Source organism: Brachionichthys hirsutus, unplaced genomic scaffold, assembly GCF_040956055.1.
Source record: "Brachionichthys hirsutus isolate HB-005 unplaced genomic scaffold, CSIRO-AGI_Bhir_v1 contig_947, whole genome shotgun sequence".
Lineage (NCBI taxonomy): Eukaryota > Metazoa > Chordata > Actinopteri > Lophiiformes > Brachionichthyidae > Brachionichthys > Brachionichthys hirsutus.
In genome coordinates, this window is record NW_027180496.1 from 20,840 (window position 1) to 92,928 (window position 72,089).

Sequence of the window (72,089 nt, forward strand, 5' to 3'; positions counted from 1 at the left end):
ATCGCTTAGGAATCTGGTGCCACAGCATCCGTCAGCTACGAGGCATCCGAGGTAAGGAGAGAGGGACGGACCAACGCATGGATGGATGGCAGGCTTCCTCTCTCCCATGTGGATTGTCCGCCGGGTCTTCCTCGGAAGCCAGAACGGAACAGTTGTGTTGTCATATTTAGCATTTTCTGTGCATGAACTGTTTGATCTGTTAGCGTCCCTGCATCTTTGAGTGTGTGTTTCTGTGGGTTGTAGTTATGTGTGTGAGGGGGGGGGGGGGGTATTTCTGTGGTATTCTGTGCTGGTATTCCCCAAACAGAAGCTGTAATTATTATCCAGCACTGAGTAAAACCTATTCTGGCTGTACTCTCCTTCGCTCTATGAGGAGTAGGGAGGGAAAGCCTTTAGGAGTGGGATGTTTGTCAACTCAGGATTCGTAGAGTGAATGTTGACAAGAAGTCGGGCTTCCTGCGCCACATGTAGGACATATGTGTGGTGGTATAGCGTTGGGTCTCAGCTTGTCGTGATTGTGGCAGTGCAAAATGGCCACACAGCACACGTGAAATCCAGGAAAGACAAGTGAGGGATGTGAGGCTTTGCTCAGATCGGCTGCAGGTCGGAGACTATTCCCATCTCTCCTCCTCACTGGAAAACGTTCTGCAGCACAAGTGTTGAACATTTAGATAATGGCAGAGTTATCTACCTGCATGTGGCACACAGAAAGAGAAGAGTTGGTATTTTAATGCTGCAACGCTGCTTCATTTTCTCTGCTGCTGCTGCTGCTGCTGCACAGATAATAATACGTGTAATAAACCCTGCAAGGGAGCAATAGCTGTAACATCCAGCATGATCCAGACCACTGTGCCCAATTAGCCGGTGTGTGTGTGTGTGTGTGTGTGTGTGTGCACACTCGCATGCACAGGCGTGTGCCCTGTATGTCCTCAGGCAGGTTGGTGGACTGCAGATGCAGGGGAGAGGACATATGGCTGCCTGGGTCTCGACCCTTTAACTGGAGTCCTCGGAGCAGCAGGAGATTCAAATGTCCTGCTCTGTATGATTCCTGTGTCTGAGAAAGAGAGAGCGAGAGAGAGAGAGGATGCTAATACAACATTCCCTCTGGAGCTCCTCTCATCTTCTCCATTTTGATTTCCGTTCCCTCATGTTTTTATTCTGATTGTCTTCATGTGTGTGTCTGTATCTGTGTCCTCTTTGTGGCTCTGGTTCTTCCCTTCTTGTTTTCTCAGCTGTGTGTCTGTACGCCATCGCTGTCTGTGTGGACAGGCTGTTTAGGCTGCCTGTGATTGATAGATGGATTATCAGATTAGGTCCTTTTTCTCCTTGCCTGACCAATCAGATCAATAATAGCCGCACTGTCTCCTTTTTCCATGCAGACAATAAGATACACACGCGGTCACAGCATTTCTTAATTGCAAATTGGCTATATATTTTCAATAATAGTCACCGGCCCTGACTTTGCTTAGATAATAATAATAATAATAATAATGCATTGGTTTTGTATAGCACTTTTCTGGACACTCATTACATTGTGCATTCTTCATTCACTCTATACTTGGTGGTATGTAACAATAGCAATAAAAATACAAATAAATTACTCAATTCATGCAAAATAGCAACAAATTAAAAAGACATATAATATGTACAACGTAGGTGGACAAAACAAAGGGGGGGAGCAAAGTAAGGGAGGGGGGATTGATCTGTCGTGATGACTATCTCCATTTCTGGCCTCCTGAAAATCAGTATCAGTCTGTGTTTTATTTTGAAACTTTTTGCATGTGCCTTGTTTCCTGTCTCTGTTTTCCTTCCTTCCTGTTTAGCCCAGGCGAATCTCTGGTTCAGCGTTAATCGTGCTCAGTCTTGCTGTTCTAGTACGTTTGATGCTAAATGATTATCCAGTTAATTATGTGTAACACGTATCTGATCCCTGCCTTAAATCCTCTCTGTCCAGTTTCCCAGTCCTCTATAGCAGCGGTCCCCAACCTTTTTCCAGGTTTAATGCCGGGCAATTTTTTAGCTGACCGGGCCATCTGTCCATCATGTTCACATTTTTTTGTTTCATAAATTCCACATTCTTGTCTTTTAATCCAGGGTTCTTGGTCTCTTACGTGCCGAAGCCGTTTTGAACCCTTCATTGCCTCGTTAACGAAGCTAATCAGCTGGAGATAAAACCATGTTTTAAGTCTGACTCCTGGTTTGTCTGTTAAAATAAGTTTTGTTTTCATGGAGGTCGTCGGCTCCTCTTCTTCCTCCTCAGTTGGACTTTTCCCTTTAGCAAAGAAGCGCTACAAAATACGTTTTTAAAAAAAAAAACATTTTCGCTAGTTTACGGCTGTTTTTTAGTAACGTATCACGTGACCAAGAAAATTCACGGACCATTACCGGGCCGTAGACCGGTGGTTGGGGACCCGTGCTCTATAGAGATCACTGGACAGATTTTGTCGTGCTTATTAAGCAGCAAACTTGTGACTTTGATCAACACTCAGAGAAGCCGTCTGCGAAAAATTTGCTTGGACCAAATGTGAGTGGGACGGCTCATAGGTCTCCAGAGACGACAAAGAGTGACGAGCTTTGTAAGCGAGTTTCCTCCCACTGAGGGAGTGAAGCGCACATTAACACCTACCATTCTCCTCGTGGAAAGGGAACAGGAATGATTCTCTCTCTCTCTCTCTGTTTCTCTTTATCTTCGTGTTGTTTCTCACTACCTGGGCCTTCTGGTCCAGGCAACCCGCTCGTCTCGGTTGGTGCATGGCGGCGCTGTTCTGTGGGCTACAGAGAGCTTGGCTTCATGCCTTATTCATCTCCCAAGCCTGTTTCCCTCTAGTCGAGGGAGTTAGGTGTAAGAAACCTCTCGAACACATAACCCACCATCCGGCAGCCAAATGGAGGTCAACTGACAACTCTGAAATACATTTTTTATATTTTCCTCTTTCCTCCCATCCTCTTTGTGTATTGTGGGTATGCGTAAAGCCTGTCCAACCTGTCCAACCACAGCCCCTGTTAAACCTCTGAAGAAGGAGTTTGTGTTTGCAGCTCATTGATGTATAAAAAAAACTGAGCGCTCCTATTTTCACTTCCCATCAGGGATCAGACTGAACCCACTGAAAGCCCCTGCCCTTCTTATTTCCTCTGAGGCATAATATTCTCTAGAATTGTCATGTCTGCTGAGATATTGGACGATGATATTGATCATTTTTACAGCTTTTCTGTTCATTGAAACTACAACTGATTAGCCGAACTTGGCGATGCCGAGAAACTCATGGGGACAGCTAGGAAAAGAAATTACAAATGTCACAGTGCAGTTTTTTAAAGCCTGAATGCAACTCTACAGTCCTTTAGTAAAAACACATGAGTATATATATATAAATATACACTACCGTTCAAATATTTGATGTGCTTTCTAAGTTTATCTTGGCATAACATTGTGTTTGAGGTGAAGGAGGGTGGGAAAGGGCCCCTCCCCCTTCCTAAAGGCAAAAGTCATAATTACAATATATGTGCAGCTTTCATCATTAAACGAGTACAAGGACCGCCTATATTTGTATATCGCTGCTCAATCATTCTTTTTTCATTATTTATTTGATAGCAACTCACCTGTAAATAAAGAGTTAGATTAGATACATAATTGATTTAAAACCACACCGTGAACAGTTTGGAAGCATCAAAATCCAAGATGAGAGACTTTTATTTCTGAAAGGGGAGGGGGTGGTTTAGAATATGGATGCTCTTCAAATAATCTTTTAGCAATTGGAAGTGTGTGTTCTGTCTTGGCTCTGGGGAGGGACATCAATTATAAAAATGGCTATATTTTATCTTCAATGAACACCATGTACTGCTGTACGGTGATTGGACTGTCAGCTTCAGGTCACAATTATAGACTGAGTTCATCTCACCGATGAACACAGTAGCTGTGATGCTAAAGCTACACGCTCGTCCTGCAGGTCCTGCAGACGACCGCTGCCCAATCCTCCCACAGCACGGAATATTATTATTAGAGCAAGGAACATGGGCAGCTGCTCATATTGACATGCTGTAGCATTATTTTTACAGTTAGCTGAGTTTTCTTCCTTTCATCACTGAGACTGCTTCCACATGAAGACTGCAAAGGCAGATCGACGCAGCACTGGAATATGTTCATGTCTGGACGTTAAAATGAAATGAGTCCTGGCTGTAGATGTGGGTTCACGGAAACATCAGGGCATCAGCGCACTATGTATCACTGACTGAGATTTATCAGTTTGTTGTTGGGTTTATTGTGTGATGATGTGATTTGTAAGGAAGATTTACAACATTAACATATATTGTGATCGTTATTTAGAGAGGGAGGATCACAATAAAGAAATAATAATAATGACATCACTCCACATCCACCCCCCTCCTTAATGACTCCAACAATAAGCTGTAACATATACAAAGCCAACAGCAGCCAAGTATTAAATATTCATGGTACATTTGTTTCGTCGACAGATCCGAAAACAGGGAAAGCCCCATGCCGAATCCATCAAAGCTTATTTGTCTTGATTGGATTCCAGTGCTTTGTGCTCTCGCCCTGACCTCGGCTGGACTAACACGATTAACTGTCTTCCATCAGGACACGGACAAAGAGCCGGACCGTGGCCGTTCACAGAGGCACGGAAATGGCAGTGGAGGAGAGGTCAGGTGTAAAGAGCAGCCGCTCCATCGTCCCCTGCTTCCTCTTTGTGGAGGTAAGCTGCACGAGTACAGAACAGACCAATTTTTCAAATATAAAAATAGAAATAAAACATCATCATACGTTTTGTGTGGCGCATTTTGAGTGGCGAGTCTACGGACGTTTCTGGATCTGGTTTTATATCGTCTTGCTCATATCTCTGTTACTATACATTGTTTCTGGGCTCTGAATTATCTTTGGGATTTCCTGCCCTGTTAGGGAGAAGACACATTTGTACGTATGAGCCCCCCATCCCTGTTTGCTCAAATCTCAACACTCTAAACATCAGTGGTAAATATTTCATGCCGAATAGTAGCAGTAATTGGAGTAGACAATGTCACTCATCGCGGCCTGTTCTTTTGGGGCTTTCTATCGTTGTTTGAGTGTTATCTGCATTATTCATCGAGGCGGTTGTGATGTCGCGGGTCACGAGTGTGTTTTCAGCAGCAGCTGTACCGCAGGCTTTGGGGCTGTAGGTCATTTTCTGTGGCAGACAAATACTGCTTGAGGAAACAGACAAATTAACGACAGAATTGTTCTTAATTTGATAAGAGCAAATGGAAGGATGGCTGAGAGAGCAATGGAAGTCCCTGGACCTTGACCAAATTGTAACTGAAGTGGAGAAATGCATGAACTGGTGAGGTAATCAGACAGTGTACCATTGAATTAGACAATTCAAGCAGTCCAGAAGCTCAGTGAACATCAGGCTTCTCCTTTTGGAGAGGCTCACTAGCATTCATCCTGCAAAGATTAGAATCTGTCCAACAAGCATGAATAAAAAAATGAACCTGACTTATGGCATCAGAAAAGCTTCAGGATTGAAGTAATGTCCCTATCGCCAGCATTAGTAGTTATGGTTTTACATATAACCTCTTTTGTCAGTGGCTTGCTCAGCAGCCTCTATGTTGAAAATCACTGGATGCAATGCAAATACATTACATTTTTGTCTGCTCCTGCTCCCTCTGTCTCTCTCTTTGTTTTGACTGTCCTCCCACCTGTCCTTATATCTGTCTCTCCCACTCTATCTGTCTCTCTCTTACTCAACCCAAAGGGTCAAGACCAGGGGTGGGCAAACTTTTGAACCCGCGGGCCACAAAAGTTCCATCTGTTCCTGACCAGGCCAGGAACAGATGGATGGGGTATTTGTGTAAACTAAAAATGACATGTAAAAGACATGACGTGAAAGGATTTGGCCTTTTAAAGGGAGCAAAGCATGAATATGCAAAAGGCTCATTGTACAAATTACAGGGAAAAGCTCAAATGGACATTAAACTGCTGCAGTGTCAACAGCTGGCATTTATATATCGACGTATATACCTGTAAATCTTTTTTTTTCTGGAGGGTAAAAATATTAAAAGGTTTGTTTTGCAGTATAATTGACCATACACAAAGAACATCTTGTGTTTTATTATACTACATTTACGTAGCGCCTGCCAGAGAGACTCCTGCTGATGTAAGTTGGAATCAGACCAATCATTCACAGCATGAACCGGGTTCAGAGTCGATCTCATTGCTGATGCTGTTGCTAAGCAGACCGCAACATCCCAGAGCATCTGTGCGGCTATCTCATTTGGAAACAGATATGAAGAGGTTCCCCATTATTAGACGGTCACAACCTCTCTTTCACACAGTGAAATGCTTGCGGTGCATCTTTCCCCAGCCTTCATGTTCATTGAAGTATAGTAGATGCAAAAAGATTAGAACGTCCGGTTTTATGTATTAAGTTTAGAGAACTATAGCGTTCAGGTTTTATATCTTGAAGCACTGACGAGTTACTTCTTCTCAAACTGCCGTGGTGAAATTGGTGAGGTGAAAATATAACCTTTTCTCAGTATTTTTGCGTCATTTTCGTTCTTCTGAATATTCTGAACAGCTCCAGCTGCAGCCAGATAAATGAGCTCGGCTGTTTTCTGTACTTTGTCAGGTCTAGTGAGATGTCAACACTATCCACTGTTTCACATCCAGCCATCCATCCACACAGAGATACACTGGATGGATTCCCTTTATGCAAAAAAGAAAGCCAGGAACAAGCAGCCGCCCCAACCCCGATGGAGATGCATCTCACATCTGATTCGCAGCCTTCCTCCACCTTCTTGAAGGTGTTTAAGAGGTTCTTGGCTTGAGCCACTGACACTCCCTGCTGCCTTAAATCAAATTACCAGTATCGATTGTGAGGGATTTAATTGTGAGCGCTGTCAACGCCGCAGAACGAAGGATCCAGGTTTACTCCGGAGGGGCTCTGTGTAATCTCTGTTAGAGGAGGTTATGCAGTCATTGCCATGGTTACGAGTGTTTCATGTTTATAGGCTGTCTTATGTTGTCCCTGTCCATGCTGGGACAGATGATGCTGTCATTCATGCATGTTGCGGCTTCCTGCCCTGGTTTAGCCGCTGAGGGGTGCGTTGGGTCCTGCGTAGTTGTCCGACGCGCTCAAATGTTTGTACAAAAAGACGCGGAATCCAGGATGCGTTCTCAGGTGGATTTATTGCGGCCCAAGTGCGGCGGTACCGGCGATAGACAAAGTCCAAAAAGTATATTGCCTGGATGAATGATGGATGGATGAAAATAAACCATCAAATAAAGCCAAAGTGTACAAATGCGTGTAAAGCGGTCAACAAAAATTACGGCCTCCCAACTGCCTCTCCCCTAGCCTCCGTGTTCCAGGTGTGTGCGCGCCTTTAAAGCCTCACACACGCCCATGCGCACACACCCACAGGCACACCCACCGGCACACCCACCCCCAGGCTATACCCACACTCACCACACGGGCCAGCAGACACACATGCATTCAGTGTCCACCATATCTGTCTTCTACACACCAGCCCCTAATTATTAAGTGAAACAATAATTACACAATCATGAATAAAAGAAGACATAACAGAAAGCACCAGTAATGCATGTAGCACAAGATCTAAAGTCCATGAGGTGCAAAGTCCATGAAGTACAACGTGGAAATCTTCCTTCTGGTCAATATTTAAAACTATTCACAAACGGTCATCTCCATAGCTCGTCTGAATTCGTGATGGAAACTCCGTTTACTGTCACTGCCTCAAAATCCATGGCCTGCCCACTGTGTCCTATCAGTGGCCCATTCACTGTCCAGCCCAGTACAGTCCTAATGGCATAAGGTCCATCATTCATGCTGTGGATCACCTCCAGTGGCTCCACAGCTTTGGGAACATTAGTCCCTATGAGCAGGTCAATCCCTGCATCAATCTGCGGTAAGGCAAGGTGCTGTAGGTGCGGCCACATTCTCAGGTCCTTCTCTGTTGGTATGTTGTTCTTGTATACTGGCATTGACTCCTGTGTGTAAGCTCTCGGCAAATCAATAAACTTCTCTTCATCCAGTGCAGCTATTTCCAATTCGGGCACAACATAACTGGTCACCACCTTTTCCTGGCCCATAGTTCTCAGGAGCATGCTGCTCTTTCTTCCAGTGAGATGGAGTCTGTGCATTAGATCCTCTGTGCAGAACGACGCTGTGCTGCCTTGGTCCAGGAAAGCATACGTGTTGATGGTTTCACTGCCCTGTTTTGCTCTAACCTGGACCGGCACTATAGGAAGTTTGCAGTTCTGCTCTCCAGCCCCTGTAAGACCACTTGAGACCAAGGTGTTATCCATGGAGAGTGTGATGTTCCTTCCAGTCTGCTCAGGATTACTCACATTGTCCCTGTGCAGGACAGTTGGATGCTTCAGGCCACATTTCAAACAGGTGATCCTCTTGCGGCATTCTTTGCTGATGTGCCCTTTATGCAGACAGCCAAAACAAAACCCACTCTCCTTCAAGAAGCCTATCTTCTCTCTGTGAGCCATCCTCTCCAACTGCACACACTCCGTCAGTGAGTGTCCTCCTTTACAACAGGGGCATATGTTCCTCCTTGGTGGGTGAGTATCCTTGCTCGTATATCCAGACTGATATTTCCTCTCCACAGGGTCTACAGTGGTGGAAAAGCTTGTTTTGATTCCAGAGTGGAGCAGAGCTTCAGGTTTGCTTGCACTTTTATTCCTGGTAGGTTCATCCTGTATGTTGCCAAACACAGGGTCAGTGAGAATCTTCACCTGCCTTTCAACAAAGGCTGTGATGTCGATAAACCTTGCTCTTCGGTTAGATTTCTCCTGTAGATCGCAGGCGTGGCTTCGCCATTGGTCTCTTATCTTGTATGGTAACGTTCTTATAATGTTCTGCATATTAGATGGGGTGTCCAGGTCATATAGGTACTGCACATTCTCCATAGCATTGCAGCAGCTGCGGAGGAAGAGACTGTATTCCTGCAGGGCCATGGCATCTTCTGGTTTGATGTGTGGCCACGACAAGGCTTGCTCCATATAGGCTGACGCCACCTTCTGCTCGTTCCCATACCGTTCCTTTAATAAAGCTTTTGCTCTGAAATATCCACTTTCTGCATCAATATATTGGAAACTTCTCACAAGTTCCTTTGCGTGTCCCTTTGTGTATTGCTCAAGGAAACACAAGCGATCGTAGTTGTTAGTTGTATTGTTTTCTACTCCCATTTCGAATGCTCGGGTGAAGGTGTGAAACTTCAGAGGGTCACCATCGAACACTGGGATTTCTCTTTTTGGGAGAGCAGACATGCACTGCTGTTGTATGAGAAGTGATGTGATTTCATTTTGCTTTCTCATTATTCCAAATACACCATCAGTGTTTGGTGTTCCAGTGTTTGCACAAAACGTATGGCTGTACCGCATATCTTCAGAGATTTGAACGGTTCTAGGTTCTGCTGGTGGAAGTACGTTCTCATATGCGGGTTCCTTTGGTTTAACAGAGAGAGACGGAATGAATTCTGTGGCCTTTACATCAAGAGATTGTGACTTTTGTGGCTGTTGTAAACCTGGTTTTCCCAGGTAGGAGTTCATCCCGTCAGAATGTCTTGACGTACTACGTGCAATGCTGCTCTGGCTCTTTATCACCTTCAGTGCTGCTATCTTTTCAGCAATTTCACTGTCTATTTGAAACCGTTCTCTTCTTTTGCGTAACCGCTCCTCTTCATCTTCAATTGCATGTCTTTCTTTAAGGAACTGTTGTCTGGCTTCTAAAGCTGCCAGCTCAGCTTCAGCTTTCCAACATGCAGAAGAGCGTGAGGTCGTGGAGGAGTAACAGGACCGAGACCTTTTACTCCCAGCATTTGAAATGCTGTCCCCAGGCTGCACTCGGTCTCCTGGATCATATTCAGGTGCAGGTGGTTCGTCAGTAATTTCGTTTGCAGGATGTAATTTACATTCCCCTTTCCAAATTTCCATGCTCGGACATTGCTTGTAATCTGTTTGACTCATTTTGTTTTACTTTATTTCTTGAGACCAAACATTCAAAGGTCATAAAAGTCTCCTTTAAACTTCAGAAAAAACCATGCTAATCGAACAATTCAACAGCTGGCTCCAAACACCATCACCGCTGCGTAAATGCGCATTGAATCCACTTCAGAGTCCCTTCATCAAGCGCGGAGAAATGGCGCCTCCAGCAGTGCAATTGCGCCAGTTTCATTCATTAATTCAACCCAATCCAAAGATGCGCGGCGGCACCAACAGGTTGAATCCTCCTCGACGTCAAACAGGTGCGCTTACCTGCGTCCTGACGAATAAACTTCGTATTTCAAAGCACTTAGCTGTCCGTTTGTTCTCCAGCTGAAGGCCTGCTCCTTCGGCGTTTGAGTGCGCAGCGCGATGATCTTCACGTATTGCCTTTTTTGTTGACAAATGTTGCGGCTTCCTGCCCTGGTTTAGCCGCTGAGGGGTGCGTTGGGTCCTGCGTAGTTGTCCGACGCGCTCAAATGTTTGTACAAAAAGACGCGGAATCCAGGATGCGTTCTCAGGTGGATTTATTGCGGCCCAAGTGCGGCGGTACCGGCGATAGACAAAGTCCAAAAAGTATATTGCCTGGATGAATGATGGATGGATGAAAATAAACCATCAAATAAAGCCAAAGTGTACAAATGCGTGTAAAGCGGTCAACAAAAATTACGGCCTCCCAACTGCCTCTCCCCTAGCCTCCGTGTTCCAGGTGTGTGCGCGCCTTTAAAGCCTCACACACGCCCATGCGCACACACCCACAGGCACACCCACCGGCACACCCACCCCCAGGCTATACCCACACTCACCACACGGGCCAGCAGACACACATGCATTCAGTGTCCACCATATCTGTCTTCTACAATGCAGAATGTGTGAAATGTGTATTTAGCAGCGGTGGCCATCATCAGTATTTAAATAAAATGATTGTCTGTAGTCAGTTCTCGTTGTATTATTTCCACTTGATTGCTCTGCTTCCAGTGTTGTATATTAGTTTTTATCAAATCATATTTCTGCTAGCTCGTGTTGTCAGGTTGTATGAAATGTGCCTGAGGCCTAGCTTAGTTTAGGACACCAGTCCCCTGGAAGCAGGGCGGTAGTCTGGTTCAGTCCATCTAAGCTGAGCAATCTGGCTCCAACATGTGACTTAATAGATGGATATGATGGATATGATACATCAGAATAAGGCTGATCAGTTCATTTCCCAAGTATTTAATATTAGAGTAATATAGTGTGGAACTGATTCAGTCTGTGATGACGAGGGGCGTGCTTCCTCACCCTCAGCATGTGTGAAAGCTGTGGCAGTTATCCTCACCAAGGCAGAAGACCCCGGTCTTTTATTTAGCCCCACACCTCATCAGCAGTTCCCATGGAAACCAATCAGCCAGACTCCTTCTTCGTCTCTGCCCTCTTTCTTCTGAGTCTTTTCATCCTCCCTGCCCTCATCACAAGTCACAACCTTTTCTGTAAATGCGAGGCGGTCAGCCATCTTGTTCTAGGAGTCTGTTCTGTTCCCTCCATTTTGATCCCCGCCACAACAGGGATTTAATTATCTTTTTTTTTTTTTGAGTCAATTTACCCAGCCAGTCACACAGCACTGATCAACATCAGTTTTCATTATTATCATCATCATCATCATCTCTCCAGCGCTCTGCTGCTGATACAATCTCATATATCTCCTATACTTCATTCAGGGGCCATTGATAGCTTTCTATATGTTGTTTGGGTAAATGCTCTTTATTTACACCCTTAAAAAATACATTAATTCTGTGCCATCTTGGGACACACACGTAAATTGGTAAATCAGTGTAATGAATAAATCAGCTGTTTACTGTGAAGAGCCCCTGATTAAGAATTTATCCAGACCAGTGGAGAGGCAAACATAAAGCTCCATTGCGCTGATGTAAATACTTTTTACAACCCTTCTGTCTATTTTGTGGGCTGCAGCTTCTCTCACAACACACAGTTGTTTAATGTCAGTGTTTAGCCTGAATTAAATTACCGGTACTGTTCCACTTACATTACATTACTTTCCTATGACAGCTGCAGATGTGGACATTTGGTATTTTTATGACCAATTTGGGCTTGCATAGTATGATCTCATTACGGTTGTATGGTAATAACGATGGGGAAGGAGTGGCCAGGGATCATAATTGTGGAATTGTACTTCTGACTTCTGCTACAGTACGATGAGGGCTTGCAATTTTAGTCTTCAAATAAGATTCATTGCAAAAACATAATTCTAAATTTACACTCCAAAACCTAAACAAGACCATGGGCTAAATAGGTATTTATCATCAATTATTAGAAACATAGGTATACAAATAATATTGTATACCTATTGTATTGTAATTATATAAATCTATATATATGATAGATAAATATAGATAGATGTTTGTTTGAACGAAGAGGATGGCGATAGAAATAACCTGGGATGTCTGGATTCGTCTTAGATTAATCCAGAATATTATGATATAACTGGAGACCAGTTCTCCTGCAGCATTTTTCTTTTATGGAAAATTATATTTGTACACCATGAACGTGCAGCTCAGTGTCTCGTGGTGACAGGGTGGGGCGATTCCTCCACTAGAGGGCACTGCTGTAACACAGCTGAGGCTCCCCACACGCTGTGGCCTGTTTCACATTTGAACCTGACGTGGGAGTTATGACAGAACCATCACCAAGTTTTCTCATTGCTTATTTTTCCAAACTTAATTCATGTTGACACTTTTGGAAAGAAAAGAAGAATGTCCCTCATTAGTGTCACACAAAGTCTTACAAGCCTCATTACCACCTGAGCAACATGCAGCGATTCCAAAAAGCAGGCATCAGTCTTTCTCCGGCTACCGCCTCTGTCTTTATAAATAGACCACTGAGTTTAACAGTGGGAGATGGGTTGGTATCTTCACACCAGTGACAGGAAGCCTCTGCAGGGACAAGACCCTCTCCTCACAAACGCTGATGGCTGGAAGGTTCTTATCGGGTCAAAGTAGAAAGATCTTCAAGAACAACTCAAACATGCTCGCATTCTAGTTCAGGGCCTCGCGTATCAAAACTTACATGGATTTCCTACTGAAACATGGCGAATGCTCAAATCCAGAAAACGTTGTACGCACAAATAAATCCAGGTGTATGAAACCGTACGCACATGTTGGAGTAGCCAACTCCTGCCTATCCACGCCTCCATTTACAGATGCAAATCATATGTAAATGACCCGACACCTGAGATTCAATGACCCTATACCTGAGATTCAATGACCCTACACCTGAGATTCCCATGGTGCGCGATCAGAAAATGAAAACAAAAGAATGAATTAGCCCAGAAATCAGAGAAACTTCACCGAGAGCGAGTTGGAGACGCTTTTAACTGAAGTGGGGGGTGCGCAAAGATATACTGTTTGGCACACTGTCCTACGGTACTATAGCAGGAAGCGTGAGAGGAGTGAGTGGGAGAGCGGGCGTGAGGTTGATTAGGACGTCTCACACTTTACGCAAAGGGCTATTAACATGAGTTTGTTGCACACGGAGACAATCAGGGTTAGGTATTCTGCACCTGATTCTGGCAACAATTTTCATTCTGAGCCTAGACTTTAAACTTTGGTGTTCTACACTCCAGACATGATTTTGTCCTTTTAAGTGGTGCAGACTTACTTAATTAATTTATAAAGTCTTAATATACATCGGTTATGGCATTTATGTTTAATTGGTCTCAGATGTGTCAAAATCTACTCCAATCATGTACTACTAAATGTATTGTCAGTCCCATCAGTCTCGGCTCCAGTCCCTGAAACATCTGCTGATGCTTTTAATTCATGTTGATCCGACTAGAAATAGAATTGACTTCAGACTTGCAGCTAAAAGCAAGTCTCCATTGCAGCTGCTTGCATGGAATAAAACTGCGGGTATCTGACTGCAATGAAGACCTTCAGAGAGACGTCCACCGTGGTTCCTATAGTTGCGTCATTGCACTGCATTATCAGGGCACATCAAATGATGGCAGTGTGAGAGGTGCGCTATTAAATGATGATGATGAAAATATTTATTAGATAGAATGTTAGAGCAGTCAGACAATAGTATGTATTACAGTACAAGTACAGTGAAACATCCTGTCTAAGAGGAGCATTTCAACAAAGCCCTTGCGGTCTTGTTTCCGTTGAAAGTTCTTTGTACATAAATCATCGACATTTAACAATACAAATAAAAATACAAAAAATAAATTAATGCATTGATGCAAAAATAACAATAAATTAAAATACACATAATATGTACAACATAGGTGGAAAAAAAAGGGGGGGAATTGATCCGGAGGGAGTCGTGATGACTATCTCCGTTTCTAAAGGCTGTTTTGTAGGTGGCCATCGATGTTTTGAAATGGGAGGAGAAAATGGACAATTAACACAATATTCCTCTCATCGCTTCTTCTCTTTTCTCACTGTTCCGGGCCGGCTCTCCTTCGACCCTTTTCCTCACCAAATCAAAAACGTATCACAGCTCACTCCCTCTGTCTCCCTGTCTGTTCTCATTTCTGCCCAGAGACACTTCTATAGAGACTCGCTGCTGGAAGCACTCGAGACAATACTCTCTCTCTCTGTCTTCCTTCCCCAACCCATCTCGCCCTGCTACCATCATTGTCCCACCCTTTTGTTCCCTGAACACCTTTCCCTCTCCATCATCTTTCTTTTCTTTCACTTACTCCGAGGACTAGAACATCTCTTTGAGTGCACCGTTGATTCTGCCACTTTTTTCTTTCCAGCTCCCTTTCTGCCACATTTCTGGCTCTTAAGTGCTCATTCTAAACTTTTATGGACAATAAAACCTCCTCTCACTCGCTCTCAGTCTGAGAAATGTGCAAACAATTGCCAAACCTCTATACTGGTGGAAGCCATTTATTCTTCTTTAAAAAAGTTGATTGATCATGTTCTCCTCTGTCAAAGTATGAATATATATTGCATGTACAAACCAGCTTCAAACGTTCTTCTTCTAATGCAGCTATTTGTCATAATTTAAGCTGTATATCAACACGGAGCGTTGATGCATGTTTTAAAGCAGGGGTGTCAAACTCATTTTCTCTGAGGGCCACATGAGCATTATGTTTGCCCTCGAAAGGCCAAATGTAAACCGTAAAAAAATGTAACTAAATGTAATGTAATGTAATTACAATAAAATATTCAATTTTGATATCACTTTTTGAAAAGGTTGTAACTTAAAAATTGTTAGAGATAAAGCCATACTGTAAATGAGAAAAATCATAAGTATCAACCAAAGTTTGTGATGGGAATAAATTAACACATCTAATAATGTGGAAAAGTTCCATTCAAATGCAATCATCACGCAGGAACAAAGATAATCGATACAAAATCAAAGCAAAACCAAAAAGCCACCACCTTGTCTTGTCATGGACATGCAGAAACCAAAAAAACCAACCGAAGTGGGCAAGATAAAGAACATTCCCCGAGTCAATGCCGTGGAAAAGACGTCACTTTCAGGATCCATATACTCCATATGTAGCCGGCTACATATGGCGCTCAGGATCAGCACTGGACAGCTCCATATGGAGCCGTCCAGTGCTGATCCTGAAGGTGAACTTCATATGCTCATATGCACTTCTATGGCAAGCCGTTCAGGAAATTATTATATATATATATATATATAAAGTGAAGTTTGAGAATCAACTCTGATTCACTTGTCATGGTTGTGTTTAAAAATACCAAGAACAATTTTGTTAATGATCCAGATCACCATGTGGACTGTATAAATTCCAATTATCAGGGGAATGTGCTGCTTGGTGGAGGTCAGCGGTATTTATTTAATTTCCTCTCGGTACCAGTTGATCATGGAGCAAAACTAGGATACTGTTTTTATGTCAGCGTGAACACAACATCTGATCTCTTTAGATCAGAACTGAGTCCCTTTCAATGTCCTTGATCTCTTTCGGGCCATGTGGCATAAATGAAAACAGTTAGATCAGATGTCACATGGCTTCTTTTACACACACACCCACACACACACACACATGTGGCGCTGTGGCTCAGTGGTAGCGTAGTCATCAGCATATCAGAATTCCATTGGTTTGATCTGCAGCCCTGCAGTCTGCTGCCAAAGAGTGCGCAGACTGTGCACTGTGTTGTGTTATGTTGATGGTTACTGCTTCTTATGAGCGGTAACCGTGAATGTGAACTGTAAAGATAGCCCAATCTAATCTGAGAAATCAAACATCGTGGTTGGATAATGAAGCCTGTAATGTCTTCATAGCCAGACTCAGACGCTTGGAGTCCTGTGGGGCTAATTCAGAAGTTTCATTTTGTTTCTGTCTCCCAGTTTTTTCAGTGTCAGCGGGGAGCCTCTGTTGTATTTGGAAAGAGTGATTAGAGATCAGCCCAGACTACTTTGCTGTTCCCACTCCTGCCGTGAAGCTTTAATTAGTGCTGGCATGTCTGTCTCGTCCAGTTCACACAAAATAACCCGCATTAGGATGACAGATGTCTTCCTGTTTTTGAAATTGTGTCTGGGATATTTTTCCTGTTTAAGGAAAGGTATAGAGGACTGGGAGTGTGTGTGGGGTTGGTGGCCGTGTTGGCAAATGGCTGGTTGGTAGGAGGCTTTTGGGCTTCAATAAGCTGGTTGTGGAAACAACTATAAAAATAAAACTACACAAGGTCACAGTCTATCAAGATCCAACCAGCTTTTCTAGAATGCGTAACAGAGGAAACTAGCTCTGCCACACATTCTATAAATGATGGTGTTTCTGAGTTGCCGCTCGGAGCATGTAGAGTCTCTAGGTTTCATAACTTTATTTTCACAGCTAAAACTTCTGAATCATCACCGTTAGACAGAAGCTGTGAAAATGAGAGAAGCTGAAACCTTGATAAGAGGGCTGATGTGTTTCGCTCCGGTTCCCTAACACCCCTTTGATTTCTGCCCCGCGGTGTAAAATTCTCCACTTCCACGTCCTCTTTCTTTGAATCCCATTTTCTTCTATATGTCCCCCCCCCCAGGACTCCTGTGATGTTGCCGAGGTGCAGTGAAGTCTGTGTTAAAGACGTGGCCTCATAATGGACAGCATGTGTCTGAAGATCCCTGCGCATCACCGTCCTTCTTCCCCCCACAAAACACAAAACTGCTCTTTCAGGCTACATGGCATTAATGGTATCCAGGGATACGCCTGGACCGCCGGAGGAAACGATGAAAAGAAAGGGAATAACAGCCAGACAGCTGGTTATTTCTTCTGCTGTAGAGATCTAGCGAGCACAAAGCTCAGAAGCATCTATGATGGCGGTGGTTAGGGTGATGGCGTGAGTGAACTGTACATCTGGACAGTCAACGTGACCCTCTCCCATCAGCTTCACAGCTTTACCCGTAAAAATCGGAAGATTTTGTTTTAATACTTAAAAAAAATTATATTTCACTTGAAAGTCCCCAAAATGTACAGGTCCGTAAAATATTAAAATGAGAAGCTGTGCTGTCCTTTGCTGGGAAAAATAAAAAGATGACAAAGATTATATTACATTAGTAACGGATGGAAAGTTTTCACATTATGATTCATATGTCAAGACATAACTGTAAATACAGTTTCGCAGTATTAATTAAGCTTTTAGAAATGCTGTGAATGCTGATGTATAATAAAATAAACCCACAAAATATATCCCCTATATTAATTTTCCAAGTTATACTACAACTTTGTAGAACTTTTTAAAAGAACTAACATGACATTTGCTCGCTTTAAAGCACTACTCAGGTAGGCTGGTGGTGCAATATCACCAACCACGCAGAATAACTCTGAAGTTTGCTCCAGTAGAGCTGCTTCCATAACGTATTTAATGATATTAATCTGCAGTTAGTCTGCTTCCCTTTGACTCTTATGTGAAGATGAAGACGAAGATGATGTCTTTTTTTTTATTAAATCCAGGCTGAGGGACCGCATTTCAGATTGTTTGTTCAAATGCTGTCGGATGTTGCTGGTACTCTGAGGGTCTGCAGAAGAGGGCTGCAACCTTTCAGAGAAACATTTGCAAATTTAATTAATTTGTTTTGATGATTTCTTTCCTGTATCACATGAAGAAAAAAAAACTGCACTGCAACTATCAGACAACAAAGTTGCCATGAACATGATGTCATCAGTGATGGGGTCATCTTTAGACAGTTCAGGTTTATAATGTAATTATATTTCATATTGAATGCCACCATTTATCATACAGCGCTTCGGTTCTGCACTGCAGAGACAGAGTGCAATGCATCATAATAAAAATACTGCAGCGAGGAGCCAGGAAAAAGTTTCGAAGTACAGAAAACAAGAGTTTAAATGCTAAAAAAAACTGTTGTGTCCTCTTCTGTGATAAATCACAACAACAACTTTTTGGTATCAACCAGCCGTTAATTAATGTAGCAGCAGATATATTAATTTTTTTACAGCTGGCTTCTGTGCAATAATAACTGTAAATACAAGTCACCATCAGATGGCATGCTTTGCCCTCTTGAACACACCCACTGCAAGAATGAATGCCTTTATCTACACAAATAATCCGTGATCGAATGTCCCGATCCGATCACGTGATTTGAAATCGGGCCCGATCACGTGCTTGCAGACTCGATCGGAACTGGACGTTACCTCCCGATCAGGGCTCTGATGTATATGGATAGTTATTTTCATTACTTTTTATCAGATCTGGAGTTATGCGGTGGCAGAGTGAGCCCTCTCTACTCGACACAGAGACTGCAGCACGTACGGCATGACATCACTTCCTGTGACACTGTTGGCTGAATGCCATCAACCAGGGACAAAACGGTTTCTAACCATGAGTCCAAACTAGCCCAGGATGAACATGAACTGTAATCTCTCTCTTGCATTAAAGCACAATTAATTGGTATCTCGTTATTTATATTATCCAAGTGTATTTAGCTTATTGAAATTACTCTAGAGAGGCAGGCAAATTTTAAAAGCCTTCATATTTTTAGCACAAGAGCCTTATTTAATAAGTAATTTAAAAATTGGAGGTATAACTGTAGTATAATAAATATTATAATAATAAATATAATAAAACATGTAACATTTGTCTTGGCAGTAACTGGGCTAAAACAAAGTTCATTTCAGTGAAGTCATGGTAACTCAAATCTAAGTGTGTACATTTAATTACAGGCTGTTAGCTTTTCATTTTAGATCAGATATAAAGACCAGATAAGACCTCTTCCTGCCTGCTGCGAGCGCTTCTCATACTGCCTGACAGAAATCAATGAAAATCCAATTTCCTGTATGACTTGTAGCACGTACCGTCATCGTGTAGAAGGAGCTGGAGCGTCATGCAGGAAAACTTGATGCCTGAAATAAGAAAATCCCTTTAATGTCAGTATGTAATGAGGTGAAGTGTAGTAATAGCTTGATAATCTGACAAGTGTTCGGGAGGTTTTCAAAGCGGCGATGCTGAAAGTGGTTTAAGAAGGATAAAAGAAGAAATTCTTCACACACCCCTCACGCCCGTAAGGCGGTTTTATGTTGCCCTGTGACAGCGACCAACTTGAACTGTCTTAATGTGACCGTTCTTCCTTTGCTATTGATCTTCCTTTCAATATCCGTTCAGAATTAGGTCAGATTCCAATAGGTTCTACACACTGATATCTGCCCCCTTTTCTTTTATTGACAGCTCTTTTTTGATGAGATGTCAAGGAAGAAGAATGCAAACAGGGAAATACAGGAGTCTCTAGAGTCTAGACAATTGGGAGGGGGGGGGGGGGGGGGGGGGGGGGTGTGAAGGAGTGCTAAAGGGAGGACAAGGTAGTTCTGGAAGCTGTCAGGGTGTGAAAGAATTGCTGTCACCAGTATAACAGGGGCATTAAAGCAGCTGCCTCCCACTGAGCTGGGTAGTGCGTGTGATCGTGAGTTTGACTCGTGGTGTTTGAAGCTGTATGCACGTGCTCATGTTAGTCATGGCGTAACACCATCCTTTTTTTAAATTACATGAATGCACAAACTCTAAAATGCCACGAATCACAAAAGGCTACTCCGTCCAGCCAGATGCAGCTCTGTGGGTTAAAGTTCAGTAACACGAACTCAAATCTGCAGGAGCTCCAGGCAGAATCGCATCTCCATTTTCATTCCTCCCCCCTTTCCACGGTTCCAAGAGAAAAAATAAGGATGCTGAACTGTGAGCATGCTGCTGATTTTAAGGCTGTGCTGTGAATTTGGTTTAGTGGTTACAGGCGTGAGTCAGACCCACTCACAATATGCTGGGTAAATGTCAGTATATGGGACAGGAAAACAAGTGAAGGCTTCTTGAGTCACACTCATCCATCACCTCGTCTTGCCCAGAGCAAACCCACCAAGGAGCTTCCATCAGATTCCTCAGGGGAAGCGTAGATAGAAGATTTAACAAAATGAAGAAATTAAGAAAATTAAAGCACACACCAGGCCAGCAGTGGCTGTTTCCATGTGTTGGTGATCATTGCTAGTGAACATAGAGGAGCATTTAGCGACTAAACAGTCTGGTAGTTTCTCAGAAGATGGAAACTAAAGAGTGAAGAAGGGATTGAAACACGTGTCCAGATTAATGTTCATACTAATCCCAATCAGCTTGATGTGTGAATGAGAACACCATTAATGTCAGAATAATGTGATAATTGATTATTTCATGATCCTATTTATAGTGAAGCATTTAATGCAGCCTCGTGGGTAGCATGGGTAGTCCGCTGAGCAGGAGCTAACGTAGCATTGCCAGTTTCTCAAGCCCGGATAATTGCAGAGGCTTGCGTCAGGAATGGCATCCGGCGTAAAAATGTTCCCAAATGTAAAAAGAAAATGCAAATCAAAGTAAATAAGAAAGTCATACTAGATTGGTCACGGCCCGGGTTAACGACTGCCAGCAGAGTCGTTAACCCGGGATGCTGCTGGAAACTGGATTACTGTTGGTCGAAGACAGAGACGAAGAAGAGGAGGAGGAAGACGGGTGCATCAGCAACGAGAGAAGAGGGAATGGAAGAGTTTAGGACTGAGAGTAGGGACTTTGAATGTCGGGACGATGGCTGGAAACGCTAGAGAGCTGGTGGAAATGATGATGAGGAGAAAGGTTGATGTGTTCTGTGTGCAGGAGACCAGGTGGAAATGATGCAAGGCTAGAAGCTCAGGAGCAGAATTCAAGTTGTTTTATAACAGAGGAGATGGAAAGAGGAATGGAGGAGTTCTTACGCTCCACAGGTAGGAGGTGAGTTAGAGGAGGAGGAGAAGTTCTGGAGTGACTTAGATGAAGTGGTTCAGAGCATCCCGAGCAGTGAGAGAGTCGTGATTGGAGCAGACCTCAATGGGCATGTTGGTGAAGAAATAGAGGAGATGAAGACGTGATGGGCAAGTTTGGTCTTCAGGAACCTAGAAGGACAGACGGTGGTGGACTTTGTCAAAAGAATGGAAATGGCAGTAGCTAGCACTTATTTCCAGAAGAGACTAGAACATAGGGTGACTTATAATAGTGGAGGGAGGAGCACACAGGTGGACTACATCTTGTGTAGATGGAGCAGTTTAAAGGAGGTTGGTGACTGTAAGGTCGTGGTAGGAGAGTGTAGCCAGCCAGCATAAGCTGGTGGTGAGGAAGATGACTCTAGTGGTGAAGAAGATGAAGAGGACTAAGGTGGCGGACAGAGGACAAAGTGGTGGAGGCTGAAGAATGAAGCGTATTGGGTGGCTTTCAGGGAAGAGTTGAGACAAGCTTTGGGTGGACAAGAGATGCTTTCAGAAAACTGGAATACAACAGCTAAGGTGATCAGGGAGACAGGGAGGAGAGTACTGGGTGTGTCTTCTGGAAGGAAAGGAGATAAGGAGACCTGGTGGTGGAACCAGGAAGTACAGAAGTGTATACAGGAAAATAGTTTAGCTAAGAAGAAGGGGGACATTGAGAGGGCAGATGAGAGTAAACAGGAGTACAGGGAGATGAGACGCAAGGCAGAGGCCGAGGAGGCAAAGGCCAAACAGTTCGCAGTATGTCAGGTTAGATAGTAAAGAGGGAGAGAAGGATCTGTACAGGCTGGCCAGACAGAGAGACAGAGATGGGAAGGATGTTCAGCATGTTAGAGTGATGAAGGATAGAGATGGATGAAAGAGAACAAAGGATAGTAGAGGCACTTGTTATGGACCAGAAAGTGACAAAGATTAGCACAAATACATTTAGAAAGGCAATAAAGAGGATGAAGAATTGGAATGTAGTTGGCCTGGGTAACATACATATAGAGGTATGGAAGTATGAGAGGCTTTATTGTCACTTCTGTCAGGGCATTTGTACTGGACCCAAAACATTAAGACTAAAGTGTGTTAATCAAGCTCTCAGATCATGTCTGGATTCCCTTTCACAATCACTCCAATTTCAACCTGTTCTTCAGGCCCAGAACCAGCATTAAGTTCAACACGTGCACGAGCACATCCAGCATGGTCAGAGCGACATTAGACATGTGAGGCATGACAGCTCCGTTTTTAGCAGCGATGTCAGCTGATGATGAGAACCACACGTCTGCAGAAACACAGATGGAGTTCCTCCACACAGCATCTACATGAACACCACCAGCAGGTCCACAGTAGCAGTTCTCATCAGTGCTGACAGAAGAAAGGCTGTTCCCGTTTCTGTCTCCCTCCCGCCTCCTCCCTCGCTCCCTTTCTATCTCTCTCACCCACTCTTGCTCTCATTCTGTTGCTCGCTCACTATGCTATTCTGTGTTTATGCTGCATTGGCTGCCACAGACCCAGTTCATTCTATTTTTCTGTTCCCTTTAGAGAGAAGCCTCCTCCTGCAGATTACCTTTTCTCTTTCTGGTCTTGTTATCCCGCTCTTCGATTTTTCCCTCTAAACCTCTCTCTCGCTCAGTCTCTCGCTCTCTCTCTCTCACTCGCTCTATCAGACTGTATTTCCTATGCATCTCTGCGTGGCAGAGAGGAACAGGGACTTGGCTCTCCCTTCTTCCTCTCATCTGCCTCCTCCGCTTCTGCATCCTCTTCTTCACCTCTCGTTGTCTCCCCTCCTAACGGAGGGATAATGTTATACTTCCAGCTGGTGATCATGGCTGGGACGGTGATGCTGGCTTACTACTTTGAGTACACGGACACCTTTCCTGTGCACATCCAAGGCTTCTTCTGCTACGACAAGACCTTCTCCAAGCCTTACCCCGGTCCGGATGACACCAGCAAGATCCCCCCTGTGCTTATCTACTCACTCGTCACAGCCATCCCCACCCTGATGGTAAGAGATGGGTGGTGTTGTGTTGTAAGTACAAGTGTGTGACTGTATTAGGAATAAGTTGTAATAGAAAGTATCAATCTGTAAAAGTTGAGTAGTTTGAATAGTTTTTCGTGTGTTTTTACGTCCTATGAAACGACACAGGAAAACAGTGTTCACTTCCTGTTTTTTCAATCTTACTGTCTGTGTTGAGCAGTTATATAGTGAACAGACTGGAAGGCTGCATGGAGGTAACCTCTAGGCAGGTGTGTGTGTGTGTATGTGTGTGTGTGTGTTTGTGTGTGTCAGCCGAGATGTCACAGATTTAATAGGTCATTAGAAAGACCTATTAAAGAAAAGAAAGAGGGATGTCTGAAAATAAAAACTGGGGATGAAAGGTTAGGGAAGAGACAATGAGCCCAAAGTGAGATAAGAGAGTGAGCACGCAATGCACACCTGAGCCCCGACACAAACCTGACAGACCACAAAAACACACAGAACACCTGAAAGCAAACCGACGGACAGTCACAATACAAACCAGACAAATATCCTGACTAGATTGCATTCATAGACAAAAAACAACAGCAACAACCCGCGCCTACTGCAAAGACGAGTGTCTTACACAAGCATCACAGACAGATTATGTTTGCGTGCAGCAGTTGGGGGCTGAGGGAAAGGTTGTGGGTTATATAATATGATACCACTGTGCACAGTTTATCATGCAGCCACAAAACCCCCAAAGAAAAGAAAGCAGTGTTCACTGTTGACAATGTTCACACCGATGGTAGACCAAAACAATGCACGATTAGTTAACAGATAGATTGACATCACTACTAGTGCTATAAAGCAGCGGTCCCCAACCACCGGGTCGCGGGCCATTAGGTACCAGGCCGCACAGAACGTTCACATTTTTATTTTTATTTTTTTTATTGATTATCAGTCTAAAGATGTTTTATTTTGAAAAGTGACTTCTGTGTGGAATGACTCACAGACGACTGCATGCGTCTGTGCCTCTTGACAGGTCACCTGATAGGTTACCAGACATTACCCCGAAACATTAAGCCCACAAGCTATCAGAAATGAGTAAAAAACAAACATCTTTAGCGAGCTTCTTTGGAAAGGGGAAAAGGCCCAACAAGGAGACAGAAGAAGAGCGAAATCTGCAATTAAAAGACAAACCAGGAGTCCTACTTAAAATAGGGGTTCATCCCTACAGGTGATTCTCATGCACCGAGCCCGCTCTGTATAAGATGTGGCGACAAGCTAGCAAATGAGTGAATGAAGGGTTCAACACTGCTTCTGCACCTGGAGACCAAGCACCCTGCAGTAAAAGACAAGAAAGAAACATGAACAAGAAGGGCAGCAGCAATTACTGATGCCCACCACTTCAACAAATGTGTGTGTACTGCTAACGTCATACTTAGTGGCTAATCGTATTGCTAAGGCGAAGAAACCTTTTACTATTGGTGAAGAATTGATCCTGCCTGAGGACATTTGCCATGAACTTCTAGGAGAGGCTGCAGTTAAAAAGACAGCGCGGGTTCCTCTTTCGGCACCGTCGCGAGGCGAATTGAGAATAATGCAGAGTATATTGGGAAAAACGTTGTTGGAGAGGATTAATAAGTCACCTTGGTACGCAATCCTTAAGTAGTGAACTGATCAAATGGAAAAAATCAGCAACATGGCAATAACAATAGCAACACGCTGCAGTCAGGAAATTAATAATCTGCTGGCGGTGACTATTGAAGGTTATTTTTTCCAGCATGTGTTGAAATGTTGATCCCGGCTACATATGGAGCTCAGGATCAGCACTGGACAGCTCCATAGGTAGTCGGCTACATATGGAGCTGTCCAGTGCTGATCCTGAAAGTGACGTCTTTTCCGCGGCATTGATTCGGGGAATGTTCTTTATCTTGCCCACTTCGGTTGGTGTTTTTGGTTTCTGCATGTCCATGACAAGACAAGGTGGTGGTTTTGGTTTTGCTTTGATTGTATTGATTATCTTTGTTCCTGCATTATGATTACGTTTGAATGGAACTTTTCCACATTATTAGATGTGTTAATTTATTCCCATCACAAACTTTGGTTGATACTTGTGATTTTTCTCATTTACAGTATGGCTTTATCTCTAACAATTATTAAGTTACAACCTTTTAAAAAAGTGATATCAAAACTGAATATTTTATTGTAATTACTGTGGCAGCTAAAGAGTTAAATAAATAAATAAAGTTATTTAACAGCATGTTAAGGAGTAGTTACATTTATTTTACATTAAATTACATTACATTTAGTTACTTTTTTTACTGTGTTACGGTTTACATTTGGCCTTTGGAGGGCAAACATAATGCTAATGTGGCCCTTGGAGAAAATGAGTTTGACACCCCTGTCTTAGATGAAACCAGTCCGTGGTGCAAAAAAGGTTGGGGACCGCTGCTATAAAGGATGTCAGGAAGGTTTTGGAGGATTTGAGACTGACTGATGACTAATAATTGTATTTAGCCATACATTGTTTTCCTTATAAAAGTAGGCAAAAGCGAGATTGGTCAAGACGTTTAATTAGAATTACCAAAGCAAAACAAATAGGTCTTTACTACAATGTTCAAATAGGCATAAACAATTCTGACACAGCCCTTAAAGGCGTCGCCCTTTAATGAGTTCTTCTCGGTGCAAGCTGAGCCCTGGTACCAAGTTCATGTGTAAACCTGCCAAGACGCAGACAGAAAGACAGGAGGTGATATTTCATAATTAACATGAAGATCCAGCTTCCATCCCCGTGGCAATCATCTGGGTGCAAGTTCTGTTTCTTGCAGTCAAAATACCACAAGAATCCCAAAAGGTGTGGACTGTGTGTCAGACATAAATAGAACAATTGTGCCATGTGTTCTGTGTCATCAATGAGTATGAGCGTCAACCTCGACAAGCAAGGATGGGATAGGGTGACCAGTTAGTGCAGACCTGGGCATTGTACGGCCCCAGGGCCACATTCGGCCCTTTGGTTGACTCTGACCGGCCCGTGTTGGGTTAATTGGAAATTACAAAATAAACAAATGTTCTACTTTAACTCATGCATGGAGTAAAACTGCATTCAGTGACAGTTCAGTATGTTCAGCATCTTTCTTAATGAGCACACAGACAATATTGTGATGTCTTTAGGATGCTGAGAACCTTCACACAACTTTCCAACAGTCAAAATGTGTCCTAATATGCGTCACAAATGGTAAAACATTCACATTTATTTCACCATTGTTCTGAGAAATTTAATTGTATAACTGACATTTTTTGTAAGGCAACCTCAATTTTTAATTGCTTAATTATAACATATACTCTTACAATCTTGTCAAAACAATGCTATTTTCTACTTATTTTATAAAGGAATACGATCAATATTATGCGGAATGGAATTCAGCCTTTTGGCCCGGCCCACCAGAATATTTTCTGTTTCTCACCCCTGAGTTAGTGGAACATGTGATCCTATAAATGTTATTACTGGATCAAATAAACTTATCCAGTAAACAGTTTCCGTTATGTCCCTTTAATCATTGCGAATTCAACGTAGCAGACCTTTAATGGTACTTCAATTGGAGGTAAATTACTTTGTAAGTTGATCTGGGTCAGAGCGCATTATTTACAGCAACTAATCTGCCCTAACCTGTGCCGACAAAGGTTTTGTTGCTCCTAATAAGCAGCAAGGTAAATTACAGGACCAGCTTCTTGTCGTAGTGCCAGCCTGGTGCTAATGGGCTTCCTGAGGAGTCTGGTTTCCTTTTGTCCACTGCAGCAGCAGAGCAGACCTTTGTGTTTACAGAAAAAGAGGCTGATGTGTACAAAAATCAGCCAGAGCTGTGACCTTTCATAGGATATTAAGTAAAAGGTTTGGATCTATCACAGCCTTTTGTTGCACAGAGACTTGACTTTTTCATTTTCAGCATGTCAACTCAAAAAATACACAAAAAAAGCTAGACTGTACAAGAAGTAAATGGGATTACATGTTAGAGGTTTGACTGTTTAAATAGACTCAACGGCTACGTCTGAATTACCTCCTAGTCCAAAGTAGGCACCACAAGCTCTTTGTCAGCTCCCAGAGAAGTCCCAGCATCTAATTAAAGCCATCAATCATCTTCCGAAGCTTCAGAACAAGGAGCCGAGCCACTGTTAACGGAGGAGAGGGGCTCTAACGCCTTTCCACCTCAATCTGTTGGCCACATCTGTGCTCATGTGCTCATGTGCTCATGTTTGTCTTCTTCTGAAAATGAAAGGAACCAAACAAAAAAACATTCTAATTTCTGTGTTGATTGTCAAGGTTGTTTTTCTGTGAAGGGGCTCTCGATGCCAAAGGGTTTATTAGGCAGACTCACAAATTAATGTAGCCCCGCCGAAACTTTTATCTTCATCGAGGTTATAACGATCAATTCTGTCTGAATTTATTCTGAAGGTATTTGTCATTGTAGCTGCTGTGTATTGAATTGTGATGCTACATACTGAGAAGCGTTTCTCATAATGTATCCATTCCATTGGTCAATCGTTCTAATTAATAATTGAAGGGTTTATTGCACAGCCATTGTTTTAATCTACCAGTGACTGTAATCCCTCACCTCCAGTAATCCCGTCCACCTCATCGTCCCCCTTTTGCAGACTGTCTTGCTCTTTGCGCTACGCTACAACAGGCGGTGCAGAACTGTATGCACGCCATCCCACCTTGAACTCTGTCTCATTAACAGTTACATTTCCCGTTAGGCCATTTATAGCGATTAAAAAAAGGCACTTCATGTTTTTGAAACATTTTCAACACAAGCATGCAGCTTCTCATTTGTCAATGGATTAAACTAAATTTACTTACTTCTTCTGGATATATCTGTACCAGTATATATATTTTTTTACTTTACACCAAAGCAAATGCTTGCAAGAGCACTGGAAATTCATTTCATGGCCATCTTGAAAGTTTGATTAATGAAAAACACCAAGCACGATGCCCTCTCCAGGAAGTTCCACAACAGGTTATTCTCACTGTTCTAGACAGATTTTCAAAATCCATTCACATGATTCCATTGCCCAAGCTGCCCTGTACAAAATAAACCACTCAAGCCCTACTCTTTCGGACTTTCCTGATTACTGACCAGGGATGTCATAAAAAAAAAAAAACAGATTCAAGTGCACATTACTTTTTTAAGATTACACTATTCGCTTGACTTCCTTTATGTTACATTAAAATTACACATCAATAAAAAAAGCACTAACTCCAACCTCTGATTATGTGCTGTTTATTTGGCAAAATGGATTTAGACATGCCAGAAAAACCGTGGGCCATGCGCCTCACACACTGTACCTTAGACATTTTAAAATTGGGCCCGAGGCATGATCCAGCAATAAACAGCAAATACGTCACAATGTAGGGTAATACCCCAACTGAGAGTAAGTACACAGAGTCTGCTTTAGCCTTTATACCATCTGAACAACAATAATATGCCAAGAGGTGTGGGGATGTTGGTTGGGGGATCTGGTTGGACGAAGCCAGTAACATTTGGCAAAACACATATAAATTTGACATATGGCATTGGTCGATTTATTCATCCTTCTGTGTGAGTTGAGTCCTACATTGTAGTTCAGTTGATATTACTGCATTAACACGACCTGGTACCCTGTGTGATGGTCAGGAGCCCTCTAGCTGCTTATCGCCCAGAAGTTACAGGGTCAAACACTTTGCGAAGTTCAGAAGTATGTAAGCCATTCGGAACTGCTCGGTGGTAAAGGCGGAGGGCTGTAGTAAGAATTTTAGAAAAGAAATCAGAGAGCATGATTTTAGAAATGAGCGACAGGTATCTGGAACAGTGTCGGCTGGGTTCATGATGGCCAGATTGTTCTGTCACGATGCCGACATGGAGAACCCAAAAGCACAACAGGAGAAGGGAATCCGTTACCTTTAATTTCATGTTTTAACAGAGGTGGTCAGTCCAAACCAGCAGACAAATCAGGATAGGGGCAGGCAATACGCAAGATGATTGCAGGATTAGGAGGATCTTGGAAGACAGGAGAGGTTGGTGCATGGAAAAATACTGATCCTCCCCATGCTGTGACATGCACAGACCTGCGAGCCACGAGGCACATTATGCTGCTCATGCTCATTTTAGCATCAAAGCACACCAATGTTATTTTTAAATCTATGCAAAATGCTGATGACATTTTGTGATAGACTGTGACAAGAGAAAAAGAGTTTTGGCATCGAGTTCAAGAGGAGATCAGTTAGAAATGTGTAAGTCGTTTCAGTTCATTTCATATTGATGGGCTAATTCAGTTTTGTCTTGTTGTTTGTTTGATTCTAAAACCTCTAAAGTAGGGATGTCAAACTCATTTTCTCCAAGGGCCACATTAGCATTATGTTTGCCCTCCAAAGGCCAAATGTAAACTGTAACACAGTAAAAAAAAACATAACTAAATGTAATGTCATTTAATGTAAAATAAATGTAACTACTCCTTAACATGCTGTTAAATAACTATTTATTTTGTTATTTAACTATTTAGCCATCACAGTAATTACAATAATATATTCAGTTTTGATATCACTTTTTTAAAAGGTTGTAACTTAATAATTGTTAGAGATAAAGCCATACTGTAAATGAGAAAAATCACAAGTATGAACCAAAGTTTGTGATTGGAATAAATTAGCACATCTAATAATGTGGAAAAGTTCCATTCAAATGCAATCATCATGCAGGAACAAAGATAATCGATACAAAATCAAAGCAAAACCAAAAAGCCACCACCCTGTCTTGTCATGGACATGCACAAACCAAAAAAAACAACCGAAGTGGGCAAGATAAAGAACATTCCCCGAGTCAATGCCGCGGAAAAGACGGCACTTTCAGAATCAGCACTGGACAGCTCCATATGTAGCCGACTACCTATGGAGCTGTCCAGTGCTGAAGTTCACCTTCATTCTATGTTAATTTACATGCTTGAAACTATTTCTATGATATATATTCATGTGAGGTCAATTGCATTTAAACAAACACTGGATAAGCAGTTTCAGAAAATGAATCAATAAATGAATGAACTATAAAAGCACTCGTAGAGCACAAACATCCACCAAGCAGGAAGCAGGTTATTCCCCTCCTGATTGGATTTACACCATCCACATGGTGATCTGGATCATCCTCAAAATTGTTCTTGGTATCTTTATAGGTCAAGCAGTGGCAGAAATGCGTTAGTAGCATGCAGTGGACTGAAAAGTCACCTGACAGGCAGAGCCGTCCTGATTTTGGTTGGTGTACCTCAAGGTTTTCTGCCAAATTGGTCTCCTCAGCTCGGGTAAAGTGGAGACTCCCAACTGCGTATTGAGCCCATGAAGAAGAATGTTGGAGGACACACTGAGATCGATAGATGGCACACACAGACAAAGCCATAAGTGCTCTGGGCATTATAGGAGTGGGGGGAAAAGCTTTGCCATCAAGAACACAGACGCCTACGGATCCCTCTGGACCCAGAAAGTAGGCTCACAGGAAAAAAGTGAGTGCCACCTGAACACATCCCAGCTTGATCTAGCATGGCTCCATTTTCTGAGTGAAACGGCGACACCAGGAAACATCAATGATGACGAGTCTGGGTCTATCAGAGGAAGCATTCAAAGACGTTGATGAGAATAAAATGCTGCATGGGTGGCAGGCAGCAGACAATAAAGGTTAATCGACAAACTAGAAGGTCAGCGTTTCAATCCCAAGCTGATGTGTCCTCAGCCAGGATGCTGAACCCTGAATTCCCCGTATGGTTGTTCCAGGGAATGTCGATATCTTAGGATGGAAACACTGTGGCTGAGGCTGCCGACAGGAGTGGCATATCCTCCTGAGAGCTAGCATGTCCTCTGTAATGGACAAATGTCCACTACAGAGGACATGCTAGCGGGCTGGGTCTCATGAGGATATAATTTTTATTCGTATTTTTTATACTCAGATTTCTTTTTTCTTTACAGACTGTATATATTCTTTTGTTATTTCATCAGCCCACCGGCCCTGCAGGTATAGCCATGATGTTAAGTTCAAGTTCAAGTTTCAAGTTTATTTATTTGCATGTCCCAACCAGGCAATTCTTATCACAGCAGGTAATTAAAAAAAAAGAAGTCTAAAAACACAACAAATGTACATAAACATGAACAGACAAATACATAATCACAAGATCCAGATTGCAGCAGTTAAATAATAATAATGGTTAAAGAATGAAATATATAGATATTTAAAGCCCACACACATATGGTGAAAGTTGTTGGGCTTGTTGTCTTCATCAGGGTTATCATAAAATGTCTTGTAATTTGCATAATGTCATCGGAGCATTAAACATTAAACTGCACTTACCCCACCCATTTTTGCTGACATGGGAGGAGCATGTATGCCTGGATGAAGGCTGCCCTTTCACTTCTCTTTCTCCATTCTATAATGAAAAGGGAAATAAGGAAAATGTCTGATAAGAGGGGAATCATGTACCCACAAGAAACCAAATGAAACGATGAAGTCCGTCACAGCAGAAGGGAAAAGATTCAAATCACAACTCAGACATGGAGTCTATTCATGGTAGGAAGAGCCACAGCGTTTTATCACAGTACATTAAACTTCCAGTATCTGTTCTAAATATCTCCGCTGCTGAGATACACACACAAGAAGGATTTTCCACAGTTTCCAGTCTGCCTCGAACACGATCCCAGCGATAATCACGCGCGCCCGAGGCCATTTGGGACTTCATTAGCAGACCATTTTTATATTTGCATCATCGAGCACTGTCCTCGTTCCCTCCTTCTCATTGCCGCTCCCTCATTCCCCGAGAGTTCGTGGTTTACTATTTATTGCCTATCTGGTAGTTTCGGCAGAAGTCCCTCAAACCTGTCAAATGAGATTTCTTCTTCTTCTCCCGAGCTTTGATCCACTTTTCCCCGAGGCAGAGAAGCAAAACACCTCGGGCCTCCTGCGTGGCTGGTGGACCGCCATGCTTCACTCGCCGCCTCAGAGATCTCCGATGAATGCCAGTGGCCAATCTGTATTCCCAGCAGGGGTTCATCCCAGCTTGCCGTCCACTATTCTTGGCCTCATGTTGTTTTGTCTGGTGAACCAAATCTGTGGTTTTCTGTGAATTTGTCACACGGTCGCACCTTTTCTCTGCAGAATATTGTGTATACTTCTGCTGAGAATCCAGGTGATGCAAGAGGTAACGCAGCGTTCACTTGCCTCTCTCCTGTCCAGGGGAGCTGTGGGATGAAAGGAGGAAGCAAGTCATGCAGGTCTGTTGCTTTGTACTCAGTGTCTCTGCATCCTGATTTGGGGATGGAGACCTGAATATCTGCTTAATCCACTTGTTAAGCAGCCTGCATTAACTGATCCTCCCCATGCTGTGACATGCACAGGCCTGCGAGCAATGAGGCACATTATGCTACTCTGCAAGAGTAACGTGATGCTTGGAGGTCAATTTGTGCATATTAACAACACAACAAACACTCATTGACACGCAACAGATGAATAAGCTGGTGTGTCCATTCAGTAACAGTATTTTGTTATATTTTTATAAAGAGGTCGGTCAATAATCTGCTGCTGCGCATGGTTAGATCTTTTCTTTGCACAACAGCAGGCGCGTTAACAGCAGTCGGCCAGTTTGCCGAGGAGCTGGAGACGTGCCGCGTTTCACCTGAAGCGCTTCGTCTCACAGCTCAGTGTGGCTGCTACTGCTCCATTACTCCCACGTGGTACTTTCTGGTCAGGGGTATAGTCTACTACTGTTACCACTGCTCAGTAAGAGCCAGCTGATGTTCGAGCATTTAATGCTTTTAATGCTTTCATTTCGGAATGAAGTATCTATCTATTTAATATATTTAGGGGCGTGAACAGCAAGTGGTGAGGCTGATATCAGAGATAAGATAATGTGTATGCTTCCTTTCCATGTGTGACTCCACACACACACACACGCACACAAAGAGCGGATTGAACGGATTTCATGAGAATCCTTAAGAGTCTGTCTTTACAGAGTATGTGTCTTCTTCATTTTTAAGTACGTCAGATCAACAAAACGCTCTTTTTGAAGCTTTTCTTTTCTTGAGAAAACAGAACAGGATTTGATCTCTTTGTTTTTAACCCCAGTTGCTGAGGAGCGTAAACTCAGGTGCATCCAGCAGACGATGCTGCGGCTGGAGGCATGTGGCTGACCCCAAATCTGTGATTAAGTGGAGAGAAAGTAATTTTGAGCAAGATGTTAAAGGATAAACAAGCAGTGAGGGGTGGGGGTGGGGGGGGGGGGGCGCAATTATTGAAACGTAAAATACTTTGAATCCCACTGGTGCAGAATGCAAGACAATGGAACAGGGGGCACGCAAAATGTAAAAGAAGGAACTGAGGCAGAACGCATGAGACGCTATTTTTCCGCTGTGCAAAAAAATGAAATGAAATGTGAAAGAGCAAATTAAATCTCATAGAACGAAGAAAGGGATGGGTGGAATGTAATAAATCAACACTTGCAAACGGTGTCGCTATGCATCTTGGTCTTTTCGTTATCTGTGTTTATGTCTGCGTGTGAGTTTGCCCATGCCTGTAGATGCAGTATAAGTTTTGAGTACTGGAAAGTACCCCACTCCCGTTTGGGTTTGGGCACGTTGTAGGCACCCATCTATGAATGAGCGCTTGTTCTTTCCTTCATCATTCTTTTTCATCACGCCAGTGGATTTGCGCCCGTATTTTCCCTCACTCTGCTGTTAGCAGCATCCTGGTGGAAACCACATGTGAATGAAGATGACGGTGATCCTGCAGGACTGTGACGGGGGTAGTAGTGCCTTTAACGTAATCCTTTAGTTGAGATCCCACGTACTGTATAAACTGCAGTGCGGAGACTGAGGTTGCCGTACATGATGCCAGATGATGGGATGTCGTCTCGGTGTGCTTCACACGTGAATAGCCATCCCAGGTTTGTCAGAAGCTTTAGGTCTCATTTCTGCAGAGCTGCGTCTGCACGTTGCAATAAAGAGCATCAGAAAGACTGAAAATATCACGACTGATCATCAGCTTTATTGCACTTCTTACCTCTGCTGAGGAGGTCAGGTGGCCATTGTTGGTTTGTTCACCTGTTATCAGAATTGCTCAGAGAGTGAGGGACAGATTCTGATGAGAGGTCTGTTCCGTTGATCAGTTAGATGCTGGCTCTGATCTGGATCGTTGCAGATCAGCACATCTCACCTGCCTCTCTCTCTCTGGTTTATTCTTCCAGGTCTGTCAGCACCTTTGCTAACCGATGGAAACATGCCCGGATGTTTCTCTCCTGCATTCTCTGTTCTGACACATTTGTTGCGTTCAGCAAAGAGCTTGTTGAAATATTTGTCTTCACGTAGAAAATAGACGTATTTTCTTTTTCTGAATTTGCATATCTACTGAGAAGCAGTCAGTAAAATATATATTTAAAAAAGGTGCTTAACATGTGTTCATCTAAGCTCTTTCATTGCCTTCTTTTCTTCCTCTCTTCTTGCTCCCTTCATTCCTGCACCCTGAGTTATCTCCACAGCCCTCTGTAATTCATCTCATTACTTGCGGTACAACATCTCCAGTTACATCCGTCTAATAGACAAACCTTCACAAATAGGGCCTCTCTGAATGCACATTCTCATTTGACGACTACCCACTGAAGCAAATCAAGCTCTGGTTACTTCCACACACAGAACAGAATCCTTCATCTTCCTTGTGCTGACAAAAAAATACTCTCTGAACTCATGATGTCTTCTGTGCATGCCATTATTGATCTTTCAAGTATTTATCGGTGGCTGATGATGATCGATCTCTCCTCCCGCTCTAGTTTTGCACCTGAAATGTACGTGGATCACAGGTTTTAGTTCCTTCCACTCTGCTCATCCTGATATTTGGACACGACAGCATCTCCGGCCGGGCCCTTGCATACCTTTGCGTCATTTGATTTGGATCGAACGGCTTAGAAATGACCAGAGACATGTAGCAGGCACATGACGATTCCTTCTCCTGCTCTGTCCGTCTTTCTTTCTTTTTCTTTCTTTCTGTTTTTCTTTCAAATGTATGCCATTGCTCTTCAACATTCTCCTGCTGTGTGTCTTGAGACATTGTCACTGTGGGGGATGAGCGGCGCATTGTGTCCAGGTTCTTCCTCATTGATTATTAGTATGTGGAACACGTTCGGTGTTAAAGTGGGTCCCACTGCTGCCACGGCACGGAGTACGGAAACTGCCAGGATCATTTCAGATGAAGCTGATCTCTGCCATGGATAATCACTCTTTGAGGGCGCTATGTTTAGTGTGTGCCAACATCCTTGAGTGTTGTGGACTCTAATGCGGATGAGACTCCCAGTTGCAGGCCACTGAGGAAGGATCGTCCTAGAGAGAGGACAGCTGCTCAGTCTCACAATTCCTGACCAAAACCTCTGCTACAAGACTGAGTACAATAAAAGCGGAAGCACCCAGCAGCAATGACCTCATGCATTTCCAGAAGGATTGCATTTCGAAACAGTGGCTGCGTTTACATGAACAACATTTCTTAAATTCGATCGGATGCACTGTGTTCATGGACCCTAAAAATATTGATCCGATTAGGACATTTGACAATTTTACAGGAGATAGTAGTAGAAGAAGAAGCCGTAGGGACTTCCGTTGTAAACAAAACATGGCTCCTCCCTTTTCCAATCCAATTGCGAGGGGAATGAGCTGCTTGGCGGAGGTCTGCGCTCGCTGAGTGCGTTTCTAGTTTTTTTATGTAATCATTTAATGATTTTACAGTCACGTCTACATCTAATTCCTTGTTCTTGCTGTTTGGTTGTTGTTGTTTTTCTCATTTTAATATCTGGACACAACACAACAGATATATTAAGAAGGTTTTCGACCACCAACCTTTTCAAATGGCTGTTTTGTGTTTTTTTGTGTGCACAGATTTTTGTAGGAGAGCTGTGTGCGTTCTTCGCAAAGGCTGGAGGAACCCAGGAGAAGATCATTGTTACTGCAGACTGCTGTTACTTCAACCCCCTGCTGAGACGCATAATACGCTTCCTAGGTGAACACACAGTCCCTCTGCTCTTTACAGGCCTGTGCATGTGCAAGTTAACATCTGTGGCAGGCCGGGGTTTCACAGGGAGAGCGGCAAACATCAAAATGTTTAAGATAACATAAAAGAAACGGTTGTCCTTTGAAACGTGGCCCGCATCACTTCGAGGTTTATTAGGCAGAATGTATTCATGTCGATGTTAATTGGATGAGAATCTGGAAGAAAGATTTCATCTGTGTGGAAAAAGCATTAAAGGATTAAGGCAGGAAGGCAAGTTTGAATATTTATTCATTTAAAATTTGCATCAGCTGAATCGGCTGAGGTTGAGACTTCTGCGGCAGTTTCTCACCTCAGCTGATAACAACATGTTCGGGGGCTGGGGTTATTTTAGGCAGGAAACTAATTACCAACTGCTTTATTTAGTGGTGCCGTTACAGAGCCGCCAGGTTTCGTGCATTTGACACAGATCTCACTCTCGCACAAACATTTCAACTCCATCTGCCCATTATAGGTACATTCCCTAACAAAGCAGTCTGTTCCCTAGCAAGGCTGTACATTCCATAACAAGGCGGTGTGTTCCCTAACAAGGCTGTGCGTTCCCTGACACTGGACGCTGGTCCATGCGAAAGACAAAACACCCAGACAGAGCAATGTATCAAATTTGAACAAGTCCATTATTTATTTATTTATTTTGCTCCTCATGATTTATCATGACCTGGATGACTGAGACCCTACCTACACGGACATTATTGGTAAGACTTGGACTGAACAGGATCGCGGCTGATGGGAACTGGGATTATACTAGAACTATCTTCTAACCAGCCAGCCAGTATGGGTAACTACGCGCACAAGTTCAATGACAGAACACACAACATTCATGCATCCTGGAATTATGAATGTTCAACAATGGATTAACGAACATGAGGATCTGGAAATAAACCCTTTTCATTACACTGATCATCATCCACAGGACATTGAAAATGACATTGATCCAGAAAATAACCTTCTCATTAACATGAATAACAAATGCCACTATTACACAGAAGGTCAATTTAACGATACTATCATTTCTAGAGACAAAATATCAATAATTCACTTTAACAGCAGAAGTATGTATGCTAACTTTGATCATATAAAATATTTCCTAAGCCAGTTCACACAGTCTTTTAGCATCATTGCCATCTCAGAGACTTGGATGAATAGTGAAAGGGGTGTTGACTTTGAGCTGGATGGTTATGAACTGGTGTATGTGAATAGAGAAAATAAGAAGGGTGGTGGCGTTGCATTGTTTGTGGACAGGAAGATGCTTTTCAAAGTTGATGAAAAACGGTCTGTGGTAGTGGATAATGTTCTTGAATGTATTACGATAGAAATATTATTAGAGAGAAAGAAAAATGTCATTGTGAGCTGCATATACAGAACACCAGGTTCAAATATAGACCTGTTCAGGGACTGGATGGAAGATAATTTTTCCATAAATCAAAAAGTCACGTTTATTTGTGGTGATTTTAATATTGATTTACTGAACCAAAACGAACATAAAATAACAAATGAATTCATCAACACATTATACAGTTTAAGTCTTTATCCTAAAATCACCAGACCTAGTCGTATTACCTCTCATAGTGCCTCGCTCATTGATAATATTTTTACAAATCATATTGACAATAATACAGTGAGTGGATTACTAGTCTGTGATATCAGTGACCACCTGCCAGTCTTCACAATTTACAACAATAGCTATAGAAATATCCAGAATGACAACAAACCACAGTATAGAAGGGTTAAGACAGATGAGTCTTTGGATAAACTGAGGAATGATCTACTAGCGCAGGACTGGGAAGTTGTATATAAAGAAAATGAGAGTGATAAAGCATATGATTTATTTATAAATATTTTTACTGCCTCATACAATAGACATTGTCCAATTAAATTCAACAGAATAAAACAAAAATCCAATAATAACCAATGGATTACAAAGGGTCTTCAAAATGCTTGTAAAAAGAAAAATACATTATATAGAGAATTTCTAAAGTACAGAACGTTAGAAGCTGAAAATAAATATAAGAAATATAAAAATAAGTTGACGAGTATTATGAGGATATGTAAAAAGGACTATTATAATAAATTATTAGAAAGGAATAAAGGCAATATGAAAGGTACTTGGGATATTTTAAACAAGATAATAAGAAATGGCTCGAGGCAGCATAAATTTCCAAATTTTTTTATGGATAATGATTTAAAGATTGATAATATGAAGGAGGTTGTCAACAAATTTAATCAATTCTTTGTAAGTGTTGGCCCACAATTGGCAGAAAACATACCCAAGACAAATATGAATGGACCCTTCGAGGAAGTTAAGGAAAGAAATTCCTCTTCAATGTTTCTAAATGCAATACAGGAAAATGAAATAATAAATACGGTTAATAAATGTAAAAACAAAACATCAACTGATGATTATGATATGGACATGAAGATGCTAAAAAAGGTCATTATAGGGATCTCTAAACCACTTACTCACATCTTCAATCTTTCATTTCAAACTGGGCAATTTCCACAACGTATGAAAATAGCAAAAGTTATACCGATATATAAAACTGGGGATTGTCACCATTTCACTAACTATAGGCCAGTCTCTCTTCTACCTCAATTCTCAAAAATCCTAGAAAAAATATTTTCTTACAGATTAGACAAATTCATAGGAAAATATAACTTACTCGCTGAAAGTCAATATGGATTTAGATCAGAACATTCAACATCACTTGCTTTAACTGAACTCGTAGAAATGATAACAGATTCAATAGATAAAAAGCAATATGCAGCAGGAATATTCATTGATTTAAAGAAGGCTTTTGATACAATTAACCATGATATATTAATTAAGAAATTGGAGTTATATGGGATCAGAGGTGTGGCTTTGAATTGGGTTAAGAGTTATTTAGAAAATAGAGAGCAATATGTTAAGGTTGGTGACTGTTCTTCAGAAAGACTGACAATTACGTGTGGGGTCCCCCAGGGGTCAGTATTGGGACCAAAACTATTTCTCCTTTACATTAATGACATATGCAACGTATCCAGACTGGTTAAATGTATTTTGTTTGCTGATGACACAAATATTTTTTGTGCGGGTGAGAATTTGCAGCAACTTTTGAATGTTATCACTTCGGAATTAAGTAAAATAAAAATATGGTGCGACAAAAATAAATTATCAATAAATTTGAACAAAACTAAAATTATGTTTTTTGGAGATTATAATATACAGAATCAGGTACAAATTGATGGTGTCAACATTGAAACAGTACAGGAAACAAAATTTTTGGGAGTAATAATCGACAACAAAATTTGCTGGAAACCTCACATTAAGTATGTTAAATCAAAAATCTCTCGCAGTATTTTAGTCCTTGCCAAAGCTCGGCATGTCTTAGATCATAAAGCTTTATTTATTCTATACAACTCTCTAATCATGCCATATCTACATTATTGTTCGGAGATATGGGGAAACACATATAAAACTGCACTCCAACCAATTTTTATTTTGCAGAAAAGAGCTATACGTATCGTTCATAATGTGGATTATAAAGCACACACTAATGATTTATTCTGGCAATCTCGAAGTCTGAAATTTTTTGATTTAGTAGAGCACAAAACAATTCAAGTTTTATATAAGGCAAAACACTATTTATTACCACTCAATATACAAAACATGTTCCATGAGAGACACCAGGGATACAATTTCAAAAATCTGTCAAATCTAAAGGTCCGTAGAATACGCACAACAAAGAAGGGTTTTTGTATTACTGTCTGTGGAGTAAGACTGTGGAATAGACTGAGTAATGAAATGAAAAATATGTTGAGTTTGACTTTATTTAAAAGAAGGCACAAAGAAATGATTTTGCAAACATACAAGGACAATACCTGACAATATCACACGTGAATCCAAGCATGGGGTGAATTGCTATCTATATGAGCAAATAATGTATATTTAATTTTAGTGTGTATATTTAAGTTTAGAAGGGGTAGGGTTAAATAAGTATTTACTTCTTCCTACTCCCTTTCGCTCACGTAAATGGCATAGATAGTGCATTATGGTTATTATTTATTGTCTGAGTTATTGTTAATTAATATTACATGTGCTGCGTGTGTGTGTGTGAATATGTCTTTACATATGTGTGTACAGTATATATATGTATTTATGTTTATGTATATGTGTGCACATGTATTTGGCATTGTTTTATCATTTTTGGTTGTTTACGTGGTCGAAATAAATAAATAAATAAATAAATAAATAAATAAATCTCACTCATAGAAACAGACGACGTTCTTTACATTTACTTTTTGACAACACAGATATGCTGAATTATTGTTTCTCTGTCGGTAATGTTATCTTATTTCTGTGGGGCAAGTGATCATCATTGACCACGGGTTTTAGTAGTGTGACTTGACATGATTGTGGTGGTCTTCTGCCTCTGTAATATGTTTAGTGGCAAGCAGGTTTCACATTAGATTAGGTTTCCATATCAGTTTCAATTTCTTCTTTCCTCTCATCTACTCATTTCCTCCCCAGGTGTCTATGCCTTCGGCCTGTTCACCACCACCATCTTCGCCAATGCCGGCCAGGTAGTGACAGGAAGCCAGACGCCTCACTTCCTGTCTGCCTGCCGACCAAACTACACAGCATTGGGATGCCAGTCCACGATGCAGTATATCTCAGAGCGCCGCGCCTGCACAGGCAACCCACTGATTGTCACATCTGCACGTAAATCCTTCCCTTCGAAGGACGCAGCGCTCAGTGTTTACTCAGCAGTGTACACAGTGGTAGGTTGGAGCATGCTGGAGGAGAAACCATATTAAAATTAAACCCACTTCGTTCAAGTCATTTCCAGTTTACTTAAGAAAATATAATATTCCTGTTTGGGGAAAAACTGAGTACATTGTAGAGATGCATTCATAATTGTAAGTGTTGTGTTGCTTCCCGTCCTTGTGCTCTTCTGTGGGCGTTGTCCTGTATGCAGATGTACGTGACGGTAGTGTTCAGGACCAAAGGCACACGGCTAACCAAACCCACCATCAGCCTCACCCTGTTCTGTCTGGCCATGCTAGTCGGTGTCGTAAGGGTGTCTGAGTACCGAAACCACTGGGCTGATGTGCTGGCTGGATTCTTTACTGGAGGAGCCATCGCTGTGTTTCTGGTGAGACGAGACAAGACGAGGAAGGCTGATTTTAAATCGCTCTGATTGGTGGAAACTAATCAGACCGATCTGTCTATTGTTGTTGGCTTACTTTGAGGACTACTATCAATTCAGTTCAGTTCAGTTACATTTTTTTTATGTAGCACCAAAAACACAAGTTATATCAAGGCTCTAGATTCTATCTAGAGTCTAGAAGAACAATCCTCCATGAGAAAGAGCATGGAGACACCGGTGAGGAACAACCGCCATTTAACAGGCAGAAACCGCAAATGGATCAAGTATTCTGATTCTGGTTGATTCTTTCTCCAGGTGACTTGTGTGATTAACAACTTCCAGCAGATGCAGCCAAGTCCTCCTCCGCCACGACCGCATCGCCCTGAGTCTGTTCTGGGCATGCCAATGGTGACGCTGCCCTGTGTGGAGAGTCCACTCGAAAAGTTAAGTGGTCCTCAGGTAAGGGGCGGGGGTGGGTGTGAGGCAAAGACGGGCTGAGATAGGAATCCCTCATCTCATGCCTGAATCCGCTGTCCTACTTTTTACCAAAGAGAGCAAATCCCTAAACGAGCCTGCTCTAAGTCCCACCAGCACTCGGTGTCGCGACAATAACATAAGAGTGAATCCTTTAAATCTCCGGGCCTTGTTGTTGGCCAATAAGTGAAAGGCTGGAGAGCAAATGCTTGGTTCCTTCCTCCTGAACCATTAGACATTTCCTTGTTATCAGGGATTTAGAGTCACTTAATATGTCTTTGAGGAGAGTCAGCAGTTTGGCTTTTTGGTCCATCCCAAAGCAGCTGGCTGGAGGAAAAACTCGGGATTCAGCCGAGGCTCGAAGGAAACGATACCCGAAGTCCCTTGAGGTTGTTTGTTCTGACCTCAAGCATCCTCTGAGGGGTGCAGATGCAAGAGGAAAATGTCTTGCGTCCTCCGTTGTGTGTCTGGTCACTAACCCTCACCTGACCTTTTTTCCCCCCCTGTCTCCCACCTCACCTCTCTCCTCTCATTCTGCTCCCTTGTCGCTCACTCTCCTCCAGCATCCTCCGCTCTCGTCTTCCTCGCCACCTTACAACACCTATGTCCCACCATTCTAACCCGCTTTGTCTCCCGCCTGTTGTCGTCACCCCCTCACTATCCCCGTCATCTGTTGCCTTATTTCTGTCTTGGCTCGATGCCTCTGATTTCTCCTCTTTCCCGCCCCTCATCATGCATTGCCCTTGATTATTTTTTCTTCACTTTTCTCTCTCTTTCACCTTTTCTCTGCCCCATCCTCTCTCTTTCTTACTCCTCTCTTTCTGCAGACTCCGCATGGATCTACGTTCACCGAGATCACATGACCATCAGCCCTATCGGTTCCCCTCCACCCCCGATGTCCTCATCCAGTCTCGCTCCATGTCCAGCGAAGTCTAGACCAACCTGAGCCGAACTCGCCACGTTGCGCCGCTCATCCAGCCGGCCGGTACGCGACATTGCATCGCTCCTATTCCACGCAGGTCTAGACCTTGGTTAATACACTCCCCATCCTTTAACCCTCTCAAACCCGGGCTACCGATAGGCAAACTTCATAGACTTTCTCTTTGCTGGATACCCAGTGAACTCAAGAGCTGGATATTCAACTCAGTCAAGTACATCTTTTCTTGTTTTTGTTCTTTTAATTACAATCAGTTTCAACTTTTTGTATGAACTCAGTCGCGTAGAGCTCAAACTCTGACCACTGAAACAACAGTATGATTGAATTTTCCGCCATATGATGGATTCCCATGGCGGAATCTGAACCTGGATACAAACACCCTGTAGGCAGCTTTGATGTCGGCTGTCAGGAGGATGCCATGTTGGACCAAAGCAACCCACCGAGGGGGGTGCGTCTGATGCTGGAATTTATCTTTAAAACATCCTTTTAACAAGACATATGCACAAACACAGTCTGCTTTTCTCACCCTTTCTCCTTATCTGCTGGGTAAATGCATTCACACCACCTCATTAGTCTGTTTCCTGGCCCGAGCCATCTCCACACAGGTTTCCACCAATCAAACAATCAATCTGCTTTGTGTCTTCATACCAGACAAAACCAGGTGAAGGTTCTCTCATCTTCACATCTTCACTCTTCTTTTGTGGGGGGTTTTCTCACAGAAAGTTGCACCTTTGCTGAAATACAAGCATTTCCTCTTTGTACTGTTTGAGATGCAGCGTCTTCACTATGAAACCTTTTTCTCCGATGCCAGCAGACGTATCCTTTTTCTTGCTCGTGAACAAACATCGATCACCCTGAACTGGAATCTCTAGATTTCCAACTGACTGCCCAAAATAATATCATTATTGTGATGGTTTTTTTGTAATCCTATGGACAGATTTATTTATTAACATGTATATATGGTGTGGTTGCCAGAAGGAAGCGCTCCGTGTGGCGTGACAGTTTTGCTGATTTTGATTTGCACATCCATGTACCGGTATTTTTATTCCCCTGTATACAAACACATTTAAAGCACACACAAGCACAATCCCGTTTTTCCCCTCTAACCTTGGTGTTAGCATACACCCCTTCCCCTTTACTCACTTCACAATATTGCAAACCATTTGTACGATATTGTATATAACTCACTTTTTGTATCGAGAGCGTGATTTTTACACAAACAAGCATCGCCAACACTTGGTGGCAAAAAGATGTTCTATTTCTGCTGATGATGGAGATCAGGCTGGCGAACAGCCACAGGTTTCAGCCTTTGAATTAAAACCACGTGTCCGCCGCACCGGGTCAGAGCCGGAGAGTTGTTTCCTCATAGTTCCTGCCTGTGTCTTCATTAGGTGACGCTCTTGAAAACCTTACTGCATTGAATTCGCATTCGAGCTCAACTGGAGCTTTAAATCAGTCTCCGGACACATTTAGGGTCTTCTACTAACTCACGCAACCAAAATGTAACGTTTTAAAAGTTAGCATATATCATTGCTAACCAACCACAGGCCGCGAGACGTTTAAACGATGTTCAGTGTTTTGTGGTTCTTGTTTTTGGGGAATTCTGGGAAACTTGGTGGGAAATTTGGTCACAAAACAGGAATTGCCCAGTAAGTTTGGAAGTGGATCTGAGTAAATGGACTGAGTCAGGATTTTATTTTCTATTTTTGTTTTTGTTTATAAGATTAGGCTTATAATCTTATAAACACGATGACACGGGGAGGAAAGGCGGGGCGTGAATGCCGTCATTCTTCATTTGCGTGAAGGGACGCTCCATTCGTTTACGTAATCAGTTATGTGTCTGCTGGATGAACTGTCATGAAACTTTGTGGAAGAGCAAGACGTGCCAAACATTAAACTGAAGTCTGGAGTCGATGTGTGTTACTTTTCTTTTCTTTTCTTTATTTGATGGAACACATGTCAGATCAGACGAAACTACACAAACTGATTTATTGATCCCAAATTTCTAAATCTCGACAACATAATTTGTGCAGTTTTAAGAATTTGAGTCATTGAAGTGCTGCAAACATCTCAGCTGTGGTGGTGATGATGTGACGGTGTGTGTGTGTGTGTGTGTGTGTGTGTGTGTGTGTCCGACCCTGAGGGACCGAAAGAATCAGTCAATGCTGCTTTTGATTCATGTCGGCCTCATTTACATCAGCTGTCAGACTTTTAACATTTCTTTAGAGCAGACAATGAAGAATGAATAAAACTGCAGTCACATTCAGTCTTGATCGATATTTCCCTTGAATCTCGTGCACATGCTCGGCACCGGAACACCTTAGGACCATGTGGTTATATGTGTTATAGAGCTATTGCAGAAGTAGGGGAGAGCGGGGTAAGATGCGCCAGATACCTTGTATCTCTAGTAACTGTGCACATGTTTGGTCATGTGACCATAAATTCAGGAAGCACCTATTATTTAAATATTGCTGTGTTAAAGATAAAGAGAAGCACATGGGAGATAAGGGTAATTGCTTGTTTTATTTAAAAAAAAAAATGTTTTGCTTGTCAAAGTGAATGTTCTGCCTATCAGGTAAAATAAGGATTATCTCAAGGCAAATTCATCTAGGTCTAAAATAGTTGGTGATTTTGTAACCTATAAAATCATGCGAATCACCTCACTAAAGATCAGCGCGGACGTCCAAGCTTGCCTGTTTTTTCCAAAACGGTGGTTTTGGGGAAAATTGAGCCAAAGGTTCAACTTCAAAAGGCTGGAGGAACTGCAAGGACGTTTGTCTTCCCCTACAACTTAGACAGTTGGAGTATTGAATAGTTATTTTGATTTCATGGCTAAATTGTTTTAAAACTAATTGGTGGTTTGTTCTCGCAAGTTCAAACTGCTTGTTAGCATAATATGTGCAGGTTTACATTGTAAAGCCTCTATGGTCAACTTGCCCCTCACCTGGGGCAAGCTGAGCCCGAGGATAACTTTTTATTTGAACGGTCATTATTTTGGGCAGCTTTGTCAGAAATGCATCCTGAGAATTTCATTTGATGGGAGACATCTTGAAACAAAGGACTATGTTGTCATTCGGTCTCTGTGTATTTGTTCCTTTTTTGCAGGGCAACGTGGCTCATCTTACCCCATCCTCCCTACTCAGATTACCCAGATGCTGATCTGTTTTTAGCCCATGTGACAGAGATAGCGGACATACTTTATTGATCATCTTGTACATTGTAAAAAATAGAGTGGCAGCTCAGAGTGCCCTGGCACAAATCCTGCACGCCTGCTAAGTTGTGATTCTGAGCTCCTTCAGATCGGCAGCTCTGAGGAGGAACACGCCCGCCGCAGTGAACGCTCTGTTTGGTAAAGATTTGTGCAGCGAGAACAATAAACGGTTTTCCAATAAGAGACGTTGCCTGTGTCGGTGTGCGCTGTTTGTTTGCTTCCTGCATTCACACACGGAGCTGGTTTGATTCTCTGTGTGCCGTGGGCTGATGTGTTCACCTTGTGTTTGTACACACAGGTGTGTGTGTGTGTGTGTGCCTGTTCTTTACAGTCTGACTGAGATTTATCTCCACTGATTGTCGGTGGGCTGATCCGGCCCACTCTGAGATGCAGCTTCACCTGTGAATGTACTAGTTTAGTTACTACAAAGCCACCAATATGCGCTCACTACCACTGGTAAAGCTGATGTATTACTAAGCATACTTAGTAATACTAAAGTACTGCATCATGTAGTACTGTTACTGCCGTGGGAGTTGTGGGATCCCATTCTTGAAACAGAATGCGTCATTGTTGCTGATCAGAATCATTTCCCTTTACTCTAATAGCGTGGATCCGCATCTGCTTCGGTTCATGGTTGCTCTGTTTCCATGGCGATTCTCAAAGTAGTCCACCAATCTCTGTGCTTATTAGTTTATTTAATGCACCAGCCGCGCTCGCGATTATTAATTCCAACGTAATTGAAAATCACGCTTTTAATTTCCCTTTATTACTATTCCCCACCTTCAAACTGCCGATCGTCTGAATACTTCTGAACGAATCACTTAAAAGGCTAAATAAGAGGTGATGCATGTTTACCTCTCTAGATGAACCTGCTGCCCAGAGGAGACCTTCCTGCCGTTCCCTTTCAGACCTGCTTGTCCAGCTTTTCCTGAAACGGGTATTCCTGCCGTGAGAGAGCGAAGACATGCGGTCGCCTCTGCATTCAGTCCCATGCTGCACCTTTCACAGATGTTTCTGCATCTGATCTCAACAGCAGCTCCGACATATTTAACAAACTGATCTTGTCATTTTGATGGTCGCAATAAAAGGTCCCTCTAAAGCAGGGGTGTCAAACTCATTTTCTCCAAGGGCCACATTAGCATTATGTTTGCCCTCCAAAGGCCAAATGTAAACCGTAACACAGTAAAAAAATTAACTAAATGTAATGTAATTTAATGTAAAATAAATGTAACTACTCCTTAACATGCTGTTAAATAACTATTTATTTTTTATTTAACTCTTTAGCCGCCACAGTAATTACAATAAAATATTCAGTTTTGATATCACTTTTTTAAAAAGTTGTAACTTAAAAATTGTTAGAGATAAAGCCATACTGTAAATGAGAAAAATCATAAGTATGAACCAAAGTTTGTGATGGGAATAAATTAACACATCTAATAATGTGGAAAAGTTCCATTCAAATGCAATCATCACGCAGGAACAAAGATAATCGAGACAAAATCAAAGCAAAACCAAAAAACCACCACCTTGTCTTGTCATGGACATGCGCAAAACAAAAAAACCAACCGAAGTGGGCAAGATAAAGAACATTCCCTGAATCAATGCCGCGGAAAAGACGTCACTTTCAGGATCAGCACTGGACAGCTCCATATGTAGCCGACTACATATGGAGCTGTCCAGTGCTGATCCTGAGCACCATATGTAGCCGGCTACATATGGAGATGTCCAGTGCTGAAGTTTGCATTCAGGAAACTGGAGACTGGTCAGAAACTGATCAGGAAACCAGAAAACTAGAAAACTGTGTATTAGATTAGGGTTTTTTTATGGTTACATGAACTGGAGACAGAATATTGTCTGCATTGTTTTCAATGGTGAAAATATATATATATAAAGATTAGCTGACATTAGCTATGAGCCATTAGATGAGTTATTATATTCACGTTGAACCAATTTATTTTTAATGTCCGCTCTGGAAAAAGGTCAACCTGACTTTGTGCTACATGTGGTAAGGATCAAAATACAAAAACACTATGAACACATATACCACTGATAAGGTTAGACAAAACTGGTATCTGTAGAATATGATATATGATTCGTCAAGCAAGCCTTTTGAGGTCAAGACCTGCTCCGTGATGAGTCTCAGTGCCACCATCACGTGGTTTAATGTATTATTACCACGCACCAGTGACGGGAGGCATGGGAGGCAGCACTTCACGCGTCATCATGAGAAGTAAAAAAATCAAATGATGATAAAATAAATATTAGTATTTTTTCGTACAATTTGTCTGATTTGTAAATTTCTTTAATTGTTTAATAAAGTTAAATTGGTGTTTAGCAATTAAAATCACTGAATCTGCGTATTTCCTGGTCAAATATAAGCGGCAGATACAAGGTGTGGCAGGCGCGCCGCTGCCGCCGCTCGGATTGTGCGATTCCACACACGCTGTATTGAGTGTGCGCTGTTGTCACGTGCCAGTCGCTGCCTCTCTGTACGTCACCAATGTGATGTTTGTAGACACTTTTATTTTTTTATGTTCTTATTTTTAATAGTCTTAGTCATGTATATTTATAATAACGTATTTAGTCTTAATGGTTTGACATAAAACTCCAGTGAAACATCACAAGGTGAGGCAGACAGTACCTCTGCCTCAAGACAGAGGCGCACGTGAGCCCGTGTTTATTTGTTCTATCCACGAAATATGCGAGTTGCAAACAAGAAGATGAAATTTGTGAGAACTAGGAAGTCTTTTCACTGCAATGATGGAAGATGCAGATGCTGTATCAAAGCTAAAACAAAATCTCAAAACTGGACTTTCAATCAAAACAAGAAATCATAAATAATGGATTTTGGTCCCGAAGGATAGGCGTATGGACTTAATTTACAAGTAAAGGTAAGACCATATGTGCACACACTGCTGTACAGTGCATTATATATTTGTATAATATACAGTCCACTCCAAAAATCAAAGTATGTGGAGTGTATATACTTCAATTTGTATTAAATGTGCATGAATTGTGGCATTGCAATGGCAAATTAAGAACAGAGTTTCGTGCAAATAGGTTCTCTCTCTCTCTCAGCTGCAAGGAATTTAACATTCATGCTGGGTGAAACATGAATATCAAGTATGTGTGTGTAAAGAAAGCTGATATGAGATATGAGAAACATAACCTTTATAAACCTGACTGACAGAGCCACAAACCTCACCGCACACTGGCATTATCGAATATACAGAATATAAAGACAAATTATAATATATGGGAACTCTCATAGTATCAATTAAGTACAATGCATTTACACTATAAATGACAGCTTCCTTATGGAAGCTGTTAGTCCGCACATTATGGAATTCATTCATTCATTCGTTCATTCATTCGTGAATGAATGAACGAATGAGTGAAATAGAGAATGACAAGATTAAACTAATTTAAATTAAATTTAAAGTCAAAGCAAACATTGTTTTTATTTTCTGTCCAGTGACTAACACACACATCAGTTACGACAACTGCATGACGTGACCTCTGACGTGCATTTCCGGTAACATCCACAAGATGGCAATGTACGTCACGTGCTTGTGTGAGACAGGAGAGACGTTCCAACGCATCTTTTCATTTCATCTTGCTTTTCTCAAGCTGTGTCATGAAATGAGAGGAACGTTAATGAGATGCTCGGCACCTGTGTACGCTAATGAGACATAATGAGACCCATTTTCTTAATGTCACAGATAATGGGGAAAAAAATGCCTTTTACATCCAAAGCCTTCGCTCTGCATGCCTGATTTCCACTGTGAGTGGATTTTTGACTCCTTTTAGGAATTCACAGCCAAAACTAAAATTTAGAGGAAAAAACATATCCATGAATTACGCTTAAAAAGCTGATCAAAGAAACCTTACAAGTACAGCTGACACTAATTACCACAACACAATCCTCCAGAGCTTAGAGAGATGCACCTGCAATTACTCAAAAAACACCTCTGCATGAGTGAATTTAAAGCGCCACTAAACATCCCAGTCAGAGAGGTTCAAAGGATGACGCTGTTTCCTTGGTGAAATCGCACCTGCAGCATCTTTCTGCATCTTTTTCTGCCCATACAAGCCTTATTAGTGTGGGCAGCACAACTCCCACTGCCAGTTGGCTGGGATTTTTGATGCCATGCTTTTCTGCTTCTTGCTCTGCATTCCAGTCGCAGGAGTTTTCTGGGCATTTTAGGGCATTTTATTTTCAGTGAGCATGCTTTTGGTTTGAGCATTTGGTTTGGAAGGTAAACGTGACCAGTGTATTTAAATGTTTTAATAGCTAAAGCCGGCATGCTGACTGATTTACAAACTGGAGATGTCTGTCAGGGGCAGAAGCCACGCAAATAAAGGGACTAGAAAAATACATATGAGGGGTATTTCTGTGAGGTGCAATCATGTTTTGCTTTCAAAAAAAAAACTGAAATGGAAGACTCTGTTATTACAGATTATTACGATCCGTGCATAATAGAGCATGTGGAATGACAATGCACTATTAAATAGGGAGGACAGAGGACAGTATGTAAGTCAAGTGCTTACGTTTGACAGCTTTAGGATGGAAAATAGATCATTCTTATTAAAAAAAGAAGAGGAAAAACTCAAATTAATGTTGCTCCTATAAAAATACATCCATTTGATAGACTGTCAAAAACGGATGGATGGATCAATTTCCTGACTGCTGCTGCCAGAGTCTCGCCTGCCTGATATCAGCAGCTTTGTCCTTCTCGTTCTATATCCACCTATGAAATGATGGCGGTTTAATCTTCAGTGTCTCCATCCATCACTCCATCTGTCTGCGCTCGTGTTTGGTCCAGAGCTCAGAGCCTCCCAGCTTGTGTTCTTAACTATCATAAGAACAACATTTTGATCTTTGTTTCTTTTCTTTCCTTTTTTTTACAGGCGTCGGTCTCAAGCTGTTAGCTTTGGCTTGTTAGCATTTGCCAAAAACACTGCTTCCACCAAGGTAAAATAAAAAACAACAAGATTAAATCTTAAATTATCCATCTTAATAGCCGATATTTTATTAATCACACTCGTAAAGCCTCACAGAACAGCATTGCCTTGGTTGCAGCTCGTGACCTTCTCTCGCGCTGCATTTTTTCCCCATGTGTATGTTGCCAGGTTTTGGTTTATTGCTTCAAGCTGCACCGTTTCAACTTTAAAATGAAAAGCCATAGAATGACTGAAGCATGTTTTGATCATTTACCTCTTAGCATAATCAGGAGTTGATGTAAAAGCCACTGTTTCTCAATCGGGAGGGGTTTCACAGTTATTGCTACTTTATTGCAGCAGCTTAATTGTTTGCAAAATGGAAGCAAAATAAACCATCGATTGAAGGATCTGTGGAATCGTATCGAGCTGTTAACAAAATCCACCGTGTTTTAACGTCAACCCGGATTTATAGTCTCATTCATGTGTGAGATTCTTACATCAGTGCAGCCAGGGAGGTGCCAGATGAGGAGGAAAGAGAAAATCTATAGCAAGCAGACAACGGGGCATTCCCACTTGAATCTCAAATTCCATCTTGTGTGTCGCCTTCGGTGTGATGTGATACAGGAACTGGTTCTGGAGGCTGCAGCTGCAGGTTGGGGGCCGTCAGGATGGAGGAGAGGTGGAGGAGAGGTGGAGGAGCGACGAGCGGCATGATGGGAGTGTGTGTGTGTGTGTGTGTGTGTGTGTGTGTGTGTGTGTGTGTGTCTGTACATCTTAATGTTTCTGCTCCTCTTATTCGCTTTTCTCTTTGTATGAAAAATAATGCACATACACCCCGCCCCTCTCTCTCTCTCTCACTCACACACACACACACACACACACACACACACAGCTACCAGATGTCAGTTCAATATTAATTTAGTTAAATTATAATTGTTCAGGCAGAACTACAGGCTGACTCAATGAAATTACACATAACTGTGAGGTATTGATTTTGTGTTGTGTGCAGAGGGTGTGAAATAAATTGAAAGTATTACTACAGCATCAAAGTGTGCGGCACCGACAAGAACATAATGTATACGCTTAAATCGTCCCTCTAACACGACTAGCAATTACAGTTCCCCATTGAAAGGCAGATAGATTCAATCAGGCAGGAGTTGAGACGGCTATCCAGCGGTGAGCGGGGTTAATTAGTCTCCAGGACTTTAACCGACCGTGCAGGAAGCTGAAGGCTTGAGGGATAGCGTTTGTTTAGATACACGGTCACAGTGTCCACAGATAACGTCTTCATTAACTATTGATGCTCTCACCCACGGGCTCCTCGCCCATGCATCTGCAGCGTTCTGCTGCAGCCCCTCCACCTCTCCACCTTTCTCCTCCTCTAACTCCCTCTATTCTCCTTTTCTAAGCATCGAAGGCAATCTGTAACCCCCCCCCACACCCACACAGACACACACACATTTGCACACCTCCGCCATCCCCCACGGTTTTTCACGCCTGCACTCTTCTCTCTTCCCCCCTCCACTCTTCTCCACCATCGTCTCTGTCTTAATTTTCTCTTTCCATCCTTCTCTTTCTCTAGAACATAAGCGTGTGTACACATCGCCTGCCTATCCTCCCTTTCTACCCCCCAACTTCAACACACACACACACATGCAGACGAACACACAGCCCTTCACTCCTTGCATTATCTTTCCCGGAAATTGCATTTCCAGCACAGCCAGGGCCCCATTATGAAGAGGGAGCGACATGCTGTAACCTTTTTAAAAAGCCATTAGTGATGCACCTGCCCCCCCCCCTCCTCCCTCCTCCCTCCTTCTCAGCACCACCCCTTAGACCCCCACTCACCCTGTATACATAGACCCCCTTCCCACCCTTATGTCAGCTGTAATGTTATTTAGCCGTTTCTACAGCAATTACTCAGCTTCCCAGGATGGATGGATGGATGGATGGTGTAGAAAAGACAGGAATGTGACGAGAGGAAAAGGGGGGTGTAATCGATCGATGGAGGTAAACATCCATCCTCCACTCCTGCTCCCTCTCTTCACTCCCTCATCTAAACACAAACAGCGACTGCAACGCCAGACCCGGGCATCACTCTCTGCACGCAACAAATATTTAAACACGCACACACAGTTTATCCAGAGGACGCACAGCGGCGGCGGCGGCAGCAGCTGGATTCGCAGTCGGCAGCAAAGCCTGTTGAAGGCGCTTCATTGTTGTTGCATGTAGAGGAGCTGTGGACCACACTTGCTGCATTATCGTCCAATTAGCATGCACAGACGAGCCTCGGAGGGCAGTCGGAAGGGAAGCGGAGTGCCACGGAGCAGCGGCGTGAGGGTTGAGGAAAGCCAGGCACACAGATATACACCAAATCCAATTGCATGGGCAGGTTCCAGGAAGCGGATGATGAGAGATAGAGGAGGCGGAGGTGAGGCAAAGACTTCCCCCGCTTCTCCTGCTTCTTCTCCTTCTCCTAGATAGTCGCTAGCCTGTGTGCTATGGATCTGTTCAATGGGCCTGTCTATGTTCTGCAGCGCTACAGTCAGGCATCGGGGGGGGGCAAACAGCACATCCAGCAAGTTGCCCTGCCGCTCCTTTATGATTCGGCCCGCTTCATAAGAAGCAGGGGGATGTTTATTGGAGTAACTGCGGACAGGATGACGCTGCACGGGCCATTTTGTGGTGTGGCTGCAGTGTTGATGAGAATATGAGTCGATATATTCACACTGTTAATGCGGCGCTGACGCTCGCCATTGTATCGATCAAAACGGCGTGAGATGCTGGATCTGCTTTAAATGATGGCCGGAGCCAATACCAAGGGTTCACTCCCTCCCCCCACTAATCCCCCCAGGTCCACTTCCACTGTGGGTGGAAGGGCTTGATTCACTCCACAGTAAGTCACCGATCCCCCTCTATCTATCTATCTATCTATCTCTCTCTCTCTCCATCTAACCCCACCAACCCTTCCTCTCTCTTGTTCTCTCCAGACACTGACACCAAATCCCACAGCAGACGCCCTGCTGGTCGATACCATGACATCATCAGGCATGGTCATCATCAGTGGGCTGTTGGCGAGGTGCTGACCTGAAACACACACACACACACACACACACATCTAGCAGCACCTGGGGGACTGAGCTTTGTTGCATCCCAGCCCTCATCACCCCATCCTGCCTGCCTGCCTGCCTGCCTGCCTGCCGTTGCTGAAGTAAATCTGACTGATGACAGGTCCAAGACATGTTTCACACACAAGTAAACACGCAGACAAACAGCCAGCTAATAGACAATGAGGACATTCCCCTTGAGTGAGCTGTTGACAGGAGAACAAGCTGATGGGTGTGAGACAAGTCAACCGCACTGCAGCTGTCATATTTGCACTCTTTCACCCTCCTGATCAGGATAAATGAAAAACAAGCGTATCATAATCCTAATTATGTGTGAAGCTTCGACTGTCACTGCGAGCTGTTCTGACTGAAGGATCGACTGACCGGCAGACCTGCCTCGGATCATACACGTGCATGTCCATGCTGATTTATGTGGGGGGGGGAACAGAGGAGGAGTCAATATCCATAAAAGCCCAAACGCCTCCCAGTCTCTTCAAAACGACTGCAAACAGAAAAAAAATCGCTCGATGTTTATGGGTCCCGACTTGGTCGTGCAATTCAGCCTTCAGACAGACGGCCTGAGAGAAAAAGACAGGAGGGAGGGACGGCAGGCGGGGATGCCAAGTCGTGATTTGTTTTATGGAATGGAAGCATCTGTAAAATGTTTTTTTTTTTTTCATTTGTCTGTCACTATAAGTTGCCCCCGGTGTTGTGATTGTGCGGAAGCGTGACCTGTCAACGTAGCTGAAGGATCGGAGCAATATAGCTTGACATCCAAAACGCCTATAAATAAAGAGCCATCAGCGCTGCCCCCCCCCCCCCAGCCCTGCTGAGTCAAAACCTAGCGTGTTTAAATGCATACAAGCCCTTCAACAGTCAGTCAAAGATACGTATTAAAATAACGATCGTGAGACTATTAGGAAATAAACAGCATATGCTCTCATATGCAAATGTTACCCCAGCTGGTCAGAGCAAGTCCAGCGCCAAACTGTTGCCATGGAAATAAAATAAATAAATAAATATTAATCTGATTTGCATTTAGCAAAAGAAACATTTTGTACAGCTCTTATGCATGTGCACGCTGTCAAAGAAATAATGCACACTTCGAAAGATGGGCTTGAAAAGAGGCACAAGTTGTTGCCATGGAAATGCAAGAAAAGAAAAGTTTGGAGAATGTGTGAACAACAAAAGGCACCGTTCCAAAGCAGGTTGATGTGTCGACCATGTTTCATTACAGAAACTCTCAATAAATGGTTGTGGGGTTGCGTCTCAGACAAGTAAAAAAATTACAGATGGACAAAGCGATGCTAAACCGCTTATAGACAAAACACAGGAGTGGAAAGGAAGGAAAGAAGGATAGGAAGATGAGACAGACAAAAACACCAGAACATACAGAATAATCTCAGGCTCATAGAGGAAGCCAGCGACTGCGTGTAATAGCCATGTCATAAATGTGTCATGACACTATCTCCTGCCTGCCGTCCAGTAAACCGAGATGAAGTTAAATGGCGACTTTCTAAGTGAAATTGTTCCGTTCACTTGGATATACCGCAAAAGCATGCTAATGGACTGCATGACATCATCGTGCAACCACAACAGAGCGCCTTGGCTCAGCCACTCTCCAACCCTAGCCCGTCCCACCTACCCCACCCACATCACAGAAGGGCAAAATACTAATATAATGTACAGATGTACACATCTCCTGCAGCCACGCACACACACACTCGACAGACACAAAGGTGTCTCTATAATCACTGCAGCGTGCTCCACTGCATATTTGGATTTTAAATATTAAAACTATTCCACAGCTGAGCCTTATTTTACAATTAGTGTTGTGTAAATGCTCTAATCAGAATGAATTAAATCTGTCTTCATGCCGCTGAAAGCATCAGGCAGGACGTTTACCCTCTCTGAACTAATATTCAGATATCTGAGCAGACTGGACACCAACTGTCACTATTTGCATTCAAAATATTGGCCACATGGTCGTAAATCTTACACTCGTATATTATATTACAGTAATACAAAATTCTCACTCACCTTAGTGTTTATTACAAGACCTTAAATATCACATATTATACTCTGTTTCCACAAGTTAACGCAGAGTCCCAGACACTTATATATAATATCTGTGACAAAATACCAAACAGATGCTGCAGGACAGTTGTCCCTCTTTTCAGTCTCCAACAGCTCCGTCAGAAAAGCCTCTGAAAACGAACACGAAACTAAGTTCATTGCGTGCACACACATCTTGTGCACGTTCCCCCTCTGTGACATCACAGGGAGAGAGAGTTCTACCACACGCGTTTCAGTAGGTGATTACAGAACTAAGCAGGATTGAGTGGATGGTTTATTTCACTGTTTTTGGGGGTTGCTAATGTGTTGCATAATCGTGTAGAAACGTGGGAAAAGTGAGTTTTTCATAATATGTCCCCTTTAAGGGCGGAGAGATTCAACAAGCTACGTCCTGTTTCTCGGGGCAGATACCAGAATCAACAACGGCCTCTTTTTTATTTTTTATCATACAGATTTCTAATGTGACGGGAAAAGTGTCAGATCACTGATCGTTTATTCTCACACTCGTCAGTGATTTAATCAGTGTAAGTTGATAAAAAGGACTGCAGGTTGGTGTTGCTGGAAACTGTGGATGTCTATCTGTGTGTTCACATACTATATGTCTCATTGACTTGCTAAATCTCTTAATAGTAGAACCGATGCTGGGGGGGTTGCCCAGTCATAGTTCAGCAGCGTGGTCCCAGCAGGCCTCCCCCCCCTACTAACACAACATCCATCACCCTGCAGAAGCAGCAACACTCTAGAGCTCAAGTTTTAGAGCGATGTTTACCTACGTTTTTGTTAGCAGGATAATGAAAAAAAAATGTGAAGATGGGTCTTGGTCCAACTTACATCCCATCAAACTTTGCGAGCGATCCGAATATCTGTTGAGATACAAAGTAAATCTGGATTTTCCCGTTTACTTATAATTGAGGCTATTTTCTTAAACAAATCATATTTCGTAAAATATGCAATCAATTCACTCGAAAAAAAGATCATGCGGATGTGTAAATCTAATTTTGAGGGGAATGAGATGCTTGATCAGATTTATTACTTTTTTAAATCAAAAATGTTCAGGTTTTAGGCTCGGATTAATCTGTATTAGTCGTCTCTGGCAAACTATTTTAGAATTAACTGATCTTTACTCCAAGGGAAAGGAACATCTCTTACTTTCAGAGTCTCTGCTGGTAAATTTGTCTTTAAGTTCAATCTGTTCTGTACAGACAACAGTGATCAAAGTGAAAGAGGCTACATAACATAAAGATGTTACAGCTGCAGCCAAGCACAATATTAAATGCAAAAAAAACCTGGCCTGAAAAAGGAAGGCTGGAACAGACAGCAGACTGGCACACAGAGTAAAGAGCAAAGACTATGAATGCATGTAGGAGGTAAAGTAGACACCAATAAGGCCAGGGTGGATATTCAGCAGGAAACCAGAGAACAGGAAGCCTGAAAGAAGCAGACAGGTGGCAAATAAAACAGAAAACATGACCTATAGCAGGGGTCTCAAACTCAAATTACCTGGGGGCCGCAGGAGGCACAGTCTGGGTACGGTCGGGCCACATCAGGTATTCCACACAAAACAAATGTGTTGGGCTGGGGTGGGTGAGTAGGATGGGTTCCGGGACGGGGGTGGGTGGTTGTGGGGGGTGAGGCGTTGGTTGCTGGTGGGGCGTCCGGCCGGCCTGCTGCACCCCCCCGCCGTGCTGGCCTTGGTTTGGTCGGCTGTGTTGGTGACGGTCGCTCCCGGGCCCTCGGCTGGTTCTTCTGCGGGAGGCGCTGGTGGGGCCCCGGGGGTCATTCTCGGGGTGCTGTGGTGGCTTGGGGTGATCTGGGGGACTCGTGCTGCCGTTGTTGGGCCCGGGAGGGCTGCCCTGTCCTTAGGTGGAGGTTTTACGCATGCCAGGTCCACCACACCAGCACCTATCAAAACTCGATACGAGAGTTAACTCCGCCCACAGATCACTGAGTCAGTGGAGGTTGCTGGGTCAGTGTCTGTGGCTCTCACTATGCTCTCCCTCTTCTTCCTCAGATCTCCTCAGACCTTGATGATCCAGACTTTCTTCTAGAGACCGATGAGAACCTGGTGTTCTGGGATAATTCTTAGTTATGGTTGGATGAGAGGGACAGAAAGAATGAGCACAAATAAATCCACTGCACTCTTTTCAGAACTCTGTGTATTTGTCACTTTTGTTTGTCCATGTTGTATGTTTTGTGTTTCACTGTGGTGTGCATGCCCTCTATGGCGGAAGGCAGGAAAATTAAACTCAATAAAATATAATAGGATAGTCTGCCAAGAGGGCAGGTGACGGTCACAATCACAATAAAACTCTAGCAGTGCATAAAACTCTAGCAGTGACTGACGTCATGTATGTTGTCACTCTTGAGCACAAATGCAGAAAAAAGCTACTTTTTTTTCACCCACTCACTGAGCTGCTGTTAAAGTTATCCAGTCGCAGCTGATATAATTTTCAAGAAACAGTTCTAGTATTTGTCAAAACTGATTTTTCCACTAAAAGGAGAATCTGCTTCTGTCATTGCTGCCATTTTAAACGTCGGAACATGGCGGGGAATTCTATAGCAACAGTAACTACACGCCTTAGCCTCAATTGACAGCGAACTGTCAAGATGGCATTGCTCTGGAATGTGGGCTATGTGGATCAGAGTGGCGGCGCCTCTCGATATAGCAGGGTGTGATTTCAGCCCGTAACCCACAGCTTGCTGCCACACCAGATGAGACCAGGCAGCGGGGCGTCTCGCACCTCTCCCCTACTTCCAGTCCACGAACTCCCCATGTGTCCTTCTATGTACAGTAGCGTGTAATGTATGTGCCTTTCACTTTAATCTCCCCTGTCACTTTGGCCCGAGGCAGGCTGTGAGGAAAGAGAGATGTTCCATTCTCCATTCGTCTCTCCTGCGAGGGTTCCTTTTTCTATGTTCATGTCCTGTCCCTCCCTCCCGCCATCCCGTATTCTTGTCATTCAGAGAGGAAGGTGCGCTGATCCGGCCCGATCATCTCCCCCCACTTCAAACACTGCACATTCAGAGTGCGGCGCAACAGAGTGAAAGGAGCTGGAATGCGCCTCCCTGCATGGATGTGTACGTTAGGAGGGAATTGAGCTTGACTTTGAATCCCAACAAACTATCCCCCCGCCACCATCAACACCACCTCCACACCCAGCCTCCCCTTCCATAGCAGGTGGCGCCACTGGCAGCAGGGCAGAGAGAGGGCTTTGATTCCTAAGCCAGTGGGCTCAGTGCATATTCAAACTAGGGCCTTTTGTTTGTGTCGCTGCAAGGCCCGAGTCAGCCATGCATGCAGAGAATACAAATCAGACCTTTGACAGGAGCAGTTAACCTGCTGCTAAATATAGCTGCCCTGGGTCTGAGAGCGATGGAGAGAGCATGGGGAGAGGGAGAGCCATGGACGGAGCGCACATCAGAGTGGGAGCCATGCAGAGGGTGAACAAAGGAGAGAGGTGAGCGCGAGACATGTAGAGGAGACAATGGAGGAGGCTTTCCTGAGTGGGAGTACAGACGCATGTACAGAAAGGAGTGCGTTGAGGCAGCATAGCCAGTTTGATGTGTGCATTCAGGGAGGGGGCAAATATAATAAATAAAAAGCCAAGTCTCCGAGCGTGGAGCAGGGTGGGGAGCGTGGCAAATGAAAGATAGGGAAAGTCGGTTTAATAAAGCAGCAATCTTGAGGGAGCGAGGGGTGAGGGAGAGGAGAGGGAATGAGAAATGTGCTCATACCACAGGGATCTGAGCAGACTGCAAAAGAGGGGGGGGGGCGACAGAGAGGAGAAATTAGAGAAGAGAAGAGCCAGGAAACAGGCATACCACAACCGCCCTGTCTCCCCGGAACCCACCGGCTGACCGTGGGCGGGGTCGTCCCGCCTCCTGCAACGCGCTCTGACCACTCTGTGCACACGCAGAACACGCATGTGGTGAAAGATGCAGCCATTGTGTGAGTGACAGCCATTCTGCACTATTATGCAACGCCACAGCTGTATCAGCTGCAAAGTGATAGATGCTCAGATAAGATGTGTGCGCGTGTGTGTGTGTGTGTGTGCGTGTGTGTGTGCGTGCGTGCGTGTGTGTGTGCGTGTGTGCGTGCGTGCGTGCGTGTGTGCGTGCGTGCGTGCTCTTTCTGCCTGGCCCCTCTAAGTTATAAAGTAAATCCACCTCCAGTGTCAGCCCAGCCAAACGCTGCATCCTGACAAATCATAAAGCCGTGATGAATGGCGGGTGCAGCCCCCCCCCCCCCCCCCCCCCCCCAGCGTGTCCACCTCCTCAGACAGACTGAGCTATGGATGGAGAGACACCGCCAGTCCACCACCACTATTATACTGGAGAGCACTGACTCCACTTCCACTGCTGAGCTGTGTAATCCCTCAGCGGATAAGGCTCGGTTTGGGGGGAGATTTGGGAAGCAGAGATCCCGCTGAACCTGCCAGTCGGCTCGCTGTGGAGATTCAACCACTGGAAATCCCATGGGATCGGATTAGAAGGGATATGGAGCCAGTCGCTGAGAAGTTGTTGTCAGGGAGCTGCAACGCTCACAGTGGGCCGTGGTAACACACACACACACACACGAGAGAGAGAGAGAGAGAGAGAGAGAGAGAGAGAGGGGGAGAGAGAGAGAGGTTTGTGCTCTTGAATGGGCAGGCGGTGAGGCTTCCTTTACTTGCGCACCAAGCGGTGATGCACTTGCCGTCTGTCCATCGGCTCTTTGGCTCCTTTTACGCGCCGCTGATGGAAAACATCATAAAAGAAAGACGCTCGATTGGCTTCATTTGACGCGCAATGATGATTCTTCTTGTAGGCGCGGCCCAGAATTTAAATGCGGCACCATCTGTAAATTCTGAAAAGTTAATTAGCCCAACGCGCAACGCGCTCATGTTCGGGGCAAGCGGCTCCAAAGTGCCGCTCTGCAGGGCAGCCTGCCGCTGCGTAATGAGCGTCTCCCGCGACAGGGCGAGCGGGGTTCTCGTCTGAACACTTGAATGAGAGAACAGAGGCTTTAAAACGGAGACAAAGGAGAACGCAAAGTGACCATAGACGGACTTCCGGCGTCCCGCAGCTCCTGATCGTTTCTGATCAGCGTCATTAGACGTGCAGCGTGAAACACTCTGAGCCCGATCACCGGAGTCTGGAGCCTCAATCGGTGAATCGCCTCTGCCGCGCCCCTTTGACCACGTTTGGTTCGCAACAATGGGGGGGGGGGGGGCAGGAGGAAGAGAGATGAGGAGAGAATGAGAGACAGAACACAGCCACAGATTCCAGGATCTAAAGGGAGGATGAAGAGAGTAGAGAATCGGATCTTTTTTTTTTCTCTCCCTCGTACGTTGTTGTGCGTGTTTTGTTTTTTTTCCTCGGAGGGAGAGGCTTTTTGGGGCGGGATGGAGGGAGAAAGAGAAAAAGAGAGTTAGAGAGGGGGCGTCTCCCCCCCCCCCCCCCCCCCCCCCCCACCTTCAGTGTGATTCCCAGATATCACCAATACGCCGCCGTCGACTTGAGCGCATGAGGACGAATTGACAAGACTTCCAGCACTGAGGGGTGAGTATATCCGGAATAAATCATCCAGATATGCCGCCATTCTTCTCATAATATAAATGCCGCGTAATACAATAAATGTCACGCAGGAATAAGTGGCCAATATGGCCACAGTGTGTTAGTGTTTGACAACCGGGCTTCCGTCCACGGAGAGAGGAGCGCTCGTGGGTTGTGTAACGTTGCGACCATGCCTCCCCTCATCCCTCTTCCTCTATTCTCTCCATCCATCCATCCATCCATCCATCCTCTCACCAGGTGCCGTTTTCCTCGTGCGTTTTTTTCCTTTTCTTTTTTTTAAAATCCCAAATCGGAAGTCGGGAGTTGGACGTGACTCCGCTTGTTGCTGCTTTTCACGTGTCGTCGCTGTTTCTCTCCAATAAAGACGCGACATGCGCGAAACACTTTGAAAAGTCGCTCGAGAGAGGAAACGGGCGGGAGAGAATCTTTCATCACAGTTGTTGTGCGGCTGCGGCTTCATGTTGCGGGTTGGTTCTGCAGGCCTTCATTGGGCATTCCCTTTATGTTCTTCTTGTGTGAGTTTGATGTCAGGCTCTATTTGGGCTCAACATTGCTCTTCGGCTCATCCGATAGGCGGGAGCGGCTCCTGCAACGTGGGCTCCTCTTCGATTGATTGGTTTCAGCTCACTTCAATGAAATATTCAAGTTTTCTCCCCCCCAGGGAGAAGAAAGTCATTTACTAATCACAGAATTACTATTTCAGTCCGAGTGCATTCAGGCTGTAGCTTATATTACATTATATAATTAGAGAATTTACAATTCCATATAGCTGTTATTCGGTGTGTGTGTGTGTGTGTGTGTGTGTGTGTGTGTGCGTGTGTGCGCGCGCCTCCCTGCCTGCCTCTCAGCGTGCACGGGCTCAGCCCCTCAGGCACGCTGGCAAGCATGAACTCCCTGAACTCAATCCTTGTCCATTAAATTCCTATTGATCAAGCAGCAGCGAGACATAAAGTTCCGTCTCCTTGGTTTCATGTGGGCTCGGCTCGCCTTGAGCTCCCCGTCTTTTAGGCTCTCTGCCCCCCTCCCCCTTTTTTTTTTTTTTTGAGAGGAGAAGGGAGGAAAAGGAGAGGCGGAAGACGGGAGGGGGGAGGAGGAGGAAACAGGAGGAAAAGATTGGCTCGGGCTGAATCCATTAGGAGAGATGGATGAAGAGGAGAAAGAGGAATGAGCTAAGAGTTGATTAATAAATGGTATTTAGTGCTCGGGAAAAAGTGATGTACTGTATATGCAAGTGTGATTGAGAGCATTTCAGCCACACGCACGCACACGCACACGTCAATAATATGTTTGCGTGTCTGTGCCTCTGCGTAATGCACGTGCATGAGTGTGTGGTTTGTGTGTGTCAACAGCGGCGGCTTCCATTTAGTAATGCAGCAAAGCGGCGCACGTCTCTCCAGTGGGAGCTGTCCTTGGTGCTGATCCGTGGCCCTACAGCTACTCCTCCTCCTGCTACCCGCCACCCACCCACACACACACACACACACGCACACACACACACACACACACCCTCCACCCTGTTGATTGACATCCTCTCCATTTGGCTCACTAAAGGCTGCGTGTGTGTACACGTGTGTGCACTTTAGTTAGTGTGACTTGTGGAAGGTGGGGGGTTTGTTTGGGGGGAGGGGGGGTTGTGGCATTCTCAGAGGGCCTTGAACAGAGAGAATGCTGGGTAAAAAAAAAAAAAGAAAAGAAAGAAAGAATCAAGGAGTGAGAGGAGGAAAACAAAACATCTGTGCGGTAATTGGGCTCCCCTTAGTATTGTAACGCATACATTGACATCTGTTTGATAATTGGCTACCCTGGCTCCTTGGTGTGTGTCATGCTAAATGCTGGTTTGGTGAAAAGGAAGAGAGAGAGAGAGAGAGAGAGAGAGAAATAAGTAGGGGTGGGGGTGCTTGTTAGTGTGCACATATATTTGTGCATTTATGTACATCCGTACCATTGGGGGGGGGGGGCCTGCTTAGATCTGTTAGTATCGCGAACGCTCCACAGGTCTCTTGTGCACGTCTTTACCGCCATTGTCTCTTTCATAAAAGAAGACACCCCCCCCCCCCCCGCCCCCCCGCCCCCGCTGAGAGCACGCACGCCTCAGCGTGGAGGTGCGCATCAGTTCAGATTCTGCATTTAGCCCGACAGATCAAAAAAATATATATAAGTGCTAAAGTGTCAAGCGATTGTTTACCGCCTCTTGTGCTCAGCCTCCGGGGGCTTGATCGCGCAGCCATTTGAGCCACAGGCCCAGAAGTGATATTAGCTGCTTCCACAATTTGTTTTCCGAGCTTTAGAGGGGAGAGGCCGTCAAATTGCATAGATAAATATGTTGAATAATTGATGCGGCGCATAGTGGGGAGCTGTTTGGGAACACACTGGAGATTCCCGGTGGTGGTTGCGCAGCCTCGCAGACAGTCTGTCTGTTTTAGACAAGCCTGGTGTGTGTGTGTGTGTGTGTGTGTGCGTGTGTGTGTGTTCTATCCTCGCTGGGTCTGAACGATACAACACTTACTCTCATCCCGATGTTCGCTCAGATCCGCACAATCAATCCTCGACGTGCGAGTCCAAGTTATGGGTTTATAAAGTGTCTGTGATCTGAATTTTTACGCCGCGCTTCTCAGTCGCTTCTCTGCGAGGCCGCGCTTGTAGAATTAATCGAATTAATGTAGACGAAGCCCTTTCGCTGGACTTCCACGTCATCGGTCGTGAAGGTTTAAGCTGCTACTTTAAAAACTAATACCTGGTAATGCCTTATAATGCCTTATAATGCCTTATAATGCCTTATAATGCCGTAATCCAGCAGATCTTTACACGAGTGTCGGAGCTTATAGTAATGGTGAAGGATTCCTTTGGGGATGTCTCTGAGGTGTTACATGGGAAGTGGCTGACTGAGTCGGAGGAGGCTGGCCGGACGGGCCACCGGAGCTGAGATGGGGGGGAGGGGGGGGGGACTTAGATGCTCCATCTCCCTCCATAATGCCGTCTAATGTGAGAGATTATGGTGAGAGGAAGAAAGCTCTGTAAAGACAGGGATTTGAGATCTCAGTTCCTTTGGAACCACAAGGGCACTATCAGGCTCCAACCTCCTGTGAAGAACCTTAAATGTTTTTTCGTTTTCTGTCTTCCTGCCTTTTTCATCCTCCTCTCCGCACCCATCTCTTTGAAAACGTGTGCGGTGTTTCACATGCAGAGGTGTTTAGAGTAATGGCAGGAATCACTCCTTTCATGCAGTCTCGTTTCAGTGCACAGGAGCGCGGCAGTGTTCTCCCCCCCGTTTGATTCCAAGGCCTTGAAGATGCGAGGGCGGGGGGGGGGGGGGGGATGTGAAGACTGCTTATCGCTTCCTGCCACAGCCAATCATCCCATAGAGTGACAGTCCGAACCCCCCCCCTTTGTTTCTTTTTTCTATAATACACAAATACACTCCCTCTTGCTCTCTATCAAATTAATGACACACACACACGTACCTTTTTCTCCTCCCTGACATTTCTCTTATTCCAGTCTCCCTTTTACCACTTTTTATTTCTCTCGTCTTCTTCATACCTCTTTTTCTTCCCGTCTCTCACGCACCTGCCTCTGAGTCTGACTCCTCTTCCCGTTCATTGCCTCCTTCTCAGCTTTCTCTTTCCCTTCCTCACCATTTTCCTCCGATGTGCGACGTGGCGGCTGGAGCTCGTAGCACGGCGGGGGCGGGGGGCGGGGCAGACCTCTCCCACTCGGATGCAACCGTGGCGCTCACTGATGAACATGGGCAAAGCTCACTATTTTCCCCATTTCCTCACTCACACTCAGTCAGGAGTTTTAAGCATTGAAAGACAAAAAAACTCTAAACTTTATTGCACCCTCGCGTGTGATGACAAAATGACTATTCGTGTGAGCGCAGCGGTCCATCACGCTCTCGCTCTGCTTTTTCTCTCCCTCCGCTTGGCCGCTGCAGACTGCAGATCCAGTTGGTGTGGCAGGAGAACTCGTGAGTAGGGAATATTTACGGTGTCGCATTGTAGGTGACAGGCGATATTAAGAGTCACTCACCGAGCCTCTGAAAAAGAGAGAGCAGACAAGCAGAGACAGAGCCTTCAATTAGGAAGATAAAAGTCCCCTTTCTAAGCTTATTGGTTCATCATTCATCAATAGCGTCCCTCCTCCTAAAGACAACTTCAATGGGTCTCCACAGGCAGCCGTGCTAACCTAATGACAGCACTGTTGGACAGGAGGCTGAAACGATTCGGCGATCAATTGGATAAATAACCAGGAATGTCTTGAAGATCAATCAATTTAGACCTAAAAAAAATAAAATAGCACAAATTATCCGTCCCAGCCATCACGTGTGAAGATGCAGTGATACTTTCACTGTCGCTGGAAGCTGGTCGTGTCAACAAATCATTTCAGCGGTGGATGTTCTCTCTCCTTTTTTTTTATTTTTTATTTTTTATTCTTTCTTATCACCTTTTGCATAGATAAATAGTTAATTAGGGGAGAACAGAATGTGCACCTTAATCAACAATGAAAAAAATAAGCATCGGCTGCAGCCGTGATTATTTCCTGAATCACGCCCAGAAGACTTGTGCTCTTTCTCATTTTTCTTGCAGGACCTGGAGACTTTCAGCAGCTCCTGAAATCCCCACCCTCCCCTCCAGCTCTCTCCTGCTCGATGTCGTCGAACAGAGAAGGGGGGGGGGGGGGTCACGGGCGTGACAGAGAGACAGGAGAGAAGGTGGAGGGGATTGAGGTGGCGTGACAGTTTGCTCCCGTCTCGACCACGGGTATTCTTGGGTTGATAATACAGATGTCGATGTTATTGCTTGAGAATACGCGTAGCTGAGTGGAAGCCATCATCGGCGACAGCTAACGGATGTAAGAAACCGCCCTCCTTATGGCAGGAGCTTGATGTGAAGAGACCCTCCTGTCCTAGTCCTGAGACCCCCCCCCCCGTTCTTCGACCCAGCATCCTCTTGGCCTCTGCAGGAAGTAAGATCCTTCCAAGCGTGCATCACACACCTTTTTAAGCTCCGATTGTTCATCCGCTTGACAGATGCCCTTATCAGAGTGTGTGGTGAAGAGGGGAATCCAATAAGTGCACATAGTGGGAGGGGTGGGGGAAGTATGGGGGGGGGGGGCTTTGTTGAGGACTTGGTTGTGGGGGATGCTGGGCTCCCGATGGCACGACTCTGCACGTCAGGACAGAAGGTCCAGCAGTCGTACCGGCTCCTGTGGATCGCCGTGTATAAGGTCACAGTCAAAGAGCAAATCCAATATCCAGACAGGCTGGCGGGCAAACAGGCTGGAAGGCAGGAAGGGGCACGGGCAGGAACACATTTAGAAAGTCAGAGATAAATCTCCGTCTACTCTCAGGGCCGCCTGGAGGAGGGGCGAAAGAGAAGGAGGCTGAACGGAGACACGGACAATTCGGCAGAAACCTGTTAGCATCAGGCAAGCGCAAATCAGCCTGCATGGATCCAGAGTAACTAAGTACATATACTCAAGTCCTCTACTTAAATATGCAAGGTACTTGTTTCCAGCGACTCTGTAATATATAAATACAAGTAGCACAACATATATTCCTCCCAAACCAACATGCAACAAGCTTTTAAAGGACCGCCTGCTCAGGGAATAAACTTTGCTTCTCAATGTTTCATCTTTCAGTGAATGAATCCCGACGGTTGCTTTAATCGGCAGCGTTATAACAACCGTGTATCAGTGACGGCGTAGAGCACAATGTGAAGGAGGGCGCTCCCGGCGGTGATTGTGCATGGAGAGCCTTATCACCCGAGTCTGCAGCTCTGCTTTCCAACCGACGTTCAGCTCATCGCTGGGCTGCTTCAGGTCGCCGTCGCTGCGCCCGTGGGTTCAATCAGCACACACACACACACACACACACACACACACAGCGTAAAGAATATCCCCCATATCAGTTAGTATGTGTCAGTTATATATATAAATAGGAATAATCAGTTATCTTTGTTCTCAGATGGTGGAAAGCATCCGTTTGTAAAGTCCGTGCAGAGACGTCGATCCAGCATCCCAGTGTTTAATGTGCATGTCTTCATTTTAGCTCAATTCATGGATTGTTTTTTTGTTTTGTTTTTTCTAATTAACTGTGCATAATGTGCATTGATGAAAAGTTACAGATAAATATTATATACTCAAATGTAAATGACTGGAAAATCCGATTACAAAAAGAAACTGAAGGTTTTGCCTTGGTGTACAGTACTTCATAGCAATATGGTAGCAGTGAAATACTACTTGCGCACATCCCTCTTAATATGTATTATTATATTATACAAAACACATAATATACAACATAGTACTTTTATTTTTGTACTTGGAGCACTAATAATGCTGCTGCCACCGAGGACCTGATGTCTGGATCTTTTCACCAATCAATGATTGTCTGAGCTGTAATGTTGGCTACATGCACAAATAAAATCACTGTTCCCTTGATAAACATCTGTTATTTCTGTGATTCTGATCCTTTGGGGGGGGGGGGGTTGGTCACATTGGTTCCTCCTCTCTGATGGAGTTTGCAGGTTACTGGGTCATATTAGTGTTATTGTAACGGGGCGTAATAAGATTATTCAAATCCCTCTATTTCACAGTGGGTGAACGTGATGCTGGGCTCATCCATGTGAAAGGCCCCTTTGACAAAAACTGTGTCTGTGTGTTAAACCCTGGATATTCCCAGCCAAGAGGATTCTCCACGCCACTCCCTAGAGACTTCACTCATATCAGTGTGTGTGTGTGTGGGTGGGTGTGTGGGTGGGTGGCTGTGCAATTTTTCTGTCTCTTCTTCCACACAGCAATTAAAGATCCAATTGATTTCCCTGCCTGCACTGATTACCTGCTCCACTAGTTTGTTTTTTCTGTGATACCTGATTAATACTGAGACTATATACAGAGCGGTAGCGCAATAACATAAACGCCTCACATTAAAATACAGCCCCAGAAAGAACCATTAACGGAGCTGAAACAATCAGACGATTAATTCTTCTGCGTAAAATGTGTATCACCTGTTTTAATAACCCGTTAAATGGGCCTGAACGGCCCCCCCGGCACAAGGGGAACTGGTTTAGAATGAATTACTAGATTGCATTTTAAGAAATGTCTTACAATACGCACAGAACTTACAAAGATCTGTTTGCTTTTAAGGAGTGGTGGAAAAATAAAATGTAATCAGAATTGTTTCTAAATATTGGGCATGGCAAAATTACTGCACAGCAGCTGCTATGAAATTCCGAAGAAGCAGAGCCCACGGTTCGTTTTAGAGGCATGACATTTGGTGCTGGAAGGTGCAGCTGTGGCGGCGTGGCGTATTTAGAAGACTCTCCACCTGACAAGTTAAAGGGTCAGGTATGAACATGCATGAGGAGCGCGTACTTGTCAGAAATAGTACAAATTGTGATCTGAGACGGGCTGGGGTCCAAATGGCTCCAAATTGTCTCCGGGGAAAGAAGCAGCCGCCCCCCCTCGCCAGATGTTTCGCCCAGAGGTATGAAATTTAGTTAATGTGTTTAGTTCACACCAAGATCTGCAAAAAGCTTTTCGGACATAAGATCTGGACCAACATGGCAGCGGCTCCACCTGCATGTCTGGATTTGTCTTCTTGCTGTGCTAATCTTGAGTAAGTTTAAGCATTGATGAACATTAATGGACAAATTAAAAGGGCTTTTACAGTCTTTTTAAAGTGAGAACTTCCAGCTGTTCTTTGTCTTAGATGACTGCAGCTTAATGATTTGGGTTCAGTGTTTGAAGGGAAGAAACATTAAAAATGTTGTTGTTGTTTTTTATTGTCACACATTTCTCAAACTATTTTTATGACACTTCTAAAATAAAGTGAAGTATTTTAAAAATGTATCATTCATAAAACCAATTATGATTTACATTTTCTTTTACAAAAATGGCATTAAAGAAAATTGTATTTTATCCATATATATATATATATATATATATATGGATAAAATGTATATATATATACGTGTATGTATATATATATATACGTAGCTGTTCCTAAAACACTGAAAACCATAAATATTGACTTCATAGTTAGACTAAAGAAAAAGTCAGAGAGTCATGAGAGTCAGAAGGGTTCACCCTCTGGGAACAATGATTGTAAAACACACAGCGTCAACTTATTTCCCATGACAGAGAGAAAACATCGACCGGCTGGTAGCAAAACAGGCAAAACGATGAGATCTCAAAGGTGTCTGTGGTTTATATTCTGGGTGAGATGAAATGAATAGAAATCCATGATAATACATCTACAGTATGTCTGTACGAATCTGCAGGTGGCATTAAAGGGAAAAAAATGGGTATAACTAGAATTGACTATGAATATTTTTACAAAATGGAGTAGTTGTCGTATTTCTATCTGGATCAACGTGTCCGACCAAAAACCTCTTTCCTAGCTTGGCTAAACCCACATGAATACACAGAGTAAAATTATCTGCAGCAAATATATATATATATATATATACCAATGAACAATTGAACTGCCTACACGCCATATTTGCAGTACTGTATATTCAGTAACACTGCCTACATGCCGGCACTCGAATCACCAACGTCTTCGTTCTCCTCCTCACACCAGGCCGACGATGAAGATGAACAATCTAACTTACTTTTCTACAAAACAGAGAAGACTCTCAACGGGAATGCCGCCAAACATGGCTGACATCGAGTGAGCGGCGGCCAGAAGCAGCCTGGTCAACTGGAGCCTTTTCTCCTCTGCTATGAACCGCCGTCCCCTTCCCCAGCCCCCCCCCCCCCCCCCCCCCCCCTCGTCCTCCTCCTCTCCCCCATCCACGCTTCCCTGCTATACTTCAGCCTGTAATAACCACAGCATTAAAGCAAACAGAGACAATGGACTCTGAATGAATGAGTACATCTTGGATTTGGCCACATGGTGATAGCTGTAATTCCCCCCCCCCCCCCTTGATGGGTCACACCATTACAATTACCCTGAAATATTTATGGAGACAAACAAAAGGCCTGATGTGTGCTGGAGTGGCTGCAGGGATTGGGTGGATTGATGGATGGAGTGTGAAAGGATCCTGCAGGTATATGAGGAGGAATATGGGGGGTGGAGGAAGGAAATCACAGTGCAATAAAAGCCCTCTCATTAGGTCCTGTCTTTATCACTGCAGCTCCTGTGAGACGTGGCAGATGAGAGGAGGGAACAGAAGGCCAGGAGGAGAGCACGGCTCAGATTAGGATCCTTATTGCTACGATAATCACTGTTTGTCATCCAGTGCGCACGTTTCACACCTGTGGTAAATGCAGACATCTAGTTTAGTTAGCACCACGGTCGCAGCGCTTTGTGTGGCGTATCACGTATTTTTCGTGTGTGGGAGAAAGAGAAAAAAGCAGCTCATGTATGTACGTGTGCACGTGAGAGTGAGAAAAAGAGTGTGAGGGGTGGTCACAATATGTGTGTGTGTTTGTGTGCGTGCGTGCGTGTGTGTTTTTGATGCATGGAGGGCTCGCACGTGAACACAAGAGCGGACGCATTTAGAATGAACAAATAGAAAAAGATAGAATTAAATAAATAAGTAACAATCACATGCATTGCTCTCGGTGCCTGGCAACCAGATCCCTCCGTTGCCTTGGAAACAGTTGCTACTGAATGTGAGGTGATTGGCAACCGTGACAACGAGGAGGGAATAACATTTGACCCCGCTTGCTGACGAGGAGAGGCGGGGAAGGGGGGGGGGAGAAAAAGAGAGGTAGAGGGAAGAGTAGATAGGAGATGCTATCAGAAAGTATTTAGAAATCTATCCTCTGAAGCTGCTTCGCTCTCACTCCTTCCTCAACCTCTTCCCTCTGGCTCACACACACACTTATCCTCACCATGCATTCACACACACACACACACACACACACACACACACACACACACACTTTCAATGCTTAAACATACCAGTACTCGTGCCAACTCAAACTCCCTCTCCGCCACCCACCGCCCCGTCTCTCGGACTCAGCTCACTAAATATGCACTTCCACTGTCAAATCTAAAATCTGCACGAGGCACATTAAAGATTGCACAAAGGCACGTTGGCTTCACCAGTGTTGTTCGACAGCGCACATACACTTAAATGCAAGTGTGGCCCCACACCATAAAGAACACAACACCTAGTAATCACAGAGCCATTGTTGTGCTCCTGAAGCTACACTATGTGAAACAGAAGGCTGTGAAATCTCAGCCGGCTCCAGTGCCAAGAGGAGAACCCCCCCCCCCCCCCTCCCCCCCTCTCGCCTTCCCCCTCTTCCATTTCCCATCCGATTGCACTTTCCATCTTTCCATCCCTCTCCTCACTCTTCCCCTCTCTCTGCCTGGCTAAACTAATAAGGGTGTGATTAATGGTCTGCTAATTGCTGTAATCTCGGTTAATTAGAGTGGAGATTCTTCAGTGGTGGAGAGCTTAG

At 43.8% G+C, this 72,089-nt stretch overlaps 1 protein-coding gene across 2 annotated transcripts; it reads left to right on the forward strand.

The window, feature by feature from the left end:
• Nucleotides 1-22,998: 22,998 nt before the first annotated feature.
• On the forward strand, nucleotides 22,999-42,781 carry LOC137915592 (phospholipid phosphatase-related protein type 5-like). Of its 2 annotated transcripts, none has more exons than XM_068758786.1 (6): nucleotides 22,999-23,202; nucleotides 36,077-36,197; nucleotides 40,753-41,003; nucleotides 41,201-41,377; nucleotides 41,687-41,829; nucleotides 42,691-42,781. In XM_068758786.1, exons 1-6 carry the CDS (start codon nucleotides 22,999-23,001, stop codon nucleotides 42,779-42,781), a joined length of 987 nt encoding a protein of 328 aa, XP_068614887.1. The 2 variants fall into 2 exon arrangements, with proteins under 2 accessions (XP_068614887.1, XP_068614886.1); XM_068758785.1 differs by having other exon boundaries at nucleotides 41,687-41,814; nucleotides 42,673-42,781.
• The last annotated feature ends 29,308 nt before the right edge of the window (nucleotides 42,782-72,089 follow it).

Excerpts from the sequence above, each read along its gene's own strand:
- LOC137915592 (XM_068758785.1), top strand. The coding sequence starts at position 22,999 with ATGTTATACTTCCAGCTGGTGATCATGGCTGGGACGGTGATGCTGGCT. Across the intron at positions 23,203-36,076 it reads CAGCCATCCCCACCCTGATG|ATTTTTGTAGGAGAGCTGTG; the intron begins GTAAGAGATGGG and ends TTGTGTGCACAG. Across the intron at positions 36,198-40,752 it reads ACGCATAATACGCTTCCTAG|GTGTCTATGCCTTCGGCCTG; the intron begins GTGAACACACAG and ends TTTCCTCCCCAG.